Source organism: Rana temporaria, chromosome 4 (genome assembly GCF_905171775.1).
Source record: "Rana temporaria chromosome 4, aRanTem1.1, whole genome shotgun sequence".
Taxonomy (NCBI): Eukaryota; Metazoa; Chordata; class Amphibia; order Anura; family Ranidae; genus Rana; species Rana temporaria.
In genome coordinates this window covers 274,910,461-274,982,549 of record NC_053492.1, presented here as the reverse complement: position 1 = coordinate 274,982,549, position 72,089 = coordinate 274,910,461, and the positions used below count along the sequence as shown (strand labels likewise).

General features: G+C 43.4%; 8 non-coding genes across 8 annotated transcripts; all 8 read left to right on the top strand.

Moving 5' to 3' along the window:
• The first annotated feature begins 43,373 nt into the window (after nucleotides 1–43,373).
• On the top strand, nucleotides 43,374–43,445 carry TRNAT-CGU. The gene has a single exon. It is a non-coding gene; the product is annotated as a tRNA-Thr (tRNA).
• Nucleotides 43,446–44,895: 1,450 nt separating this feature from the next.
• Nucleotides 44,896–44,967, top strand: TRNAT-CGU. Its single transcript has one exon. It is a non-coding gene; the product is annotated as a tRNA-Thr (tRNA).
• Nucleotides 44,968–46,492: 1,525 nt separating this feature from the next.
• On the top strand, nucleotides 46,493–46,564 carry TRNAT-CGU. Its single transcript has one exon. It is a non-coding gene; the product is annotated as a tRNA-Thr (tRNA).
• Nucleotides 46,565–46,856: 292 nt separating this feature from the next.
• On the top strand, nucleotides 46,857–46,928 carry TRNAT-CGU. Its single transcript has one exon. It is a non-coding gene; the product is annotated as a tRNA-Thr (tRNA).
• Nucleotides 46,929–47,606: 678 nt separating this feature from the next.
• Nucleotides 47,607–47,678, top strand: TRNAT-CGU. Its single transcript has one exon. It is a non-coding gene; the product is annotated as a tRNA-Thr (tRNA).
• A 1,047-nt stretch (nucleotides 47,679–48,725) lies between these two features.
• TRNAT-CGU lies at nucleotides 48,726–48,797 on the top strand. Its single transcript has one exon. It is a non-coding gene; the product is annotated as a tRNA-Thr (tRNA).
• Nucleotides 48,798–50,270: 1,473 nt separating this feature from the next.
• Nucleotides 50,271–50,342, top strand: TRNAT-CGU. The gene has a single exon. It is a non-coding gene; the product is annotated as a tRNA-Thr (tRNA).
• A 287-nt stretch (nucleotides 50,343–50,629) lies between these two features.
• TRNAT-CGU lies at nucleotides 50,630–50,701 on the top strand. The gene has a single exon. It is a non-coding gene; the product is annotated as a tRNA-Thr (tRNA).
• Nucleotides 50,702–72,089: the final 21,388 nt, after the last annotated feature.

The window sequence follows — 72,089 nt, the reverse complement described above, 5'->3', positions numbered from 1 at the left end:
CTGTATTTTAACTAATTATCCAAATCCACTTGTGTATGTGCGATATGCCACCCAGTGTGTGTGGCTTATCGATCAAATGTGTTGTCTATAGATCCAGAACCAGGCTGTACATGGTTAAAGTAGCTGTAACCCTAAACAAAAAATAAAAAAGATGCTGTTTCTTTGAACCATGTTAAACAGCATAGTGCTTGTGTTGTGTCATTTGTCCCATTCTGTGCTGTAAAATACCTGGTTAATCCTGCCTGTTCCTGCGCCCCCCTGTGTGGTGTACATTAAAGTCTGTTATGGGCACCGACGCCCATAAAAAAGATGGGCGCGAGCCGGCCATACAAATGCGCATGCGCCGTTCTGAAGCCGGCCAAGCTCATTGAAACTTGTTCGAGCTCGGCCGGGGGCGCACGCACAATAATCTGATGGCGCCGCTGGCGCCATTTTTGAATAGACCACAGTGGCTGGTGCGAGCCGCGCGACTCCTGCCATGCACTCATCATAGGTGGAGGAGCGGAGCACTGACAGGGGTGAGAACGGACTCGAGGTGAGTGAAACCGGGGGGATACAAGGGGACAGCGAGTGAGAGCCTGGACATTACTGGGAGCCTGAAGCCGTGCCATGCAGGGGACACAGACTGATGTGCTCTGTCCACCATATTACTTCTCTAAATCATCAGTGTGCGGTGTCCACCTCTTGTGCCCCTTTCACCTCTCCACAGGTCAGGGCAGCACTTGACTTATAATGGATCTTGTAGTTGAAACAGGCCAACAAAGACACTCACCAAGGCTCTCAGCTTAGCTGCCTCTAAGTAAGATGTGGGGGCGTGGCCTGGCGGGAGCCGAGGCTGAGATTGTTTCTGTCATATGAGCATAGGACTCAGTGGATCTGCGGCACCAGGGATCTTTCCTATCTTCTTCCAAATAAGGTAGGGGGTTGTTGCCAGTATAGTTGTCTACCTGTCCCCTGTAAGGTATTTAGTGAACTTCTCAGTAACGGCACAGACCAGCACCAACAGTTCCTATTTGAAAAAGCTATAATTGTGGGGGTTATACTCCATTGCCCACAGGTGATTACATGCTATAACCAAACTGCCATCAGTGTAGACACAAAAAAAAAGACTTGTGTAATCAACATATGCCAAAATAGGGGCCATGGTCAATCGCTCATTGAGAGTTTAAGAAGCTTCCTTCTGGGCAGTCTGAAAATTAGATTAGATGGAAGGAGACAGCTTGCCCTTCTGCTGAGTAGCCGTTCCAGTACTGTATTTTAGCTGGATCAGGAGACACCCCTTTAGCCTCCACTACATGGCCTAAATATTGTATTCAGTTTCTTATTAGATGACATTTAATTGTCTCCAACTTTAGCCCATATTGTGTTAGATGGGTGAAGACCTGACAAGATGATGGTTTTGATCCTCAAGGGTCTTTGAAAAGATGATAATGTCATCCAAATAGATGAGAACTGTCTGGAAGTTGAGTTTTGCGCTGTTGGAAAGTACTGGGTACATTCGTTAGACCAAAAGTGCATCCAATTAAATTCATACAGTCCTAAAGAAGTGATAAAAGTGGTCTTTTCTTGATCCTCCTTTCTCACAGATACTTACCAGTAGCCACTGGCTAGATCCAAGGTCGAGAAGCAACATGCCTGTTCTAAGGCCATAAAAGTCTCTTCCATCCATGGCAAGGAATAGGAATCTCAACTGCAGGCATTCAGCTTTAGATAAACCAGGAAATGCTGGTGATGGACAATGACACCTATGAAAAATTCACTGTTTTATGGTATATTTGAATACATTTCTCCAATTCTGGAGACCTTACGACATTACTCTCCCTACCAGAGGAACTGTAGGTGTGTTGCTTCAATCTAGCTTAGAGACATCTTTGTTCATCTTTAATATTTGCCCTGACAATCATTTTGGTACCACCCCCCTGATTGGTAGCTCCTTTGCCCAGCTGCTCTAGCTCTAACACCACTTCCTTTTTCTTATCTTTCCTTCTCTTTTTCCATCTTACGCACACTTGGTGATCGTTCTTCTCTCTTTATTCTTTTTATTGTACCACAATACATTTTACTGACATAGATGGCCAATTTATTCATACAATGAATACCTATTGTTTGTCCGCCTGATCCAGCAGTTGACTAAAGCCCTGTACACACGATCAGTCCATCCGATGAGAACGGTCCAAAGGACCGTTCTCATCGGTTAACCGATGAAGCTGACTGATGGTCTGATGTGCCTTCACACCATAGGTTAACTAACCAATCGGGTCAGAACACGGTGATGTAAAACACAACGACGTGCTGAAAAAAGAAGTTCAATGCTTCCAAGCATGCGTCGACTTGATTCTGAGCATGCATGGATTTTTAACCGATGCTTTTGCATACTAACCGTCAGTTTTGACCTATCGGTTAGGCGTCCATCGGTTCAATTTTAAAGCAAGTTCTACATTTTTGGACCGAAGGATAACTGACCGATGGGGCCCACACATGGTCAGTTTGGTCTGTTGAAAAGGTCCTTCAGTCCGTTTCCATCGGTTTTGACCGACCGTGTGTACGCGGCCTTAGTGTTTGCTGCCTTGAAACCAGAGACCAGTTTTTTAGTATTGGAGGTCTAGCTCACCTAGTCTTTTTGTCTTTTTATTTTTATGTATTTACCCATGACCTAATCATTTAAGCTGTGATATCTGACTGTTTCTAGGCTTCATGTCCAAGGCCGACATTATTTGAAAGTGGTTTTGTTTCTTCCTGATGCTTTGTTAAACTAATAACGATATATTTGCCTCTAAATGAATTACACTACATGTACTACATGTAATTCCTTTCAAGTGCATTCAGATTACATTTGAGTCCATCTGATATCCTTCGGAGCTGTTTCATGAAAAAATTAAATCAGTGAAATTCCTTTTTAAAAATGACAAATGTTTCAAAATGATTGGTGACAGCAAATGTAACATTAGTCACAATGACCTTTCTTCATAAATTTTGGCCAACATGTCTTAGTCTACACTTCTTTGGTAAAAAGAACCCAAACCAGGGTATATTATTTACTCTATGGTATTTATATTTGAAAATTGTTCAGCCCTGATGTACTAATTTCTTAGCTCTTTTCTTGAGGCCCTAAAATGCCAGAACAGTACAAAAAAAAAAATTACCCCTTTTTAGAAAGTAGACAGCCCCATTAATTTAGTAAGTATTTAGTAAGAGGCATGGTGAGTTTTTTGAATTTGTAATTTTTTGTTACAATTTTTGGGAAAGTAAAAAAAAAGTTTTCTGTACAATTTTTTACACTGTCAGGTCTAAAATAAGGTATGTAATGAATACAGAAATATATATTTTTAAATATCATTAGAATTTTGATGATGGGGGAAGAAAGAGGCAGGGAAGACAACATATAAGCAGATTAAACTTCATGCATGCGCTAGGACACTAGCACAGGCAGACCAAAAGAATTGTCAATGACGCTAGGAAAAAGAGGACATGTAGTCCTGAGGAGGAGGATCAGGACACTTTCAACAAGGTATTAATTCTGTACTCACTAGAAGAGAGTTCAAAGAAGCAGCACTGAGGAAGCTGGAGGCTGCAATTAAAACTAATTCAAATTCTAAGTCTTTCTGAGCATTTTTGTAAATAATTATTTATTGTCCAGTGCTAAATAAATCAAGAACAATGTATTGCTGATAAAAAAAAAACAATGTCAGCTTGGGAGCGGGTCCGCACTAGTGCCCCCATAGCAAGTGGCTTGCTTTGGGGGCACTTGGAAGGGGGGGCAGCAATGGCGGCGAGGGACCCCAGAAGAAAAGGTTCAGTACTGCTCTGTGCAAAACCATTGCAGGAAAGTATGACATATTTATTGTAAAAAAAAAAAAAATAATAACAATCCCTTTACAATCACTTTCATTAAAAATATAAAACCTGAAGGACTGACTGAAAAATCCAAACTTTGAAAACTATGCAAAGACACCAATTGAAATTGTGGTGCAAACAAATGCTAATGCACCATCCACATGAGTTAGCCTCAACCCCCCCCCCCCCCCGCACGTAAATGTAAAGATACGCTTGTGTACCATAGGTAGTTCATACAATGTTCATAAGAAGTTCATTAAAATTCCACAGGAAGAGCGTTGTACTTGAGTAGGCAGCTCCACCTGAGACAGGAACAAATCTCTGAAAATACAAAAAAAAGAATACAAGGGGCACCAGCTAAGTGCAGCATCAATGGGTTTATTATGATAAAAAAAGCTTTTGATGTTCTGTTATTTTTTAGCGTTAGCTTTAAAATATTTCATTTCCATCTTAGCCCGGATCACCATCACATGGGCTACAGTCCACGGGACAAGCCAGGAGAGGAGACATACGTGTGATACACCCATGCTGAATATCAGTCTACAATTGTGAGTGCAACTTTTTTAATTTCTTATTAAACGGTTCAACACTAGGATGGCTGTGCACTCTCCTTTTCTTTTTCTTTTCTTTATTTTTGCTACAACCTCTTCTTTTGACTTTGTGGAAAAGTCTATTAAATTGAACTCCAGGCAGATATAAAAGACACATATGAGTGCATATCTATATTCATAAATAAATCATTGCATTTTAATGCAAGCCGTATACATACAATTAAAATAGGTTGGCATTATCCTTTTGCAAGCCCTTGTGCACTGGAGCTCAGAATTGGAGACACAAGTGTTGCTTGAGGAGCCTTTCAGGCGTGCTGCAGTGCTCATGTGCTAACAAGAAACATGCTAATAAAAGAAGAGCGTAGAGTGACAGAGACATGAGCTCATTAGTCCCCTGCTTCTCCTTTCACTGTACAGTCATAAGCTAGGGGACAGACATGATTTGCAGGTATTACTAAACTGCAGCAGAGAAAATCAAGTCTTATACCCCACCAGACAGGGGTTTGCTGTGTGGCAGAGCTATGTGGATCTTAGGAATAGATGAACTAAAATATAAATCCTTTGGCATATAAAGCAGTTCCCTAATGTGTTTTATTTATGTAGTTAGCCCAGAGTTTAGCTCAAAGGGGTTGTAAAGGTTTGTTTTTTATTTTCTAAAAAGGTTCCTATAAGCTAGTGCATTGTTGGTTCACTTACCTTTTCCTTCGTTTCCCCTTCTAAATGTTTTTTTCTTTGTTTTCTTTGTCTGAATTTCTCACTTCCTGTTCCTCCTCAGTAAGCTGTTCTGGCTGACTAAACACCGCTCGGATGATAGCTTACTGAGGAGGAACAGGAAGTGAGAAATTCAGACAAAGAAAAAAAAACATTTAGCAGTGAAATCGAAGGAAAAGGTAAGTGAACCAACAATGCACTAGCTTAAAGGAACCTATTTAGAAAATAAAAAACGAACCTTTACAACCCCTTTAAAGCTAGAGAATACAAACAATTCTTCTTGCAAACATGCATTAAGTAAAGTGCAGTAACTAGCAAAGTGTAGTTATCCTAGCAGCTATATAGAAATCATACTTTGCTGATCTGCCTGGTTCAAACTGAAGAAAGGCAAATGTTTATGTGTTGATAGGAACTACTGGAGCCAACGCAGCATCACTTACCCTTGGACGCATAGCAATGTACAGTAAACGTGTGCTGTGTCTGTGCCATACAAATCACTGCACTGCAAAACACCATTTGTAAACGAAATAAATACACATGAATTACTTTTTCTTGTTGAGCAGTATACTTTACAACATTGACAAGAACTGACCGGAATATACACACATGGATAACCAGTGATAGACATTTGCACAACCACCCAGTAATTTATTCTTTTGCCTCAGATTCTTCTATTCTTGTAATGATGTCCCATTTCTCTTCCTCCCACTGGATTACAAGTCAGTATGGTAAATCTTCTTGACTTATAGGCATTAGCACTTCTGCCTGCAAACACAAACCAGCATCTCCTGATATGATATATGCAGGTATTTAGCTTGCTGTTACTTTCCTTTGGGTATACCTACAGCTAGCATAACAATATGATAGCCTGCCATAGGTAAGTTACAGATAATATGTTTCTTCCAATACCTCCCTGAAGTCATCTCTTTAGGAAGCTCATTTAAAGTTGCAGTTACATCTCAGAACATTGATTTTGAGATTAAATGCTTTGTAGGCACACATGGTTAATACTGATTTATGTCAATTTGCATCTGAATCTCCTTCATGGCTTATTTATGCATCTGTGAACACCAGTAGCAGAGAGTTAGTGTGTCCCTCCTTAGTGTTTTACGGGCTCTTGGAATAATAAAAGCATGACTAAGAATATGTGTGTGCCTGTTATTATTCCATTCTGCTCTTCCTTAGGTTGATGCTTTCTGTTCCATGGTGTTGTTATGCAGGCATTTTAATACCATGTATAAATTACACTTAAAATAGTGCCGTCATTAAACCTCTTATTTTTTATGCACATCCTAAAATGCTTGACAGCCTTGTTCTGAATACACTTAAAATATACCCTCTGGCTGTTGAATTATTAAAGTTACTTGAGTTAGGACATTCAATTAAAATTGTCTTTTAATATGATTAGCTAATGAAAGGAAAAGTGTAGTTTTTAGTATTTCCTATATTTATTATTATGGATTGAACCAATTAAATATGTAAAACGAAATTTGGATTTGTTTGTAGTCAGGTAAATATAAAATATTACTCTTGACTCCATTTTATATTTACGAAGTTAAAAGTAATGCCTTTAAAAAGCCTAGTGCTTACAGAAATTAATAGCGATATTAAAATATGTTTTTCACCAATCCTCACTGTATGAGTCATATTGACTTACCCAGGGCTTTTTTTCTCAGAGAATAGGTGCAGGAACTCTCCCTTTTGGAGTTACCCCATCTTCACCACTACCTACCTCCGAGCACCATTCCTTGGTCCCACCCCCTACCCACCTCCCAGTATTCCCCCTTTTAATTTGTTAATGATAACAAGAAAAGCAGTCAAATAGATCCCCTACAGCCAAAAACAATAGACCCCCCCAGCAACAATAGTTGCTTGACAACAATAGACCACCCTCAACAAAATAAACACCCCCTATCAACAATAGACACCCAGCAGCAACAAAAGATCTCCCCACAGACAGTATTGATAGACCATTCAGCAGTCAGCTACAATAGAATTCTCCCTCAACAGTAGATCCCTCCAGGCAACAACTGACTCTCCCAGAAACATAAGACCCACCCCAGCAACAATAGATGCCCCGTCAGCAAAAATATACCTCCTGAGCAACAATAGATCCTCCCCTTGCAAAAATACATCCATTCCAGCAACACTATATCCCCCAGCAGCAATAGACACTGTAGCACAACCCAGCACCCCTTGACTTCACATACATTCAGTGCTAGAGGTGCCGGAACTGCGTTCCCCTGCGTTCCCGCTGAAAAAAAGCCCTGGACTTACCAATTCCTTCCACCATTTCTTGCTGCTCTGCCGGTTCACACAGGGGCGGCATGACTCTGGGGGCTTTTTTTTAGTTTATAGCGCAAAAAAAGGATGTACATTTTGTTTGGGTACAGCATCACACGACCGTGCAATTGTCAGTTAAAGCGATGCAGTGCCGTATCGCAAAAAATGGCCTTGTCATTGAGCAGCCAAATCTTCCGGGGCTGAAGTGGTTAAAGTTCACAGTTACATCAGAAAAAAAAATATATAAACTATCCACCTCAGTTCTAACTGGCAAAAGGGTAAAAAAAAAAAAAAAAAAACACTAAGATTTATTAACTATTTATTCTACCTAATATATTTTTGTTCAGTTTTATACAAATATTTCAAAGTAAGACAGATTAGAAAAAATAGACATACAATAAAAGCCTTAAGAATTAGCTTCTACTCATCCCCAAATTGCTATGCACTGGAAACGAACTTCAAAGTCTTAACACGCTGGTATATGGTACCAGCAAAAATAGCTAAATTTCTCCCTACTTATCCAGACATCTTGTTTTCGTGGCTGCACATCTCCAGGTACTCACTTACACATCTAGTGGGAATGTCGAATAGCTGAAACGTTTTGGATCAAAATATTCAATATGGCCTCTACTGCCCTGGAAATTTTCGATATCGCCCGACCCTGCCATAGCACTGTTAAACCTTAAGCCCCCTGAACTCACTCGGACTCAATTCCAGCTACTTGTATATCTGACAACTTTGGCTAAACAAACTATAGCTAAGGCATGGAAATCTCAAACGCTCGTTGTGGCTGAAGCCTCGTACACACGACCGAGGAACTTGACGGGCGAAACACATAGTTTTCCTCGTCGAGTTCCTTGTCAGGCTCTCGAGGAACTCAACAAGCCAATTTTCTCCATTTCCGTCAAGGAAATAGAGAACATGCTCTCTTTTTGGCTTGTTGAGTTTCTCGACAGTTTCCTTGACGAAAATGTACACACGACCGGTTTCCTCAGCAAAAAAAGAAACTCGGTCGTGTGTACGAGGCCTGAGGCTAAACACTGAATGAATAGAGCCCTTGTCTTTCACAAAATGTTGGCTATTGAGAATGATACTATTAAAAATTTCTATAAAATTTGGCAACCGTGGGTTAATCATCACCTACCTTCCGATTTTGATCAATCTTTGTTGATGCCGTGCTAATAATTTTTTCATTTTTCCTTTTTTTTTTTCGCCATTTATTTTATTTTTCTTAGTGTGTTCTTTTTTTTTTTTTTTTCATAGGGCTGGGGTCGGACCACCTTCAGGAGAGAATCCTTCCCTTATCTTCTTCCTCACTTCTTCCTCTCCTTCTTTTCTTAGCAATTTCCTTTTTTTTTGGCTTATTATTCATCAACAAGTACATTTGGGATTTTTTATCTCTTGTTTTTTCTACAATTGTCTGCATATATATTTTAGAGTTTGGACTATTTACCTAATAGATTCCTTTATTAATACGACCCATTTTTGTAGGGTCAGTTCAGGTATTTCAGAAACAACGCACAGGAGATGTATGCTCCTTTTCTTGTATGTCACGATAACTATATTTATTTTCTTGGGACTATAGCTTTCTCATATTTTATGTATTTATCTTTCCTCTCACGTGCCCCCTCCCATCCACAGTTTGAACCCATTAGGGGTGGATGGGTGGTCCGGAGGCACGCTAAGCCTGATATAAGGTATAGTCCTTTTTTTTATTATTTTCTTTAGTCCCTTATACCTGACATTTGTGTTTTTTCGGTATTTATCTGATAAATATGAACATTCATTTGAGCACCAAACTCTACCGATATTTTAGTCATTATTGTTATGATCTTTATCCCATATTTGCATTCTTTATACTGCATTTGTAACTTGTTGTCTTATGCAAAACTCAATAAAATCATTAAACAAAAAAAATAAATAATTAGGTTCTAGTCCAAGTATGAGTTATTTTAATTGCATTTGTTGCTTGTTTTTTCTAGCAACCACTTAGATTTGCCTGTTCACATTATCATTGTTGTCTGTCTGTCTCCCTTTTTATATATATATATATATATATATATATATATATATATATATATATATATATATATATATATATATATATATATATATATATATATATATATATACACATATATATATACACACACACACACACACATACATATATACACTATATTACCAAAAGTTTTGGAACACCTGCCTTTACATGCACATGAACCTTAATGGCATCCCAGTCTTATGCTGGGTACAGTCAAGAGGATTGATCCGCGGATACGGATACCGGATTTGGATCCGGTGGAGTGTACTCACCATCGGATCGAAATCCGCGCCGAAATCCCTTCGCGATGACGTTATTTAAGAGCTGTCAAGGCAGGTCTAGCGTCATTCGGCGGCACCGCCCACAGAGGCGAAATCAGATCGTGGCGGCGTGTTTTTGCGTATGCCGGGTCGAGGAAGGATTACATTGTTGGAATTTTTTCTTTTTTAATAAAGGACTTGTCCCAAGCTGTGTCTGTGTGTTTTTTACCATATTCTAAAAAAAAATGTAAAATGGTAGGGGTACAATGTACCTCGTTACCAATTCACATAGGGGGGCCGGGATCTAGGGATCCCCTTTGTTAAAGGGGGCTTCCAGATTCCGATAAGCCCCCCGCCCGCAGACCCCCAAAACCACCGGGCAAGGGTTGTGGGGATGAGGCCTTTATCCCCATCAACATGGGAACAATCTCCCCATGTTGAGGGCCTGTGGCCTTGTATGGTTCAGGAGGGGCTCTCTATCATCCCCCTCTTTTCCTGCGGCCTGCCAGGTTGCTTGCTCAGGTAAGGACCTGGTATGGATTTTTGGGGGGACCCCCACTCCATTTTTTATTTTGCCGCAGGGTTCCCCTTAAAATCTGAAGGGTCTGGTATGAATTTTGAGGGGGACCCCTATGCCATTTATTTTTTTAATTTGGCGCAGGGTTTCCCTTACCAGACCTGAAGGGCCTGGTGTGGAATTTGGGGGGACACCCACGCATTTTTTCCTTTGTCTGGCGTTCCCCTTAATATTCATACCAGACCCAAAGGACCTGGTAATGGACCGGGGGGGCCATGCCGTTTTTTTTTTATGACTTTATTCTGTATTGCCGGGACCCGACAATTTATTATAGGCACGAGTAGTTTTAAATTACTTTTTTTTCTTTAGAAATGTAATTTTGTGCATGGACTGTTCTAAACATGGGAAACATGCGCCACTTTACAGGCATACTATAGACACCCCCAGGTACGAAATTTTAATGAATATTTCACTTTTATTGTTTCACTTTAAGCATTATTAAAATCACTCCTCAGAAAAAACAGCAGTTTTTAAAACTTTTTTTTCATTGATACATGTCCCCTGGGGCAGGACCCTGGTCCCCAAACACTTTTTATGATGATAACTTGCATATGATATTAACCTTTAAAATTAGCACTTTTGATTTTTCACATTCGTGTCCCATAGGCTTTTACGGTGTTCGAACACATTTTTTGCCTGTTCGCATGTTCTGCTGCGAACCAAACCGGGGGGTGTTTGGTCATCCCTACTTTTCAACTATAACAGCTTCAACTCTTCTGGGAAGGCGGTCTACAAGGTTTAGCAGTGTGTCTATAGTAACTTTTGACCATTCTTCCAGAAGCGCATTTGTGAGGTCAGGTACTGATATTGGACGAGAAAGCCTGGCTTGCAATCGCCACGCTAATTCATCTCAAATGTGCTGGGATGGGTTGCGGTCAGGACTCTGTGCAGGCCAGTCAAGTTCATCCATGTCTTTATGGACCTTGCTTTGTGCACTGGTCCAAATCATTTGGTGGAGGGGGGATTAGGGTGTGGTGTTGTTTTTCAGGGGTTGGGCTTGGCCCCTTAGTTCCAGTCAAGGGAACTTTTAAGGCGTCAGCATACCAAGCCATTTTTGGAAAATGTCATGCTCCCAACTTTGTGGGAACAGTTAGGGGATGGCCCCTTCCTGTTCCAACATGAATGTGCACCAGTGCACATAGCAAGGTCCAATAAAGATATGGAGGAGCGAGTTTGAGGTGGATGAACTTGACTGGCCTGCACAGTCCTGACCTCAACCTGATAAAACACCTTTGGGATGAATTGGAGCGACTGCGAGCCAGGCCCTTTCATCCACATCAGTGCCTGACCTCACAAATGCACTTCTGGAAGAATGGTCAAATATTCCCATAGACACACTCCTAAACCTTGTGTACAGCCTTTCCAGAAAAGATAAAGCTGTTATAGCTGCAAAGGGTGGGCCAACTCAATATTGAACCCTATGGACTAAGACTGGGATGCCATTAAAGTTTATGTGCATGTAAAGGCAAGTGTCCCAATACTTTTGGTAGTATAGTGTATTTATATATGCAATATATTTATATATTCATAAAACAGAATTTTGGTATATATTGGTTAATAGAGATTGTAGTAAAGAGAAACAGATGGAAAGTTTAGCATATGCATGCTTATTTGTTGCATTTTTTACTCTAGCAAACAGCCACTTGCTAAAATTTACAATTTAGAGCCTAACTGGAGGAATTATCTTGTGTCTTTCATCATTAACTATTAGCCCCGAGTGCCGCCGAGCAGGGACCATTTTGTCTCCGAGCGCTGCCGACTCGCGAGTGACAAGGCAAGTGCCGCCTTCTGGAGCCTGCAGCGCCTATGTTGGACGTCCCACTGGTCCAATCCGGGACCGTGGGACGTGTGATGTCCATCATAGGCGCCGCAAGCTTAGAAGGCGGTAATTACAATGCCGCCCGCGCCCGGCACACAATGCGACATCCCCGCTCGCTTTGGAGGCTCTCCACGGCTCCTGAGCCTCCTCTTCTCTGGCACCACGGCTGCCGGCCACGCCACATTCCCACTCCCTGCTCGGCGGCTCTCCTCTCCTGTCTCCTCCTTGGCTCCCTCCATCGCTATGACGGGCACATCACGGCTGAGGTAGGTGACGTCAATGGTTGTGTATGTATGTAGGTCAGGTCAGTGTAGTCAGGTCAGTGTATGCAGATCAGTGTAGGCAGTTCAGTGTAGGCAGTTCAGTGTAGGCAGTTCAGTGTAGGCAGTTCAGTGTAGGCAGTTCAGTGTAGGCAGTTCAGTGTAGGCAGTTCAGTGTAGTCAGGTCTTTGTAGTCAGTGTAGTGTGGTCAGGTCAGTGTAGTGTGGTCAGGTCATGTCAGTGTGGTCAGGTCAGTGTAGTCAGGGCTGGTGCAAGGATTTTTGACACCCTAGGCGAAACCTCATTTTTCCGCCCCCCCTTGGCTCCACCACTGACTCCACTCCCTTTGCCCTGCCTATGTATACCCCACATTTTTAATGACTGCTAATATTTTGCATGCAACACTTTGGTAGACTAGCTAATTGTGGAAAGTCTCACCTGTGCCAATCAAATAGTCTGACCTGTGCCCATCAACTAGTTTGACCTGTGCCCATCAACTAGTCTGACCTTTGCCCATCAAATACAGTCTCACCCGTGCCCATCAAATACAGTCTCACCTGTGGCCATCAAATACAGTCTCACCTGTGCCCATCAAATACAGTCTCACCTGTGCCCATCAAATACAGTCTCACCTGTGCCCATCAAATACAGCCTCACCTGTGCCCATCAAATACAGCCTCACCTGTGCCCATTAATGCCGCTTCACCTGTGCCCAAACACAGTCTTACCTGTGCCCAAACGCAGTCTCACCTGTGCCCATTAATGCTGCTTCACCTTTGCCCAAACGCAGTCTCACCTGTGCCCATTAATGCCGCTTCACCTGTGCCCATCAAATAGTTTCACCAGTGCCCATCAAATACAGTCTCAGTTGTGCCCATCAATGCCGCTTCACCACTGCCAATCAATGCAGCCTCATGGGGGGGGGGGGGGCATTGGTACATACTTGGCACTTTGGCAGATCAGTCATCAGTGAATATAAATACATATAATACACCCAAGAGATTTGCCAATTGCATTCCATTGACAATATATACACAATCTTGTGATTAGCTAAGAAAGGCAACAGTTTTTACTGAATACACATCAGGTGATGGTCTTGCTCTCAGAAAACTTGTATCCCACGTGAGTGCTTGCTGTTTGCCTGTTCCTTGCTCACACCAATCCTAAATTCTGCTGTATATGCCTGTACCTGCCTCTGTCCATGCCTCTTCTAGGCTCCAGCAGGCCCCAAGCCTGGAGAGCCACTGCCAGACGCCATGCTACAAGATTGTCCCAGGATTTACTCCCCTCCACTCCAGTGTGACACAGCCAGTCCAGGAGAACGTCCTCAGGGGGAGAGGGGGGGTAGACGCTGGACACACACACATGTCAGAGCGGAGAGTTGAGAGCAGAGAGGGGGGGTCTAGGTGGGGTGCTGGACACAATACACTGTCAGAATGATCTCCGTTCTGAGTCAGAGGCTCAGAGTGCAGAGCGAAGAGCCGGCTGGGTGAATCCACTGCGAAAATGTCAGAGGCGGAGAGCGGCAGGGGAGGTGTTCTGCACACTGTGGACACACACGATGTCAGAGTGGAGACCGGGAGTGGGGGGTGGAGGCGCTGCCCTGCTTCACACATGCCAGAGGCTCAGAGGAGTCAGAGCGGCTGCCTGGTGCATAGTATTATTGGAACTGCAAGCTCTGTCTACAGTGGCCGGGCGCTCTAAGCGGCAGTGCGCTCTAGGCTGCTGCCTAGTCCGCCTAGCGGTAGCGCCGGCCCTGAGTGTAGTGTGGTCAGGTCAGGTCAGTGTAGTCAGGTCAGGTCAGTGTGGTCAGGTCAGTGTATGCAGGTCAGGTCAGTGTGGTCAGGTCAGTGTAGTCAGTGTAGTCAGGTCAGTGTAGTCAGGTCAGGTCAGTGTGGTCAGGTCAGTGTGGTCAGGTCAGTGTGGTCAGGTCAGTGTGGTCAGGTCAGTGTGGTCAGGTCAGTGTGGTCAGGTCAGTGTGGTCAGGTCAGGTCAGTGTAGTCAGGTCAGTGTATGCAGTTTAGGTCAGGTCAGTGTAGTGTGGTCAGTGTGGTCAGGTCATGTCAGTTCAGTGTGGTCAGGTCAGTGTAGTCAGGTCAGGTCAGTGTAGTCAGGTCAGTGTAGTCAGGTCAGGTCAGTGTAGTCAGGTCAGGTCAGTGTAGTCAGGTCAGTGTAGTCAGGTTGTTGTGGTCAGGTCAGTGTATGCAGGTCAGTGTGGTCAGGTCAAGTCAGTGTAGTCAGGTCAGTGTATGCAGGTCGGGTCAGTGTATGCAGGTCATGTCAGTGATTGTGTATGTAGGTCAGGTCAGTGTATGCAGGTCAGGTCAGTGTATGCAATGCAGGTCAGTGTGGTCAGGTCAGGTCAGGTCAGTGTAGTCAGGTCAGTGATTGTGTATGCAGGTCAGGTCAGTGATTGTGTATGTAGGTCAGGTCAGTGTATGCAATGCGGGTCAGTGTGGTCAGGTCAGGTCAGTGTGGTCAGGTCAGTGTGGTCAGGTCAGTGTAGTCAGGTCAGTGTGGTCAGGTCAGGTGAGTGTAGTCAGGTCAGTGATTGTGTATGCAGATCAGGTCAGTGTATGCAAAGCAGGTCAGGTCAGTGTAGTGTATGCAGGTCAGGTCAGTGTAGTCAGGTCAGAGTAGTCAGGTCAGTGTAGTCAGGTCAGTGAAGTGTATGCAGGTCAGGTCAGTGTAGTCAGGTCAGTGTAGTCAGGTCAGTGTATGCAGGTCAGTGTATGCAGGTCAGGTCAGTGTATGCAGGTCAGGTCAGTGACTGTGTATGTAGGTCAGGTCAGTGTATGCAATGCAGGCCAGGTCAGTGTATGTAATGCAGGTCAGTGTAGTCAGGACAGTGTATGCAATGCAGGTCAGGTCAGTGTGGTCAGGTCAGTGTGGTCAGGTCAGTGTAGTCAGGTCATGTCAGTGTAGTCAGGTCAGTGTATGCAATGCAGGTCAGGCCAGTGTATGCAATGGAGGTCAGGTCGGTGTATGCAATGCAGGTCAGGTCAGTGTAGTGTATGCAGGTCAGGTCAGTGTATGCAATGCAGGTCAGTGTAGTCAGGTCAGTGTAGTGTATGCAGGTCAGGTCAGTGTAGTCAGGACAGGTCAGTGTTAGTGTATGCAGGTTATGTCAGTGTGTACTGATACATACACACACTCACGTAGGTCTGGGTATGTGTCAGGTAGGTCACCCTGCGCCACTCCACCGGCCGCGCCCGCACCCCCCCCTTCGGTGCCGGCTTGGCCTCAGGCTGAAGCCCCTGGTCTTTTTGGCACCTAGCAACGCCCCTGGCCAGGACCGTCTCCTAAAGAGGATTCAGCTGCGGGATCGGAGTGCCACCAGTGCAGAGCTTGCTCAGGAATGGCAGCAGGCAGGTGTGAGCGCATCTGCATGCACAGTGAGTCGAAGACTTTTGGAAGATGGCCTGGTGTCAAGAAGGGCAGCAAAGTAGCCACTTCTCTCCAAAAAAAACATCAGGGACAGATTGATCTTCTGCAGAAAATATGGTGAATGGACTGCTGAGGACTGGGGAAAAGTCATATTCTCCGATGAAGCCTCTTTCCGATTGTTTGGGGCATCATGAAAAAGGCTTCTCCGGAGAAGAAAAGGTGAGCGCTACCATCAGTCCTGTGTCATGCCAACAGTAAAGCATCCTGAGACCATTCATGTGTGGGGTTGCTTCTCATCCAAGGGAGTGGGCTCACTCACAATTTTGCCCAAAAACACAGCCATGAAAAAAGAATGGTACCAAAACACCCTCCAACAGCAACTTCTTCCAACAATCCAACAACAGTTTGGTGAAGAACAATGCATTTTCCAGCATTTTCCAGCACAATGGAGCACCGTGCCATAAGGCAAAAGTGATTATGATAACCAAGTAGCTCGGGGACCAAAACTTTGACATTTTGGGTCCATGGCTTGGAAACTCCCCAGATCTTAATCCCATTGAGAACTTGTGGTCAATCCTCAAGAGGTGGGTGGACAAACAAAAACCCACTAATTCTGACAAACTCCAAGAAGTGATTATGAAAGAATGGGTTGCTATCAGTCAGGAATTGGCCCAGAAGTTGATTGAGAGCATGCCCAGTCGAATTGCAGAGGTCCTGAAAAAGAAGGGCCAACACTGCAAATACTGACTCTTTGCATAAATGTCATGTAATTGTCGATAAAAGCCTTTGAAACGTATGAAGTGCATGTAATTATATTTCACTACATCACAGAAACAACTGAAACAAAGATCTAAAAGCAGTTTAGCAGCAAACTTTGTGAAAACTAATATTTGTGTCATTCTCAAAACTTTTGGCCACAACTGTAGTATTATTCAACTATTACATGACAGATTCAAATTTATTAAAGTGAATGTAATCCTCAGACATGAAATATGAACAAAGCATAGCCTTCCATAGCGTGTACTTGTTTCAATCTAAAGCACCAAGTGCCATTTCTCTCTGTTGCCTCATTTCTCTGCTATCAACATGAGTCACTTCTGACAGGTTTTTCAGGACACACAAGAGAAGAAAAGGTGACAGGAGAGAGAGCACCAGCACACAGCTTGTGATTGGCAGCTCCAGCTGTTCCTGTGTGCTGTGTGAAGGTGGCTGTGTCCATTCCCTTCAATCAGCTCTTACTGAGCTCTGCAGAGTGTAGCTTCAGCTCCCCAGCCCCTGCTTTCTGAACGCTCAGTCAAGCTGTATACATTCTGGATTATGGACAGATGTAGAGAAAAGAAGACTGCAGATAAACAGGTGCAAACTATGTAGGAGGAATTGTTGCACTTGTATGTATCACTTGAGGCTGGTCCCTTCACTGGGTATATGTATATTGTGTTCTGCTGTCTGTCTATCTACCTGTATGTAGCCGTTTTATAAATGTGGCATACAGTATATGTCTAAAGTATATATTTTATATTTATTTTTTCCCCAGGAAAGTAAAAGGAGATGAACAGACAACAGAGAGATCGTATTGGCTGCCATGAGCAGCATGAACAGTTTTACATTCATCTCAATTTGTGTTGCATGCTTTGGACACATTAGGCTTTACATTCGCATTTGAAGAAGAGTGCTAATATAAATGATTTGAATTAACCCACAGTAACCAGCTGGAATTTATTCTGTACTGTTCTGACAAGCAGAATAAATTCTAATCATTTGGATACTGTGTGTGACAATTAGTAATGAACTTTAGTGGGGGGGTTTTCTCCCTGGTGCTGTAACAGTAGTAGCTGCGAGTGTGATAGATGTGCGTTGTTCATCTGCCCCTTCCTGCGCCCTCCGCCACAGAACTTGTACTGTTATTGTTCCACGATGCAATGTGTTCTGTCAATGGGAGAGGAGCAGATGAATGCCAGGGTCTCCCCTGCCCATTTACCGAATGTGTTGCATTGTAGTACAATAATAGTATGATTTCTATGAACTGTGAAGGGGGCAAGAAGAATGGGCAAATAGCACAAGTCCTTCACACTAACAGCTGCTACTGTTAACCCCTGCAGCAGTGGAAGATCACCACTCTTTTGTAGCATAATGGAAGGATTGTTACATAAAGCAGAAGCCTGAAGGACATACAGTACTAATCGAGGTAACTAAGGTGTTTGTGTTGTATGCAGGGGCGGACTGACAACTCATGGGGCCCTCAGGCAATAGGAGATTATGGGGCCCCCGGGCAACAGATTATGGGGCCACACAGTATACACACACACATACAGTATACATACACACATAGGTGTGAGCAGCCTATTGCATTAGGGCAGCCCTCAAAAATTCCACTCTTTGCTCGCAATTTGCGAGTGGAATTTCATTCAGGGCAAGTAAGGAGCGGGGTGGACCAGGCTGATCGTTTCCTGGCTGAAACGATCAGCCAGAGGACACACAATGGCAGGACCGGACTGCCCTGGTGCAGCTCTGAGCAGGCTCCCTCTCTCTCTCCTCCTCCTCTTGTTATGTTTAACGCGCACACAGCAGGGATGTCTCGCTGTGTGTCATGGAGCCGTCTGTGTTCAGCTCGCTGTGTAACAAGGTCCCGCCCCCCCCTTGACCAGTGTGCGATAGTATCAGTGTTCCGCACTAGCCATCTAGGAGTGTGGGACCTTGTTACACTGCGCGCCAGCGGGGGGGGAGGATTGTTTTTTTTTTTTGCTCGCTGAGGAAGGCTGCTAAAAGAAAAAAGGTAAGCAAATGTCAGACGCTGGAAGGGAAAGTCAGCTGGCCAGTTGACACCAATGTAGTGAAGGGGGAGGAGCTCTCCCCCTCTGCAGGAGATCCCATGACACAGGAGCATCCCTGGAGGCATGGTAGTAACGATGCAAGGAATCGACTGACAAAGTAAGTGACATAATAGTGCAGCTGATCCCAACCTCTCCCTCATACTGACCCCCCTCACCACCACAGATCTTATCCCTATCCCCAATGCCATCCACCCCCACCACCACCTCTGCCTCTTACTGCCAACCCCACCACCACCGATCCCGCCACTGATACCACCACCCCCGATCCCACCCACCACCACCGATGTCACCACCCCTGCCACCAATCCCACCCACCACCACTGATCCCCCCACCTCCACCACTGATTCCACCACCACCACCACCACTGATCCCATCCCCCCCACCACTGCTGCCACTCACCCCATCCAACCCACCACCACTGATCCCATCCCCCCACCACTGCTGCCACTCACCCCATTCAACCCACCACCACTGATCCCATCCCCCCACCACTGCTGCCACTCACCCCATCCAACCCACCACCACTGATCCCATCCCCCAACCACTGCTGCCACTCACCCTATCCAACCCACCACCACTGATCCCATCCCCCCACCACTGCTGCCACTCACCCCATCCAACCCACCACCACTGATCGCATCCCCCCCACCACTGCTGCCACTCACCCCATCACTACTGATCCCATACCATTCCCCCCATCACTGTTACCACCACTCACTGTCACTCGTCCCAGCCCCATGCTTCAGGGGGCCCATGTCTCACCCCTGTACACCCGGATAGGAGGGGCAGCGGGCGGCATATAGAGGAACCAATAGCTGTGACTGCAGGAGGAAAATGGAGGGTATTAGTTCCTCTATATGCCGCCCGCTGCCCCTCCTATCTGGGTGTACAGGGGTGAGACATGGGCCCCCTGAAGCATGGGGCTGGGATGAGTGACAGTGAGCGGTTGTAGCAGTGATGGGGAATGGGATCGGGGATGGAAAAATGGAGGGGGATCGGTTCCTCTGGATGCTGCCCCCGGCCCTCTTCCTATCCAGGTGTACAGGGGTGACACATGGGCCCTCTGAAGCATGGGGCTGGGTCGCTCCAGGGGGCAGGGGGCCCTTCATGGTTTCTTGCATTGGGGCCCTGAAGGTTCTAGTTACGCCTCTGAGCTGCGTTCACAGACACAGAGAGGCTGCGTTCACAGGCGCAGAGAGGCTGCGTTCACAGGCGCAGAGAGGCTGCGGGCACAGTGAGGCTGTGTTAACAGGCAGTGAGGCTGCGTTGATGGGCACAGTGAGGCTGTGTTAATGGGCACAGTGAGGCTGCATTCACGGGCACAGTGCAGCTGCATTTATTGGGTACTGATATGCTTTATGTTAATATTGTTAAAGTTATTTATTTTTGGAACTTAATTCTGCTGAAAACATTTAACAGTGTAATTTCATGAGATAATTTACAAGGGCGTGTTTAGGGGCGGACTTAGGGGTGGGTCAGGGGAGAGATTGGGTAGGGCAACTGGTGGCGAGTAACTCTTAAGGTCTGGCTAGTTGCTCAGGACTTGAAATTTTTAAGCCCTGCATTAGGGTGAGCACCCCAAAGTTTAAACACACATGAATGCCACCTGCTGTCGCAGGGAGGAGGCTCTCGTGGTGGGAGATAGTTGATTGGGGCCATATTATGTTACACCCTAAAAACGGGTGTAATGTGTTAAAGTCAAACCTAGCCTTTAATATAATGGAGGCATTTACACTGGTCACTGGCACCCCCAACCACCCACCTGGTGCTGCCCCTGGATAATGCTAATGCACGTGGGGTGATTAGGGTGTGCCCAGGCACACCTGGCACACCCTGTGCGCATGCCTATGCATACACAGTATACACACACAGACACACAATATACAGTACACACACAGTATACACACACAGTATACATACACACAGAATACATATACACACACTGAAAAGGTACTGGAGAGGTGGGGCAGCTATAATCTTGGGATATTTTTAAAACCACAAATTTTTACATACTGTCCCTGGTTTTACTGAGGCTGGCAACCCTAATGGGGCCCCTTAGTGGCATGGGGCCCTTGGGCAGTGCCCGAGTGCCCAAATGGTCAGTCCACCGCTGGTTGTATCTAAAAAAAAAAGAAGGCAGACCTTCAGCTTTTGTATTCAAATAAATATGTGTACTTAATATTTGTAATAACACTAATCAGTATATACATTCCTATTTTTTTTTTCTTTAACACGAGCCTATTAATATTTTACCATATTTATGTGAATTCCAAAATGTTACCTAAAAATTACAGTGTGAAAAACTATAATACTGCCAGCCTGCTTAAAATTATCTTTTATTTCCATGGTTTATAATTTAAAAACAGCGCTGCATAGACTCAAACGCACTCCTGGCAGGGTTAGAGTAGTCTGACATTAATACAATTACTACATGTATACTGTTATCAAATTATACAATATATTTTGAGATAGCGTTCCAGGAATCTCCAAAAGCAGGTGCCTTTTCAATAGATCTAAAGAAATATGGAGGATTATTCTGAATTGAGCAGTTATGTTCTGTGGGTTTCTTCAATACAGTACTGTATGTACATGATATACTCCAGGCCTTCCTGCTTGGTTGATTTTTCTGTACATGACAGCCCCTCTCCATATAATGTATTGTACATGCCATAGTCCTGTTCCTTTCCATGCATTTAGTTGTACATGACATACTTGACTTTGAACATTGTACAGTACATTACATGCTTCAGAACCATTCTAAACTCTGTACCGTACCTAACCTTAACACCATTCCATTAATCCTCATGATATTGTCATATCACAAGACAGGCACATCGCTCAGAACAGTGGAATCATGGTGTAATAAGTGAAAGCTGTATTCCGGGTGCTCAAGCTGAGGCTTCCTCTCAAACACCAATAGACCAAATGGTCAAACGAAGGGGACACCGTAAATCCTTTAAATTCTTTATTGTCACATACCAGCGAGTAAAAAACAGTAGCTAAGGTGTTTCGGCGATGACAGTACCTGTGATCAAGGCCAAAATGCCTTAGCCACTGTTTTTTACTCGCTGGTATGCCAGCTGTCCCCTTTGTTTCACCAAAATATTGTCATATCATTGGAGAGAAAATGTTTGTACAACAGAAATTGATAAATTCTACCTTTTTCAGTGAATGGCACACTTTTGCTAGTTATTATATAAGGCTGAAGGTGTTTATAACAAGGACTTTTAGGCCCAGATTCACATATAATTACGTTGCTCCTGGGCAGCGTAACGCATGTGATTTACGTTACACCGCCGCAGGTTTACAGCGTTAGTGCCTGATTCTCAGAACACTTACCTGTAAACTTGCGGCGGTGTATCATAAAAGCCCTCGGTGCAAGCCCGCCCAATTCAAATGGGGCGGGCACCATTTAAATTAGGCGCGTTCCCGCGCCAAGCGTACTGCGCATGCTCCGTCGGGTAAATTACCCGACGTGCATTGTGCTAAATGACGTCGCACCGACGTCATTTGCTTAGACGTTAACGTAAATGGCGTCCAGCGCCATTCACGGACGTCTTACGCAAACGACGTAGATTTTTAAAATTTCAACGCGGGAACGACGGCCATACTTAACATTGGCTGGGCCTCATAGACCCCAGGGGCAACTTTATGCGTCGCAAAGGCGACGGAAACATCGTAAATTCTCTGCGTGGAGCGCGCGTACGTTCGGGAATCGTCGTAATTTGCTCATTTACATAAGCGACTGGGAAAACGACGTCGGCGACACCTAGCGGCGGGAAAAAAATAGCATTTAAGATCTGACAGCGTAAGAGCCTTACGCCTGTCAGATCAAATGGGTATCTATGCGTAACTGATTCTAAGAATCAGTCGCATAGATACCCGGGGCCAGATTAGGACTTACGACGGCGCATATGGCGCCGTCGTAATGCCTTTGAGAATCTGGGCCTTAGATTCTAAATTAGGCCTTGAATATAAAAAAAAAAAAAAATGTATAAATATTTTTATAAAAATGAAAATAGTACATTGCTAATAAAATGAATATTACTTGAAGGTTACTATTACTACTGACCACCATTGTAAGAGGACATTGCACTAACCACCGATGCAAGGAGTTATTACACTAATGACCAATGCAAAGGGACACTTCTCACCTGACCACCAATGTAAGAAAAGGGGCAAAACTCTGTCCACTGATTTATGTGAGCACTTCACCACTGATGACCACCAATGTACAGGGGCACTACACTGACTACCCTGCGCAGTGCATACTCCAGTCTGACAGTTGCATTCTGTAAGTTGTGCTGTACTTCACAATACAATAGATACTCTTCATTACAAATGTATATATATAGTCATAGGGCCAGATTCACGTACAAGAGCGCCGGTGTAACGTAACCCGTTTACGATACACCGCCGCAAGTTTCCAGTTTTAGTGCCCGATCCACAAAGCACTTACCTGGAAACTTGCGGCGGTGTATCGTAAAGACGTCCGGCGCAAGGCAGGCCAATTCAAATGGGCGTGTGCCATTTAAATTAGGCGCGCTCCCGCACCGAACCTACTGCGCATGCTCCGTTTCACAATTCCCGTCGTGCTTTGCGTGCAGTGACGTCATTTTTTGGAACGGCGACGCGCGTAGCGTAATTCCGTATTCCCAGATGGCTTACGCAAATGACATTCATTTTTAAATTTCGATGCGGGAACGACGGCCATACTTTATACAGCAATACGATTGCTGTGTAAAGTTAGGGCACCTAAAACGACGACTAACTTTGCGACGGGAAACTAGACTAGCGGCGACGTAGCGAACGCGAAAATCTCCCCAGCGAAGATACAAACAGCAATAAAAACTTGACATAGGGTCTATCCCTTCTCCACTATTTAAAAAAAATGAAAAAGGGATTTTGCCTAGAAGTACATTTTACCGAAAATAATTTTGTGTCATTGCAATGGCTGTAAAAAATGGGTTCAGTGTGTCAAAAAGGCTAGGTATGACACAAAATATGCTAAATTGAATTTTCTCCAGATGGTTCAAATAGAAATAAGTGCAATGAACATTAATGCCAGTAACATAACCTTAAGCAACCTATCATATTTCTTCTAATTATAGCCAGCTAAATGGAAGAGGAATTCTGGTTGCTAGAATTTGCTGCACTTTGCACTAGGAATGAGCTTAAGCGAATGAGATAGATTCAAAATGTTACTGTTAGGCCCCTTTCAGACTGGGGCGGGAGCTGCGGTGGCGGTATAACGCCGCTAAAAATAGTGGCGCTATACCGCCGGAATTGCCGCGGGTATCAGCCGCTAGCGGTGCGGTATTAACCCCCGCTAGCGGCCGATAAAGAGTTAATACCGCCCGCAATGCGCCTCTATAGAGGCGCATTGCGGGCGGTATTGCCGCGGTTTCCCATTGTTTTCAATGGGAAGGAGCGGTGAAGGAGCGGTATACATGCCGCTCCTCTCACCGCTCCAAAGATGCTGCTGACAGGAGATTTTTTTGTCTCCCGCCAGCGCATCGCCTCAGTGTGAAAGCCCTCGGGCTTTCACATTGAGTCTACAGTGAAGGAGTTTTTCAGGCGGGATAGCAGCGCTATTTTGAGCGCTGTACCGCCTGAAAAACTCCTCAATGTGAAAGGGGCCTTAGAGTTATGGCCCAGATTCAAGAAGCAACTGCGCCTGTGTAACCATAGGTTACACAGCGCAATTGCTTACTTGCCCCGGCGTTACGAATGCTCCTGATTCAGGAACATCGTAACGCCGACTGCAGCCTAAAATCTGCGTGGCATAAGGCTCTTATGCCACGCATATCTTAGGCTGCATTCTAGCGATGACCGCTAGGGGGCGCTCCCATTGTGCTCAGTGTATAGTATGCAAATTGCATACTAACACCGATTCACAACGTTGTGCGAGCCCTGCGTACGCAATTTACGTAGTTTGCGTACGTCGGGTTTCGCGTAAGGTTGAACATCCTAATAGCACGCGCAGCCAATGCTAAAGGATACCCGTCGTTCCCGCGTCACGATATTTGAAATCTACGTCGTTTGCGTAAGTGATTCGTGAATGGCGCTGGACGCCATTCACGTTCACTTTGAAGCAAATGACGTCCTTGCGACGTCATTTGCCGCAATGCACGTCGGGAAAGTTTCCCGACGGAGCATGAGCTCTACGCTCGGCGCGGGAGCGCGCCTAATTTAAATGATTCCCGCCCCCTACGGGATCATTTACATTAGGCGCAGGGCAAGTTTACACAGCGCACACGCAATTTACGGAGCTACTGCTCCGTGAATCGCGGGTAGCGCAGTAAATTTGCGGGGGCGCAGGGCAAAAACACTGCCCTGCGCCTCCGCAAATAAGGGGCAAATCTACCTGAATCCGGGCCATTACTACTGCCACTAAATGGCAACTCCCTACTCCCCCAGTGTGTTTCTTGTTTCTCATTGTAAACCATTTTTGGTCAGTAACATCACCCAGCATCCCCTGCAAGTTTGTTGACATTCAGCAGTCATCTGGAGTGCAACTGAAGAACATTTTCATGACATACATTGTCGTGTTCATTGTTTTTTATTGGTGTTTTCATATTAAACCCCTATCTAGAATAAAAGTCTGGTATAGATTTTTTGGGGGACCCTATGATGTTTTTTTGAGTGTTTTCTGCATGGGTATGTTTCAGGATGGGGGGACTGCACGCTCACCGTCCCCTCCTTTACTACCATCAGGCTGCTAGCCTGGATAAGGGTCTAGTGTGGATTTTGGGAAAAAAAGCATTATCCACCTCAATAGCCAAACCATACCCTTACCCTTGATAGGATTTTAAAGGAAAAGGAAAAACAGCAAGCACATTCCTCATCCCTCCTGTACCAAACTGAGCCACATGGCCTCAACACTGGGAGGGTACCAAGCCAGGGGGATATTCTGGCAAGGCACCTTGATGAAGACAAGGACCCCATCCCCATATTGTTGGCTCAGTGGATGTGAGAGACATCAGGGAGTTTTCAGAATCTGAAAGCCCCCTTTAGGTACTTAACCCTCCCACCAACATGAATGTGTGAGGCCGCGTACACACGGTCGGTCCAAACCGATGAAAACGGCCTTAAGTCCAGTTTCATCGGTCCAAACCGACCGTGTGTACGGCCCATCGGTCTGTTGTCCTTCGGACAAAAATTAGAGAACTTGCTTTAAAATCGAACCGATGGACGCTGACCATCGGTCAAAACCGATGGTTAGAACACAAAAGCATCGGTTCAAAACCCGCGCATGCTCAGAATCAAGTCGACGCATGCTTGGAAGCATTAAACTTCTTTTTTTTCGTTGTGTGTTTTACGTCACCGTGTTCTGACCCGATCGGTTTTTGAACTGATGGTGTGTACGCACATCAGACCATCAGTCTGCTTCAGCGGTGAATCGATGAAAACGGTCCGTCGGACCATTCTCATCGGATGGATCGACAGTGTGTACGCGGCCTGAGGGTTACATGGTACCTATTGTTACTCGTTAACACTGATACTGATTAAAATTACTCATGTAAAATAGTAAAATAACACATAGACACTGAAAAAGTCCTGAAAAATGATTGAACTAACATTGTCTCCCCATCCATCAATTATGATGAGCAACAACTTGACAACCCATGGACAAAACAACCCATGCTATGACAATCTTCTCCCACTGAACTCCTGCCACAAAAGACAGCTCCCCAGCAAACCCCACAAACTGTTCTTGCCTGCCAATTTCTTTTTTTAGGCCTTGTTTAGGGCTGGTTTACACTTACTTTACACATGTTTATTAGTAACACACTAACGGGCCTTCCGCTTTAACGTGTTTTTGATGCTTTTGTGAAGCTTTAATTAAACTTTATTAAAACTTGGCAACTGCCCTGTGTGTGTTGGTTTTCTCTTTGTTTTAAAGGGGAAGTGATGATGAAAAAGTTGTTAGGTGTTGGTGCTTTTTTCAGTTTGGTGTTTTTGGTGTCTCAGTAGTACCTACACTCATCAGTTTCCTGGCTTATTTGTACCCTTAGCAGATCTTGAGTTCATGCATTTCTCGGCTCAGTAGATCTCCTGCTTAGCGGGTCTCCACCCCCTTAGGGGGTAATACTCAGGAAAACGAGTGGGGAATTTGCTGAGATGGGAAACTGCACAGTGGGGGATCTACTAAACCATGGGTACTACTGAGCTGGCAAAAACACCAGATACCCCACCAACACCTAACTATGCCTCAGATCTGGCAACTACCTCATAACCACTTACCCTTTGAAAAAAAAATGAAAACCAACACACACAGGGCCAAGCCATTAACGCTTAAAAAAAGCATAAAAAAAAAAACACATAAAAAATGCATGTTAAAGCAGAAGGTGCTTAAATATGTGTTACTACGCAAGTGTAAACAAGCCCTTAATGTCACCTTTGCTGAATTATCTAAAAGTGCAAAACATACAGGTCAAAGGCTTCCCACTAGTGTAATTTAAAGAATTGGATATTTTTATTTTGCCCATCAAGCCACAATAAAATGCCTGCCTCCTGCAGAATGCTTTTTGTTTTGTTTTTACATTAATAGATGTATCTCCATGGCAGTGCCCAGATACCCATGCCCTTTTTATTCCAAAATGTTTATATTGTTCTTGAAAAAGGTCAGAAAAAAAAATATACAAGCCTGCGCTAGCATAGACCTTAATGGGGTTTGGCATCTGCATTCTCCTTCACACAATAGGTCAACTGGAAACTCAGGGAAAAGAATATGTGCAAGTTGCAATTTTAACTCTCCTATTTCTAGTAGAAGTTAGTAAATAGACTGAAGATTTACAAAAAAATGACAAATGCAAAGAAACGGAAAATAAATTATGCAACCTTACCTGGAAGTTATTTTTTTTAATAAGTGCAAGTTTATTAACTGATCTTCTATATATTCTTGTAATAGTTCATATGTACCCTTTACTAGCTACAAGTGTCTAATATGAATAATTTATTTGAGCCATTTCTTTTTTTTTTGTACATGACTAAAAAGAAATATACCTTATTTTGTACCCCTAAACACACAAAAAAAAAGTACAAAAAAATATAGAGATAAACATTATGCATCCCCCTTTAAGGAATGTTCTATCAAAAATGTCCTCACTACGAAGAATGGATTATGCCAGCTGTAGGAAAGACAAGCCATAAATTGTAATACGCTGGCAAAATCTATCTATAAAATAGATTTCACTGGATTATTTTAGCCTGTGTCATATGGTCGAATACGAGTATAGAAATTGCCCAGAGCAGCTTTATAAACATAGGGAACTGTCATAATCAAGACTTGCCATGGAAAAATTACAACATAGCAATTCTGACCTTTAAGAGTTAGGTCTCTAAGAGTTCTCTATACTGTCAACCTCAAATTGTCAGTTTGTTTTCGTCCCTAGCAGAATAAAATTCAAGTCTTGACTAAAAAAGTCAAAACAACCATTTAAAGCATTCCTTGTATTAAAAGCAATGTCTGATTATTTTATCAGGTAAAAAAAGTTTAAAATGAACCCACCTTAAAGAGGACTTCCACAAAGCAGCAGGTGATTTCATGATCCTTAGAATAAAGGGCAATCCCTAAGGCAGGGTGCAAGAAGCTCTGAATTATCCCTAATCTCCTTTAGAGGTAGAACATGGTGTTTTGGAATGGGGCCGGGGAACCTGATGTAATAAACATTTTTTTTTTCTCAGTGCAAGATCTGCTTTAATTATATACACATTAACAATTTTAACAATGATTTATGGAACAAGAGCAAACGTGCTTACAGATCTATACTATATAAATCCCTAAAATCACCTAGTATATGCTTTTCTAGCACAGGATGATGACATCTTTCTAGGTTGTTCATCAGATTTCCTTAGTTCAGAGAATCAATGTTACAAATGGATTTGACAGCTAGTATCTCTGTAACTGTTGCCGGTGTCTACACTATGCTATAGAATGTACTCCAACTAAATGGAACAATCTTATTTATGAGGTTATATGTTATTGCTTGTAACCCAGCAGTGAATAGATCCCAAATTGCTTTCAATAACTCATTTATAATAACTTTATCAAATACTGCTAGTAGCCTTGTCTTCTTTCATATATCATCTGCATTGTCTGCTACTGTTATCAAACCTGAATATGCAGTGCAGGTATTGAAAATTCTCTTGCTTATACCATAACAAGCCTACTTCTTCCTCTTGGAAGTTCTCTGCTGCCATCAAGTGCTTAGATTGTATAATACAGTTCTATAGCCTTTTTTTTCCTTTCTATACATTTCTTTTGAAAAGTTTTAAAGAATGCAGCTTGTGACCGCTGCCAGATATACAGATAAAAGCACAAGGTCGATGGCTTTCAAGTCAAAAGCAGTCTTACGTCAAATCGAGAAGTCATAGCAAATGACAGAACATTAAGCATGTCAAAACGTACATTGATCATATTGCAACAGAGAAACCTTGTAGATAACAGGGTAGGAAATCCATGTGCCTATACCAGGGAAACAGGTGCTGGTACAAAAACAAACAAGGGAGTGCATAAGAAGAAGGTTGTCCCTACAAAAGAGCCTGGGGAAGTAAAGCCTCATACGCACAACTGGATTATCAAACGGGAATTGTGTGATGACAGGCTGTTTTCAGAAAATTAACTTCTGTAAAGGCTATGAACTGTTGGTTCCAAGCCTTTGCTATTGTTTTTTTTTACGCCAATAGTTATACAGTAAAACCTTGTTTTTTATTCTCTAACAACTCCCATACCACTGTATATTCTACTTCCTGAAGGAAGACATATAAAAATGTTTAAAGTTGTGAACACTCTCAGCTAATACCACTTCTGTGAGTTCCACATTTTTACTGCTTTAACAGTAAAGAGCTCTTTCTGCAATCTAAGGTTAAACTTTTTCTAATCTCAAAATGGGGCCGCATATCCTCTTCACAAACCATAGTAAACAGTTTTTTAGTTACTGGAATCACCTTTGATATATTTGTACATTGTAATCATATCCCCTCTTAAAGCGGTGTTCCAGCCTGGGGGAATTTTTTTTAAAGTCAGCAGCTACAAATACTGCAGCTGCTGACCTTCAATATAATAATACTTACCTGTCCAGGGAGCCCACAATGTGGGCACCCCGGGCAATTTTTGGGTCGGCTCTCGGGTAATGCTGTTGCTATTCATGGTAAAGAAAACCGGCAGTGAAGTCTTTCGGCTTCACAGCCGTCTCCCTACTGCGCATGCGCGAAGCACGCTGCGCTTTCTAACTGGCCCGGCGGCGGAGGAAAGAGGAAGGGGCTGAACTCAAGAGGGATGGCGCCGCAGATCAGCAGAGCTTCCACTTTTGGGTGGAACTCAGCTTTAAGTGATTCTTCTCCAGATTGAATAACTGCCTCCTGTGTAATCGATACTCACAGCTGAGGTCCTCAAACTCCCTTATTCATTTTTTTGCCTTTCACTGAACATATTTTCAGAATATTGGTAACAAATACGGTGCATAGGAAGTGGCATACCGGATGCAACAGGGTTTAACGGTTCTGGTGAGATAGTAAGTGTCTGTATACACCAGTCCGTGCTCCCGCACTTTGCGGCTCTGGCGGTGGGAGGAGTTTAAGCTGGATACTTCTATGGTGCATGTCCTGAATTGGCTCTTTTGTTTTATATGCTTGTCAGTAGTAGTGATGGCGGGGAAATGTCAATAAATGTGTTTTAGCAGTATTACACCATTTTGGATTTCTTTTTTTTTCTTGTTGCAGTGAATTACAATTGGAGCAGTGAATTACAAATTGGAAGAGGATGAGTGGATGAGCTAGCTGATGATTGATAAATTGTATATGAAAAAAAAAAAAAAAAAACATTTAACCTATCATGAGAATGAAAGGCAATACATTCCAGTGAGTGAGTGTCCTGTGGAGAGAGGGTGTCACTAGCACGTGGTGGATTGTTGATGATTTTATTTATGACGAAGGATTTTTATGTTGTATTTTGGACTTGATTAAATTTAATCACATATGGACACTTGGTGGATTTTTTTGCATTGATTAATATATATATATATATATATATATATATATATATATATATATATATATATATATATATATATATATATATATATATATATATATATATATATATATATATATATATATATATAATTTTACTTTACCTGTTAAGGATAATAGTGATTGTGATATTTGAGTTTTAGGTGGCAGCAATAACTGAATTTATTCTTTTCTTAGTGATTTTTCACTTCAAGGTGCAAGTGGCGGCTGGTGTTTTTTTCCAGTCCCCCCACCCACACCCGCATGGTTGGCCAGCCGGTGCAGCGGCGGGACCCCCCCCCCCCCATCGGGTGACAGTCGGGACATCAAAGTGCCACACTTACCCCATCTAGGAAGCAGGCGGGCAGCATGTCCGGCAGCTTTCTTCCTTCTACTATTGTGTGAATCACAGAGGCTTTTACCGTGCATCCCACTCCTCCTCAAGGATCGCCTGACCTTTAAGCCAATCCAAAAATGGGTATCAGACCCATGCTTCCTGATTGGTGGAGAGGCGATTCAGTGTTAGAAAAGCGAATATTAATTTGCTTTTCTAACACACCTGGATGAGCTCCGAGCAAAATGCTCTGCGCCATGAGTCCATCTTATTTTGAAGCCTATTAAAAACATAGGTTTTACTCAGGTGCTTCAAAAAAACACCCCCGCAGCTGTAATTCATGAGCCCGGTTTCCTGAAAGGGGATTGGATGCATTATCAGGGGGTGGCCGCGGCAGCCGTGGATAGATTCACGCTATTCATGAATCTCTCTATTAATCATATAGGGTGGTGGCATGGATAGAGGGGACGGGCTGCCCGTGCAGGGTTCAAAATTTGTTAGGTGTATGCACCTAACATATTTTGGGATTAGATATATCTTGTGCTATATTCATTTTCCTGTATAATTTGGTATCATCAGCAAACAAAACTAAGCTCATGATTCCAACCACTGTCATTTTTTTAAACAAATTGAACAGCACTAGGGAGAAGATAGAACCCAGGAGCACACCAATCACAACTTTAGACCAATCAGAGAATGAGTCATTTATCACTGCTCTCTGGGCCCATTCGTGTAACTAGTTTTCAATCCATGTACATACAATTTTATCAATTCCAACAGTCCTTTTTTATAGATTAATAGCCAGATTCACGTAGACTTACGCTGGCGTATCAGTAGATACGCCGTTGTAAGTCCGAATGCGCGCCGTCGTATTCTGGAAACCAGATACGCCTGAATTTGGCCAAGAACGACCAACGTAAGTCTCCTACGCCGTCGTATCTTGGCTGCCTATTTACGCTAGGGGCGTGTATGTTGATTTACGCGTTGAATATGTAAATGAGCAAGATACGCCGATTCACGAACGTACGTACGTACGCTCGTCGCAGTAAGCTACGCCGTTTACATAAAACATACGCCGGCGTAAAGATAAAACACCTCTCTAGGTGGCGCAGCCCATGCAAAGTATGGACGACAGAACAGCCGTTGTATTTTCCGTTGTTTGCGTAAGCGTACATGAATGGGGCTGGGCGTAGGTTACGTTCACGTCGAAAGCATTGAGTATTTGCGACGTGATTCTGAGCATGCGCGCGCATGCGCCGTACCAACGGCCCTCATTTACATAGGGTCACAGTTACTTTACATGTAACACGCCCACTACCTGCCTAATTTGAATTACGACGTAACTTAGGGAGCAAGTGCTTTGTGAATACTGGCCTTGCCTCTCTATTTTACGTCGGCGTAGCTCAAATAAGCTGCGCTACGCCTGCTTAAACATACGCCGATGTATGTGAATCTGGCTATAAGTGTTTATAAGGTACAGTATCAAATGCTTTATCAAAATCTAGATTAACTGCATCTACCGGACTTCCGCAATCAGACTTCCACCCTCCAATTTTGCACTTATTTCCTAATAGAATTAGCAGGTTGGTCTGACAAGAATGGGCTTTCATAAATCCATGCAAGCTGTCACTTATGATACCTTTAACACAGACACATTTGTATATAGAGTCCCTTGCTATTCCCTCAAATACTTACATACTATTAATGTTACAAAGGAAATCGTGGCGCTGCAAATTAGTAACACATGGGTAGAGAAAAAGTCCGCTGGATAAGTGATGAATCCTTGTTACAAAAATAAAAGAAAATTCAAAAAATATATGATGACAAAAATAAAATGAAAATAAAATGGAGGAAACCTGGGAATGGTGGGTGATGCAATGGGTCGTGAAGGGAGAGACACTGTTCTGTGATGAGCTGATTGTCCCAAAAACGCTGTCCTAGGGCAAGCCTTCCAAAGCAGGGGAGACCAGAGCAGGGACTCCAAACATGTATACAGGATGAGAAAAACAGAGGGCGCCTCCAGGTTAAACGTTTAAGAAGCTTTTAATACACAGACAACAGTGTAAACTTACATGGTAAAATCTTAAAATCCGGTAGGAAGTTAACTCGATCAGTGCTGAGGGGGGGGGGGTTGAAGGGACGTCTATCCGGGCTGGTTGTTGTGCTGATCTTGCTCTCGGGTGTCACTCCTAGGCCAGTCGGTCCTTTTGCTGTAAAAACTGGCCTAGGAGTGACACCCGAGAGCAAGATCAGCACAACAACCAGCACAACAATCGAGTTAACTTCCTACCGGATTTTAAGATTTTACCATGTAAGTTTACACTGTTGTCTGTGTATTAAAAGCTTCTTAAACGTTTAACCTGGAGGCGCCCTCTGTTTTTCTCATCCTGTATACTATTAATGTTAGGCTGACTGGTCAGTAATACTGTACCATTCCAGTCAGTAAGAGTTTGTGTAGTGTAGGGGTAAACTGAAAATCTTGCCTCCACTTCCTGACTCGTTAATCTCACATTGACTTTTTGCAAGATTTGTTCTAATGATTTTAATGCAAACAGCATAGACCTAGCACCAGATATATAGGAAAAGAATGAAGCTGAATAAAACACCACTATATTAGGCATTCTCAGACACTATGGCCCGGATTCTCGTAGCACTTACGCTGGCGTATCTCGAGATACGCCGCGTAAGTGTCAATGTGCGCTGTCCTATCTGTACGGCGTGCCCACAGAACTAGATACGCCTGAAAATAGGCTTCCTATGACCGACGTAAGTTTCCTACGCCGTCGTATCCTGGGCGCATATTTACGCTGGCCGCAAGGGGCGCTCCCATTGATTTACGATTCGAATATGCAAATGAGTGAAATACGACAATTCATGAAAGTACTTGCGCCCGGCGCATTAATATACACGGTTCACGTAAGTCGTACGTCCGGCGTAAAGTTAAGCCTCATAAAGCAGGTGTAAGTCATGTTAAAGTATGGACCAGGGAACAGCCGTCGTATGTTACGTCGTACGTGTAGTACGTAAATAGGGCTGGGCATAGGTTACGTTCACGTCGTAGGCAGTGATTCGACATATCTTAGGGAGTATTTCCGACGTGATTCTGAGCAATGCGCACTGGGATGCATCCACGGGACAGCGCATGCGCCGTTAGTTCGGCCCATCATTTGCATGGGGTCACGGTTCATTTAAATGGATCACGCCCACTTCCACCTACTTTAAATTAGACTGGCTTACGCCGAAGAATTTACGTTACGCTGGCGCAACGTTGGGAGCAAGTGCTTTGTGAATACTGTGCTCGCCGCGACGTCGGCGTAGCGTATATTCGATATGCGCCGAGGTACGAGAATCCGGGCCTATAACTTTTGCTTCCTGTTTACTGTGCATTTTGTTTTTTTACATAACACATCCGCCCCCCAATGCTATAATTTTATTATAGAAGTACAGGAAACATTAAACATTTTTAGCATTGTTAACTGTAGTTCTTCATCACTGAATTTTATATACAAGCACACACCTCAGCCACAGTCTTTCTGTGTAACACACACACAGAGTTGCCACCTTTCCATTATTCACCCAGTGTAAGGGCTTACCTTGTGTGGAGTCCATTTTGCAGGTTTGTAAGCTCACCCTGGCAGGTACACACAGCCCAAGGTAATACAGGTAAGACACTACCTGGGCTGTGAGTCTGTGCACGGGGGCTAGATAGAGATTAGCCCAGGATAGTATAGCCGTGGCCCAGGATTCCAGAGAGAGTCAGATAAGTACTGACGTAAAGTTCAGGGTTTGCAGACAGGAACCAAAGACAAGTCCGGGGCACAAGTCGTGGGTCAAGGGATGGAGAAGACAGGGAAAGTCCAAAAGTACAAGCCGGGGTCAGAGGGCAGGAGACAGCAGCAATCCAGGGTACGTAAGCCAAAGGGTCAGAAGCCGGGGTCAGTCTTGTAGCTGAATACAATCACAGGAACCGTTGGCACAAGCAGAGTACAATGAACTGGCACCTGCCTCATAGTGAGGCAGGGCTTTATACCCTGGTTGATTAGGAAACCTGCCTCAGCTGGACCAGGATAAACAGGTGCAGATTGCAGGGAGATTCAAAGACAGGCAATCAGCACATAGTTCAGAACCAGGCTTTGATGGACAGCAAGCAGAATATGAACTTGAGAAGTGGCTCAGAGGCAAAGATCTGGAGCAGTGAAGGAGAAGTCCTGGGTTCAATCCCACCCAGAGCAACTTGGGGCGTGACCACGCCTCGCTGTCTGTTTGGCACGATAGCGATCGTGACACCCAGAGAGTCCTGGGTTTTGAATCATGTGTCTGGATTTCAGTCCACCTGAAACCCGGACACATTATTCTGACTGGACCGTGGCTCAGAGCACATACCTCCCAGTTTTAGTGGGACACTCCCAAGATTTAAACAAAATCCTGGCATCCTGCAGAGCCGGACTGGAGTCCTGTAGCCCAGTGCCAAAATAAGCTCTGGCACTTGGCTCTGTTAATGCACCTCACAAGGGCTCACTACTCTGAGCACCTTCCTTACATGTCCTCTGGAGACCAGTGCCACAAACTCATGCTCTATTATTGTAACAGGTGGGTGGGGAGAGGTGACATCTGCCTATCACAATAACACACCTAAAAGTCAAAGGAGCCTGGTCTCCACTTGCACTCTGATGGTACAACAGGAGGAGGAGGTAGGAGCAGGTAAATCAGTCTGAACAGAGCCACGCTGATCTGAGGTCTGAGAGGAGTTACACTGGAGAAATAACATTGAGGGTATAGGGTGAAAACTCTGCGCCAAGTGAATAAATATATAGTAGTAAATAAAATAAGCTGCTCCCCTCAAAGTGTGAATGCTTCTAGTGATATGGGTAAAAGATAGGGGGCACTAATAATTAATAAAAAAAAACAATGAAAATCATAGGACTGCACTCCTGAAGTCACAAATCCTTATCAAATAAACAAATGTGCAAACAACATATGATTAAAAAATATTGTGAAATATCAATTAGTGCAAATAATATTCAGTCCCAATCTTAAGCACAAAAAAATATTATGATGATAAATCAAAGTGAATAAAACACCAAGGGCCAGATTCACAAAGAGATACGACGGTGTATCTCCAGATACACTGTCGTATCTCTGACTTACACTGGTCCTATCTATGCGTCTGATTCATAGAATCAGTTACGCATAGATATGGCTAAGATCCGACAGTGTTACACTGTGTTACACTGTCGGATCTTATTTTCAATTTGAAAATGGTGCCGGGGCGTTCCCGCTGATTTACGTAGAATAATATGTAAGTCGTTCTCGAATACGGATGGACGCCGTTTACGTAAGCGTCGAAACCACTGACGTCCTAGCGACGTCAGTGGGAGCAATGCACGCCGGAAAATTTCGCGGACGGCGCATGCGCATTTAAATCGGCGCGGGAACGCGCCTGATTTAAATAGTACACTCCCCCTAGCCACGGAATTTGAATTCCGCCGGGGGTTTTACGATCCGCCGCCGCAAGTTTGGAGGTAAGTGGTTTGTGAATTACCCACTTGCCTCGCAAACTTGCGGGAGCGGATCTTAAATCAGGTATATCGAGCGGATCTACGTGAATCTGGCCCCAAATGTCTATTCCGTGCTTACTGTGATATACTAATAGAGAAATAATCCTTCACCAAACTTGAATAAACACCCAAAGTGTTACGTACGTCATTTCCGGCCCTGCTGTTTGTTGGTTCCTGTGAGGTGGAACACACGCCACGGACAGAGTGCAGTGGGAGGCGGTGGGAGCGCGGCAGATCCCCAGACTACCGATTAGAGCCAGCAGCCCCAGTGCCGGCATAGGCACTTTTAAATGTGAGTAGCCATTTGGCTAAGTTTAAATAAACAAAATTACGCTATGGATGTTTCCATTGTTATTTTATATCCGGCCGAGACCTTTAAGGAGGAAGTCGCCTAATACCTTCATTTCAGCCTATATGAGCAGGCATTATTCTGCATAAGCTCTCATTGACTCTCTTTTTGAGTAAAGAAGTCAATGTGCTCTGGTAAGCAGATTACTTATTCAGTCACTTTGGGTGTTTATTCAAGTTTGGTGAAGGATCACTTCTCTATCTCTATATAACAGCAAGCACGGAATGGACGTTTGGTGTTTTATGGACTTTGATTTATTATCATAATATTTTTTTGTGCTTAAGATTGGGACTGAATATTATTTGCACTAATTGATAATTCACAATATTTTCTAATCATATGTTGTTTGATAATGTTTTGTGCACATTTGTTTATTTGATAAGGATTAGTGACTTCAGGAGTGCAGTCCTATGATTTTCATTGTTATTTTTATTAATTATTAGCGCCCCCCTGTCATTGAGGGTATAACACTAGGGGGGTTACACTGGGGGATTAAACTGCAGGGTATTACACTGGGGGGAGTTACATGTGACGGGAGTCACTTTGGGCGAGGGGCCCGTGGAACTTAGCTTACCTTCGAGAGGTTGGGAAACTCCTTGCTCAACTCCCTAGGCCCTCTTATGTCCATTAGGGTCACAGGGTGACCGAGAAAATTAACTACTTAATCGACACTGAAAGAATGGAAAGGCTCCTTCACTTGGGACAGTAATATTTATGAACAATATCACTCAAGAAATGTATAAAACATAAATGAATTCCACCTTTTAGACTGCTGGAATATTGGATGAACTTGGCCTCAGACTGCTGTAGAATTTTTACCAGATTTGAGGTGGGGTGAGGTTTGTTATGTGTTTATTGTTAAGTGGCTGTATCCCATTGTTCTATTGTTTCTGTTGGCTTGAGCATCTCTTGTAGATGAGACTTATCTTGTGACCACTTTAACGTGTTATGGAACTAGTGCGAGATGTTATGTTTTATGCTTATAAGAATGTGTACTGTACAGTATTTTGTATTTAGGATTCAGGGATGTAGGGGTGGAATAGTCTGGTCGCCTAGGCTGGTTTAAATGACTAGTTATTTAGCTCATGTTAATGAAACCACTGTCATCTATTAGTTGCTGGGGGGGGGTTCTCCAACAGCCCTTCCTAGGTGCGGTCTACGTGCCCAGTTGAATGTACCTGTTTATAATGTTACTGAATGTTTATCCCACCCTGTGTCATTATGCAAAGAAGGTGGGATTGTCCCCAGAGTGTATAGTTCTTTGTGCCTGTGTTTCAATAATAGTCTTATGTCTTCCACCACCCTACGCTGAGTCTGGACAAGTGACTGTGTGGGCTGCGGGATATATATTTTTTTTTTTTAAATCGAGCAAGGGAAGCTTATACGGCGGACATACTCCTGAGTACAGGGTCATCACCAGTGCTGAGACAAGGCCATTTGGTGCCCAGGGCGAAGATGGAAAACTGCTGTTTCAAAACAAGAATATACTTAAAACAATACAAATTCAGTTTATAGCGTAAAAAATAAAAAACACAGAGGTGATCAAATGCCATCAAAAGAAAGCTCTATTTGTGGGGAAAAAAGGGATGTCAATTGTATTTGGGTACAACGTCGCATGACCGCGCAATTGTCAGTTAAAGCACAGCGGCATCGCAAAAAATGGCCTGATCATTAAAGGGGTAAAACCTTCTGGAGCTGAAGTGACACCTACAAAGAAAAACCCTCTCTAAGTAATAATAACTGGTGTTATGTAGGAAACCCAGCGATTCCTGCATTGCATCTACATTGCCAGCAGTTCACACTGACATCTGAGAACTGCTGCGGGTGTCAATGTGAAGTTAAGGACCCCCAGATTGGTTTGCATATTGCAGTGTGTACTATGAAATGGTACAGGAATCGGATGGCATGGGTGTGAACACTTATGCCATCTGATTCCAGTGCGGACCAAAAAAATGGGTCCTGCACCATTTTGGTCCAAATGTGATGCAAATTCCGCCAAACTGTATACAAACTGTATGGCTGAATTTGCATCACAAAAACATTGCATGTGATCTGCACAGCACATTTGTGTTCTCCTAAATTGATTCCTGCAATGCTCTACTATCTGGTGTACCTGAATCCACTATTATTCAACTTCGATATGTACAAAATTCTGCAGCCAGAATCCTGACTATTTCTGGTACAAGTGATCATATCATCCCTATCCTGGAGTCCTTGCACTGGCTACACATCAGGTTTTGCAAAAAAAAAGTTTAAGATCCTCTTGCTGAACTATAATGCTCTTCATAGCTTGGCACCCCATTATCTCTCTGAACCTCTATCAACTTACTTCCCCCTTGTAACCTCTGATCATCAAATGCTGTTCTTCTGTGTATCCCCCTACTCACCTACCTGTATATTCCATGGGAGACACAGCCTTCTGCTGTGCTCCTCAAATTCTGGTCTTCTGTGTGTCCCCCTACTCCACTACTCCACTACTCCCCTACTCCACTACTCCCCTACTCCCCTACTCCACTACTCCCCTACTCCACTACTCCCCTACTTCACTACTCCCCTACTCCCCTACTCCTCTACTCCCCTACTCCCCTACTCCACTACTCCACTACTCCACTACTCCCCTACTCCCCTACTCCACTTCTCCCCTACTCCACTACTCCCCTACTCCCCTACTCCACTACTCCCCTACTCCACTACTCCCCTACTCCACTACTCCACTACTCCACTACTGCCCTACTCCCCTACTCAATCTACCAAGGGGAAATTATATTGCGCTAAGGAAGTAATGAATGTAATACTGATAAATGTGACTAGTGAAAATAAAATTAAGATATACACGTAGCAAGATAAGGGCAAAAAGGGGATTGGGTTGCACTAGAAGACTTTACACAGCCTGACTATTATGCGTGTAAAGATAGAAAGGATGAAACAATAAACCACTAAATGAATAAATATATGTGAATAAGATACCAAGTGAATAGAAAATATCTATATATCAATTGTACATAAATTTACTATAGCATGTGTCCAAAAAATTCCAACATTGAGTGAACAAAAAATGAACAAATGAACAAAAAAGGAAAATATATATATATATATATATTAAATAAATAAAGATTGTCCAATTCCAAATAAATCCAAGAAAATGAAAGGATGGAAGAAAGCAGTCCACCACCGGTTCAAAAGAAGATGGTTTGAAAGGTAGAAATCTTCAAGGTCACACCAGAGGAAGGGTAAGTGAATGCTCTTACAAGAAAAGTTGGACCCCCTGTTCATAGACGACGTCCTCCTCCCATTTCCCCATGAGGAGGTTGGCCAAACTGGGGGCAACATTTGCCCCCAGTTTGGCCAACCTCTTTATGGGGAAATGGGAGGAGGACATCGTCTATGCCAACCGCAGACCTGAATTGGCCCTGTGGGTTAGGTATATTGATGACGTCCTCCTCCTGTGGAGGGGATCCAGGGAATCCCTGGATGCCTTCATGAGATCTTTAAATATCAATGATAGGGGGATCGAATTTAAATATAAGGCCGATCAAAAGAGGGTTAACTTTTTGGACTTGGAGATACGTGTGGAGGAAGGTCAGTTTGTGACCTCCACCTTTTTCAAGTCTACAGAGAGAAATTCTTTCATTCCTCATGATAGCTGCCATCATAAGGCCTGGCTTGACTCGGTCCCTAAGAGCCAATACTTGCGCCTGTGGCGAAATTGTAGTAAGGTGGAGGACTACAGTGAGCAAGCGAAGGTACTGACGTCTAGGTTTCTAGATAAAGGGTATCTTGCGGATGACTTGCACAGACAAACCTGTGAAATTGAAAAAGTTGATAGGAGTTTGCTACTGGTAGATAAACAGAACCTAGTGGTTGATCAAAATAAATGTATATCTCCTTTTGTTACTGGCTATTCTAGCCAACACTTTATGATCAAAAAACTGATCCGGAAACATTGGCATCTTATTAAGAAAGATTCTGTTTTAGGTCCTGTACTTCCTGAACAGCCTCAGGTTGTCTTTAGAGGAGTCCCTTCAGTAAGGGATTCTCTGGCCCCTGGAGTTTGTGACCCCCATCTAACAAACCTATGTTCTTTCAAAACATGGTAGGTTATCATAAATGTAAAAAATGTGCTGTGTGTAAGATCAATGCAATAGGTGAGCGTAAAACCTTGCGTTTTACTTAATAACAGCACTTCCCAAACATTCAATATTAGATCCTTTATAACATGCTCGACTAACCATGTGGTGTATTTATTGACCTGCCCATGCGGGTTGCAATACATTCGACGTACAGTACGATCCTTCCAAATAGGAGTTAATGAACACATAGGAAACATAAGAAGGGGCTACAAAAAACACTCAGTATCCCGCCACTATAGAGAAGTGCACGCAAGAGATCCTAGGGGCACCTCTTTTGTTGCTCTTGACAACTTGAAACCTCATTGGAGAGGGGTGTCCAAAAGAAGAGCCATCTCAAAACTTGAGATGAGCTGGATCTATCGCGTAAAATGCCTCAAATCTCAAGGCCTGAACGTCGATATAGAGGTTAACGCTTTTTTAGATAATTCCTAGGGTGTTCCCCTCTGCATTAAGAATGGGGTGATGAGGATTTATTAAATGTTAATTCTGTTTTTTTCGTAGAAGTATTTAATGTTTCGATATTGATATTTGGAATGATGTGTGTATATTAACACTCAAGTTCCTTATGCTAATGTACTCTTCTACTCTTAGGAAGTGACATTTATTTATGTTTTTCGCTTCGTTGCAATAGGCTAAGAGGCGATAATACATATACGTTGTAGTATTATGGTTGTCTTTTCTCCCTTTATCCACCAGATGGCTCTATAGGGATTAAATACATCTCATTCTCATAATATAAATCAACGTTTCTATTATTATTGATTTTTAGGTAAATAACTTATGTGATTTATGCCCTGTTCCACTACTACTTTAAGGATAAATACACCAATTGTGGTTATTTGTTTATATATAACTTGCTAAGTATTTGTATGTATTGTGATAGGCAGTATTATTGTGGATAGTTTGTCTTTTTCAACTTGTAAGTGCTTGAATGTTGGAGATCGGGTGGGGACGCCCTTCAGTGAAGTTGGACTTGGTCCTGTTAGCAGAGGATATTCCTATCTGTGTTCCAGTGACCATTCCTATTACGATACTTCCGGTGTCTCTGGTTCCCGTTCTCAGACATCCTCGGCTTTCCTGTTTGTGTTTAAATGCGGTGGACTATTATTTGTTGCCGCTACATGAGAGCGAGGCTTGGTTGCTCCTCCGTGGATATATATAAGGTGAACGTTCAGTGCGTAGCCTGTGCCCTTTGATAACGTCATGTATGACGAAACATGTCAGGGCGGAGCCACGCACTGACGTCACCTCGTTAACGTGACCCCGGAAGCACGGGTGTATGTTGTTTTGTTTTTTATGGAATTTCTGCTGGCAATTTTAAATTGTTTAGTGTATATGGTACACTTTTTTTAAAACAAACCCAGTTTTTATGGTACTTCACCATCTCAAGCCTCCGTTTGTGATTCCTTGTGGGATACTGAGTCTAGAGCGGACTGCTCCGAGGAGTTAGCCATCGGCACGGACGGGGTGAGGACCTGCTGGAAGTCGAGGAGCTGTAGCCCTTAGGATCTCCCATCATAGGATTGGTGGATTTATATGCCTTCTTGACCCCATCTTACAGGGGGTCCAACTTTTCTGTTAAGAGCATTCACTTACCCTTACTCTGGTGTGACCTTGAAGATTTCTACCTTTCAAACCATCTTCTTCTGAACCGGTGGTGGACTGTTTTCTTCCATCCTTTCATTTTCTTGGATATATTTGGAATTGGACAATCTTTATTTATTTAATATATATATATATATATTGCCCTTTTTTGTTCATTTTTTCATTTTTTGTTCACTCAATGTTGGAATTTTTTGGACTCATGCTATAGTATATTTATGTACAATTGATATATAGATATTTTCTATTCACTTGGTATCTTATTCACATATATTTATTCATTTAGTGGTTTATTGTTTCATCCTTTCTATCTTTACACGCATAATAGTCAGGCTGTGTAAAGTCTTCTACCGCAACCCAATCCCCTTTTTGCCCTACTCCACTACTCCCCTACTCCCCTACCCCCCTACTCCACTACTCCCCTACTCCCCTACTCCCCTACTCCCTTACTTCATTACTCCCTTACTCCCCTACACTTGATGGAAGGCAGACTCTTGTATGGGGTGCAGTGGTCAAGCGGTAAGCCGTTGGTCTCGTAAACAAATATCATGGTTTCAATCCCCATCTGTGCCTCATTCTGCAATTCACAACTGAGTTGATTAATTGAAGTCATAATTATTGGCACCCCCATCAATTATATGAGTCCAGTCCTAATAGTCTATCTATAGATGGCAATGTACTTCTAAGTTGAAAAAATCTAGGGGTGATATTTGATGCTAATTTATGTTAGATCCACATGTACAAAATGTTGTTAGGACATCTTTTTTTCACTTAAGAAACATTACATTCTCACAGGGTGAGATAAAGCCAATAAGTGATCCATAGGCGGCACAGTGGCCAAGTGGTAAGGCGTTGGTCTCGTAAACCAAAGATCATGGGTTCAATCCCCATCTGTGCCTCATTCTATAATCCCAAATCAATGTAGTAAACATTTGTGTTAATTTAGTGAACCACATAAACATCACTTATGGTGAAGACAACCTATAAGGAAATAACTTCACAGATACAGGGACATCCTCTGTGTGATACTTGCATGTCTATAACCCCTCCCCTCTACATTTCTTATCTCTTCCAGTAACAGAATATTACAAAATATCACACATGGAATCAAACAATATATATAAGGTGAATGTTCAGTGAGTAGCCCGTGCCCTTTGATAACGTCATGTATGACGAAACATGTCAGGGCGGAGCCACGCACTGACGTCACCGCGTTAACGTGACCCCGGAAGCACGGGTGTATGTTGTTTTGTTTTTTATGGAATTTCTGCTGGCAATTTTAAATTTTTTAGTGTATATGGTACACTTTTTTTAAAATAAACCCAGTTTTTATGGTACTTCACCATCTCAAGCCTCCGTTTGTGATTCCTTGTGGGATACTGAGTCTAGAGCGGACTGCTCCGAGGAGTTAGCCATCGGCACGGACGGGGTGAGGACCTGCTGGAAGTCGAGGAGCTGTAGCCCTTAGGATCTCCCATCATAGGATTGGTGGATTTATATGCCTTCTTGACCCCATCTTACAGGGGGTCCAACTTTTCTGTTAAGAGCATTCACTTACCCTTACTCTGGTGTGACCTTGAAGATTTCTACCTTTCAAACCATCTTCTTCTGAACCGGTGGTGGACTGTTTTCTTCCATCCTTTCATTTTCTTGGATATATTTGGAATTGGACAATCTTTATTTATTTAATATATATATATATATTGTCCTTTTTTGTTCATTTTTTGTTCACTCAATGTTGGAATTTTTTGGACTCATGCTATAGTATATTTATGTACAATTGATATATAGATATTTTCTATTCACTTGGTATCTTATTCACATATATTTATTCATTTAGTGGTTTATTGTTTCATCCTTTCTATCTTTACACGCATAATAGTCAGGCTGTGTAAAGTCTTCTACCGCAACCCAATCCCCTTTTTGCCCTACTCCACTACTCCCCTACTCCCCTACTCCCCTACTCCCTTACTCCATTACTCCCTTACTCCCCTACACTTGATGGAAGGCAGACTCTTGTATGGGGTGCAGTGGTCAAGCGGTAAGCCGTTGGTCTCGTAAACAAATATCATGGTTTCAATCCCCATCTGTGCCTCATTCTGCAATTCACAACTGAGTTGATTAATTGAAGTCATAATTATTGGCACCCCCATCAATTATATGAGTCCAGTCCTAATAGTCTATCTATAGATGGCAATGTACTTCTAAGTTGAAAAAATCTAGGGGTGATATTTGATGCTAATTTATGTTAGATCCACATGTACAAAATGTTGTTAGGACATCTTTTTTCCACTTAAGAAACATTACATTCTCACAGGGTGAGATAAAGCCAATAAGTGATCCATAGGCGGCACAGTGGCCAAGTGGTAAGGCGTTGGTCTCGTAAACCAAAGATCATGGGTTCAATCCCCATCTGTGCCTCATTCTATAATCCCAAAACAATGTAGTAAACATTTGTGTTAATTTAGTGAACCACATAAACATCACTTATGGTGAAGACAACCTATAAGGAAATAACTTCACAGATACAGGGACATCCTCTGTGTGATACTTGCATGTCTATAACCCCTCTCCTCTACATTTCTTATCTCTTCCAGTAACAGAATATTACAAAATATCACACATGGAATCAAACAATATATATATAAGGTGAACGTTCAGTGCGTAGCCCGTGCCCTTTGATAACGTCATGTATGACGAAACATGTCAGGGCGGAGCCACGCACTGACGTCACCGCGTTAACGTGACCCCGGAAGCACGGGTGTATGTTGTTTTGTTTTTTTATGGAATTTCTGCTGGCAATTTTAAATTGTTTAGTGTATATGGTACACTTTTTTTTTAAATAAACCCAGTTTTTATGGTACTTCGCCATCTCGAGCCTCCGTTTGTTTCCCTCTGTGATTCCTTGTGGGATACTGAGTCTAGAGCGGACTGCTCCGAGGAGTTAGCCATCTGCACGGACGGGGTGAGGACCTGCTGGAAGTCGAGGAGCTGTAGCCCTTAGGATCTCCCATCATAGGATTGGTGGATTTATATGCCTTCTTGACCCCATCTAACAGGGGGTCCAACTTTTCTGTTAAGAGCATTCACTTACCCTTACTCTGGTGTGACCTTGAAGATTTCTACCTTTCAAACCATCTTCTTCTGAACCGGTGGTGGACTGTTTTCTTCCATCCTTTCATTTTCTTGGATATATTTGGAATTGGACAATCTTTATTTATTTAATATATATATATTGTCCTTTTTTGTTCATTTTTTCATTTTTTGTTCACTCAATGTTGGAATTTTTTGGACTCATGCTATAGTATATTTATGTACAATTGATATATAGATATTTTCTATTCACTTGGTATCTTATTCACATATATTTATTCATTTAGTGGTTTATTGTTTCATCCTTTCTATCTTTACACGCATAATAGTCAGGCTGTGTAAAGTCTTCTACCGCAACCCAATCCCCTTTTTGCCCTACTCCACTACTCCCCTACTCCCCTACTCCACTACTCCCCTACTCCCCTACTCCCTTACTCCCTTACTCCCTGACTCCCTTACTCCCTTACTCCCTTACTCCCTTACTCCCTTACTCCCCTACACTTGATGGAAGGCAGACTCTTGTATGGGGTGCAGTGGTCAAGCGGTAAGCCGTTGGTCTCGTAAACAAATATCATGGTTTCAATCCCCATCTGTGCCTCATTCTGCAATTCACAACTGAGTTGATTAATTGAAGTCATAATTATTGGCACCCCCATCAATTATATGAGTCCAGTCCTAATAGTCTATCTATAGATGGCAATGTACTTCTAAGTTGAAAAAAATCTAGGGGTGATATTTGATGCTAATTTATGTTAGATCCACATGTACAAAATGTTGTTAGGACATCTTTTTTCCACTTAAGAAACATTACATTCTCACAGGGTGAGATAAAGCCAATAAGTGATCCATAGGCGGCACAGTGGCCAAGTGGTAAGGCGTTGGTCTCGTAAACCAAAGATCATGGGTTCAATCCCCATCTGTGCCTCATTCTATAATCCCAAATCAATGTAGTAAACATTTGTGTTAATTTAGTGAACCACATAAACATCACTTATGGTGAAGACAACCTGTAAGGAAATAACTTCACAGATACAGGGACATCCTCTGTGTGATACTTGCATGTCTATAACCCCTCCCCTCTACATTTCTTATCTCTTCCAGTAACAGAATATTACAAAATATCACACATGGAATCAAACAATATATGGAAAATTCACATTGTATTGTCATATGTACAAATACCAAATACAACTTGTGACATACAATGGACTATAGAGGGCGCAGTGGCCAAGTGGTAAGGCGTTGGTCTCGTAAACCAAAGATCATGGGTTCAACCCCCATCTGTGCCTCATTCTGTAAGTCCCAACTGCATTGATTAAGTGAAGTCATGTTTATTGGAACCCTCATCAATTATATGAGGCCAGTCCTAACAGTCTATCTATAGATGGCAATGTACAGTGGAGCCTCGGATTACGAGCATAATCTATTCCAGCAGAGTTCTCGTAATCCAAAGTACTCGCATATCAAAGCAAGTTTGAAGTCAATGGAAACAAAAATTATTTGTTTTGCATGTGGAGGGGCTGCCGGAAAGGCCCAAGGTCAGTTCGGCTGACCTCAGAAAGAGTCATTTTCCGAGATTTGCTGAGGTCAGCTGCGCTGTCCTCTGGCCTTTCTATGTAATTTACGAACGGTGCCGTTCGGCTCCGGCGCCCCCCCACCTCAGGCCAAATGTGGTACTGCACACTGATTTGGCCTGAACACTGCTTGTTTTGTGAGACCACACTCGCAAACTGAGTAGGAATTTTAGGAAATACACAGCACTCGTATTGCAAAGGGATCGTTAACCGCATTACTCGCAATCCTGTATATTCCATGACAGGCACAGCCTTCTCCTGCTATGCTCCTCAAATTCTGATCTTCTGTGTGTCCCCCTACTCACCTACTTCCCTACTCCCCTTCTCCCCTACTCCCCTACTCCCCTACTCCCCTACTCCCCTACTCTTGATGGAAGGCGCACACTTATAGGTGGCACAGTGGCCAAGTGGTAAGGCGTTGGTCTCGTAAACCAAAGATCATGGGTTCAATCCCCATCTGTGCCTTGTTCTATAAAGTAGTAAACATTTGTGATAATTTAGTGAACCACATAAACATCACTTATGGTGAAGACAACCTGTATGGAAATAACTTCACAGATACAGGGGAATCCTCTGTGTGATACTTGTGTGTCTATAACCCCTCCCCCACTACATTTCTTATTTATTCCAGTAATAGAATATTACTAAATATCATGTGTGGAATCACACAATAGATGGAAAATTCACATTGTATTGTCATATATACAAATACCAAATACAACTTGTGACATACAACCACCTCACCTATAGAGGGTGCCGTGGCCAAGTGGTAAGGCATTGGTCTCGTAAACCAAAGATCATGGGTTCAATCCCCATCTGTGCCTTGTTCTCTAATTCCTAACTGAATTGATTAAGTAAAGTCATGTTTATTGGCACACCCATCAATTATATGAGTCCAGTCCTAATAGTCTATCTATAGATGCCTCTGTAATTCTACGTTGAAAAAATCTACAGGTGATATTTAATGCTAATTTAACCTTTGATCCACATGTACAAAATGTTGTCAGAACATCTTCTTTCCACTTGAGAAACATCGCATTCTCACAGGGTGACATAAATCTGCATAAGCTGTAAGTGGTGCAGTGGCCAAGTGGTAAGGTGTTGGTCTCGTCAACCAAAGATCATTTAACCATCTGTACATGTTTCTGTAATCCTAACATTTGTGATAAGTTAGTGAACCACATCGACTAAGGCTGGATGGACGCCACCGGAATTGTGATGTCATTGTTTCTATACACAGCGTTTTCCTCTACTTGCAATTTACAGAACAATACGGCATATTTGCTGAGGTCAGCCGAGCTGTCCTCGGGCCTTTCTGTGCATTTCCGAGGGACATCCTCTGTGTGATACTTGCATGTCTATAACCCCTCCCCTCTACATTTCTTATCTCTTCCAGTAACAGAATATTACAAAATATCACACATGGAATCAAACAATAGAAGGAAAATTCACATTGTATTTTCATATGTACAAATACCAAATACAACTTGGGACATACAATGAACTATAGAGGGCGCAGTGGCCAAGTGGTAAGGCGTTGGTCTCGTAAACCAAAGATCATGGGTTCAACCCCCATCTGTGCCTCATTCTGTAAGTCCCAACTGCATTGATTAACCTCCCTGGCGGTATGATTCTGTCTGGAATTACGTACCAAAAGCGGTACATTTATTTTGCAAGGAAATTTGGCGTTTTATACTGTAGGCCTGTAATTTTTAGAAATAACTCACTTAAATCTGACCAAGCAAGAGTCTTGTAGGCATCCCGGGTATGATTTTTTTTTTAAAACAAAATTATAAATTATAATATAATAAATAATTATAAATAATTATAACAAATAATAATATAATTATAATAAAAATTATTTAATAATGTAATCAACTCAAAATCACTGAAATTTGCTCAGTTGCAGAATTGTTGCTGTCATTATTTTTTTTTTTTATGACGAATTTCCCCACAAATCGCTATCGCACAATTCTGCAAGTGATTATAATTTATTATCGCTGTTTTCTAGCTGATCTAAAACCATTTTTGACATAAAGGGACACTTTTGGACAATCTACAGTTTTTAGGCAGAAATTACATTTTTTATTTTTATAAAAGAACATGCAGGACACTGGACAGACCACTAGGGACAAGGGGGGTGTGTATTTTTTACATACAGTACTGTAATCTATAAAACATTTGTAATAAGTTAGTGAACCACATCGACTAAGGCTGGATGGACGCCACCTGAATTGTGATGTCATTGTTTCTATACACAGCGTTTTCCTCTACTTGTAATTTACAGAACAATACGGCATATTTGCTGAGGTCAGCCAAGCTGTTCTCGGGCCTCTCTGTGCATTTCCGAATGGTGCCGTTCGGCTCCCCACCTCAGGCCAAACGTGGTACTGCACACCGCTTTGGCCTGAATACTGCTCGTTTTGTGAGATCACACTGGCAAACTGAGTTAGGATTTTAGGAAGTACAGCGCTTGTATTGCGAAAGGTTCGTTAACCGCGTTACTCGCAATCCGAGGTTCCACTGTACTTCTAAGTTGAAAAAAATCTAGGGGTGATATTTGATGCTAATTTAATCTTTGATCCACATGTACAAAATGTTGTCAGTACATCTTTTTTCCACTTAAGAAACATTACATTTTAACAGGGTGACATATTACTCCCCTTCTCCCCTACTCCTCTTCTCCCCTACTCCTCTTCTCCCCTATTTCCCTACTCCTCTTCTCCCTTACTCCTCTACTCGTCTTCTCCCCTACTCCCCTACTCCTCTTCTCCCCTACTCCCCTACTCCTCTTCTCCCCTACTCCTCTACTCTTCTTCTCCCCTACTCCTCTACCCCTCTTCTCCCCTACTCCTCTTCTCCCCTAATCCCCTACTCCTCTTCTCCCCTTCTCCCCTACTCCCCTACCTGTATATTCCATGACAGGCACAGCCTTCTCCTCCTATGCTCCTCAAATTCTGATCTTCTGTGTGTCCCCCTACTCCCCTTCTCCCCTACTCCCCTACTCCCCTACTCCCCTACTCCCCTACTCTTGATGGAAGGCACACACTTATAGGTGGCACAGTGGCCAAGTGGTAAGGCGTTGGTCTCGTAAACCAAAGATCATGGGTTCAATCCCCATCTGTGCCTGGTTCTATAAAGTAGTAAACATTTGTGATAATTTAGTGAACCACATAAACATCACGTATGGTGAAGACAACCTGTATGGAAATAACTTCACAGATACAGGGGAATCCTCTGTGTGATACTTGTGTGTCTATAACCCCTCCCCCGCTACATTTCTTATTTATTCCAGTAATAGAATATTACTAAATATCATGTGTGGAATCACACAATAGATGGAAAATTCACATTGTATTGTCATAGATACAAATACCAAATACAACTTGTGACATACAACCACCTCACTTATAGTGGGCGCAGTGGCCAAGTGGTAAGGCATTGGTCTCGTAAACCAAAGATCATGGGTTCAATCCCCATCTGTGCCTTGTTCTCTAATTCCCAACTGAATTGATTAAGTAAAGTCTAGTTTATTGGCACACCCATCAATTATATGAGTCCAGTCCTAATAGTCTATCTATAGATGCCTCTGTAATTCTACGTTGAAAAAATCTAGGGCTGGTATTTAATGCTAATTTAACCTTTAATCCACATGTACAAAATGTTGTCAGAACATCTTCTTTCCACTTCAGAAACATTGCATTCTCACAGGGTGACATAATCTGAATAAGCTGTAAGTGGTGCAGTGGCCAAGTGGTAAGATGTTGGTCTCGTCAACCAAAGATCATGGGTTCAATCACCATCTGTACCTGGTTCTGAAATCCTAACATTTGTGATAAGTTAGTGAACCACATTGACTAATTTTTTTTGACTAATGTGGTTCACTATGTATCTCCTCAAATTGTAAAGAAATGATTTCACAGTGTGATAATTGTGTGTCTATAATCCCCCTACTTTTCTTATCTCTCCCAGTCACAGAATATTACTAAATATCACCCATAGATTGAATATTCACATTGTATTGTCGTATGTACAAATACAACTTGTGACATGCAACCTCCTCACTTGTAGAGGGCGCAGTAGACCAAAGATCATGGGTTCAATCTCTATCTGTGCCTCTTTCGCTAATTCCCAACATAATTGATTGTATAAAGTTGTGTTTATTGGCACCCCAATCAATTATGTAAGGCCAGTCCTAATAGTCTATCTATAGATGGCACTGTACTTGAGCTTCAGTCTAAGTTTAAAAAACTAGGGGTGATATTTGATCTTAATTTACCTTTGATCCACATATACAAAATGTTGTCAGAACATCTTTTTTCCCACTTGAGAAACATTGGTGTGCTGCGTCCAGTGCTGGGACAAGGCCATTTGGTGCCCAGGGACAAGGCCATTTGGTGCCCAGGGCGAAGATGGCAAACTGCGCCCCCCCATTTTTAAGAAATAATTAATGTTGTTTCAAAACAAGAATATACTTAAAACAATAAAAATTTAGTTTATAGCGTAAAAAATAAAAACCACAGAGATGATCAAATTCCATCAAAAGAAAGCTCTATTTGTGGGGAAAAAGGGATGTCAATTGTATTTGGGTACAACGTCGCATGACCGCGCAATTGTCAGTTAAAGCAGAGCGGCATCGCAAACAATGGCCTGATCATTAAAGGGGTAAAACCTTCTGGAGCTGAAGTGACATCTACAAAGAAAAACCCTCTCTAACTAATAACTGGTGTGATGTGGGAAACCCAGCGATTCCTGCATTGCATCTACATTGCCAGCAGTTCACACTGACATCTGAGAACTGCTGCGGGTGTCAATGTGAAGTTAAGGACCCCCCCAGATTGGTTTGCATATCGCAGTGTGTACTGTGAAATGGTACAGGAATCGGATGGCATGGGTGTAAACACTTATGCCAACTGATTCCAGTGCGGACCAAAAAAATGGATCCTGCACCATTTTGGTCCAAATGTGATGCAAATTCAGCCAAACTGTATACAAACCGTATGGCAGAATTTGCATCACAAAAACATTGCATGTGATCTGCACAGCAATGCGGTGCAAATCACATGTGATGTCTATCATCACAATAGTGTGAACCCAGCCTAAAACAGGTAGAGAAGAATAGACTTAATGCATTAAGCACCTGCAATAAGGCATATTACACTTTACTTCTAGCATCCCCACCCTTTAGAAGAGTCCTGTGAACTTGTGTGTTTGGGAAAAGGGGAACTAGGTCTGACTAGTGAACTATAAGCCCCTACAACCTCTTACTGATGTAGCGGGGTCATACTATCAGGAACTATTTGATAGTTATGTATATTTAAATCCCCGGGAGTTCCAGTTACGTTGTATATATGTGTTTACTGTTTCCTCCTAAAGCAATGCATTGTGGGATTTGAAGGATTAGGAGAAACGGACTCCATTGACATTGGTAGAAACAGACTACAGTACACACAGTGCATTGGGATCCCAGAGAACACTGCGCCCCCTCGCACAGCTTTATGGGGGAGGTTACTTAAAGGCTGGGAGGAGCTGATTTTCGCTCTCTTGGGATCGGCGCTCTCCCCTCTGCGTAACGAGGGAGAGCACTACAGCCAAGCAGCTAGGCCTGAAGCCTGAGGCGGGATCGTTCGGAAGATCAGCTATCCGAAGAGAGACAAGACAAAGTGCCTCCGGCTCGTGTTTTCCAGAAACCAGAGGAACTCATCAGCTGAGGGTCGTAACAACAGAGAGCGAGAGACCGGAGACAGTGTGTTGCAGAGCAGCGTTTGATCAGCGCATCTCTCGTGAGGAACTTAGGCGGACTGGGCCTGTTCGGGTGAGAGGGCACTTGCCCAAGTTCAACATTACCTCAGCCTATTGTCATTTAGCACTCCATAAACCGGAGCCACGTATTGTTCACTGATTTAGTTCAGAGGCCTACATCTGAAAGTCACGCTAGCAGAGTTGACTGATACTGACTGGAGGATCGGTCCACAGCACCTGTGTTTATCATACCCCCTTTGATTGAGCCTAAATCACTTGGATTATAAATAAGTTAAGTGCACCAACGTTTCATCATAGACTTCACCTCTAAGGAGCTAAGCTATTTGGGCCAAGCATGGTTTAAGGTTGCCTGCAACTGTCTTTCTACAGAACTACCCACTAGGGGGAGCTCGCGGGCATAGACTATCCATAGCTACTGGTAGATTTAGTAATATTAGTGTTTTCAGTGTTGTTCTATTGACCTCTGCAGGGACGCCTATATAAATATATATATATATATATATACTTAAGTGTGTTTAGTCCGCTGTTTATTTCTTTATCTCTCTTATGCCAAGTAAAAGTCATTCCTGGTTTACTATATTACTTGTGTGAGATGTGTTTGTTCCTGAAGACTGCATCCAGAAGGAGGTAACAATATTATTGCATGTCATTATATACTCTACTTGTGTTATTGTGGTCCCAGCCAAGAAAGGGATTTGCAATACATTTACATTTATCTGGTGTGCCAAGGGAGGGTTCGAGTAAATTAGAAGGGTGGATAGGTTATAGAGGTAGATCCCAATCTATAACCAGTGGCTCCTTCGGGGGTGAGCGCTTCACTGAGAATGCTAGTCAGTTGGTGTTATGCTGACCCACTATCTTTATTACATTCTGACCAAAAGCATGTATGTCAGGAAAGTCTGCCAAAATTCACATGCCCCAATCTGTATACCTCCACTGAATGAGAACAATGCAGTCAGCATAAAAACTAAGTAACCAGCATTTTGAGATATGCTAGGTTTCCTTTAACCTGGCTATTGTTACTTCAATTAGTAATACAAGAGCAATATTTGTTAGAGATGAAGAAGCTCTCCAGGAATAGTGCATTTCCTTATCTCTGAGTAACATATAACTGTCATACCCCCCCTCCATGCATTTCACCCCCCCCCCTTTTCCACACTACATGCTATCAGTGTGTAGCGCTCACCCCCGAAGGAGCCGCTGATTAGTTTGGGATCTACTCTCTCTGGCCCAGTTCACCCCTGTTTAATTTACTCGAACCCGCCCATGACACATCAGAAACCTGGTAGTGGGATATTGTGACCCCCTGCTGGGCTGGAATCACAATAGCAGGCACACAGTATGCAGAAACGTTATGACAAAGAATTACCTGCTGTAATGGAATGGTCCCTCCAGGCAAAAAATATACTTCACACAATGGATATGATTGAATGTATAGGATAAGTTTACTATATAGGAACTTAGAAGCAGCAGACATAAGATTCAAATACAATGCAATCAATAAGTAATAGCTCAATGCGATTCGCAAGGGCCCTTGCAAGAATCAGCAATTAATGTGAATAAATGTGATGTTCTGAAACTAGGAATGGTACCATCCGTTTAAACTAAGAAAAGAAAAGTCAGTCTATGCTCGCGAGCGCCCCTAGCGGGAGGTTCTGTAGATTAGTCAATATTCGCGTTGCGGCCGGGTGGTGCACGTAAAAGATTGTAATCCACAGGTAGTAGTTAAAGAGGAAAACCACACAACAGAATGTCTAATGTAGCAGAACGTTGGTGAATTGATCGCTCGTCAGCGTCAGTCACTTTGGTGAAATACTGTAACAATTTCCTAGGCCTCTAAACTCCGGCTACGAGCCGAACATGTGTCCGTGGCCCGTGAAATGAAGCTGGGTGTCTATGATAACCAGAGAATCCGAAGTTGAGCATGTGCTCTCTCACCCAACAGGCCCACCCGCTTGATTTCTCCTCAGCAAAGGATGCGTTGGTAAGGCACTGCTCTACAGCTCTACTGTTTCGACTGTCATCTGGGCTGCCCCTCCGATCTCCGGGAACACAGGCAAGTACGTTGGGGTCTTTCTTCCGTCTCAATGGTTAGTCTGTTTGTGGTTAGGCCCAGGCTTCTGGCCTAACAGCACGACGGCGAATCTCAGCAGCTCCGCAGAGGAGAAAGTGCAGATCCCGAGAAAGCGAAATTGGCCCCTCCCTCTCTTTAAATAACTTCTCATGTTCATTCTGACTGGCCGATTGAAGTTGTCACGTGCTCCAGGGGTACGGGGCATTGCAAGGGGTGTAGTCTGTTTTCTCTTCAGAGTCAATGGAGTCCATATCTCGTGCTACTCATAACCCCGCAATGCATAGCTTCATAATAGAGTCTAACATATTTACAATTTGAACACAAGTCCAGCGGGGATGACCTGTCATGAAGCTCTGACAGGACGACCCTGCTACAAGTGTTTTTCAAGCAATCTCTCCTCTGCTACAATACCATCCCCCACATAATATTCAGCTGTGGGACGTTGAAACTCTTTTCTCCCTCCATTCAGTAACAGCAATAGAGGGTAGTGGCTCATCTCAGGTCCTCCATGCTGCTGTCCACTTATAGGAATGCTGCCATTCGGTTCTCTGCAGCTTTGTCCCTTCATAGCATGCACATAGGCTGACTGTAGAGGTGAGCAGGAGGAGCTTAACATGCAGGGAGGGGATGGGGCAGTGATTGCACACACACATTTTTTTTCCTCTTGTCAGTAGCAAAAAGCTGAATTTCTCTGCTCTGTGGAAACAAACTAAAGGATGCTTTACCCTCACTCCCCAGCGCTCTTTTACAGTCACAGAAGGAGATGTTCTCCGTGGCTGTCCTCCTCTCTTCCGCCCACAGGCTGCTATTGGAGGGAAGAGAGAGCAGTCTCCTCCCTTTAGCAGCTATCAAGATTCCTGCTCTGCCTGATAGTAATGACACCACCGTCGCTTCTGTAAGTGAGGAAACTTCAGATCAGAGCAGCTCCAGTGCGCCCCTCCCCCTTCATGTAATACTCCGCCCAGGGCACCCGCCCCTTATGCCCACCCCTTGTACCGGCCCTGGTCATCACATTACATAAGGGGGAGTACACTGGAGGGATATGCACAGGGAGGATTACATTGCGGGGTATTACACTGGTGGGATTACACTGCAGGAGATTTGCAGTGGGGGGGAGTACAATGGGAAGATTTACACAGGAAGGATTACACTGGGGGGATTTATACAGGGGGATTACAATATGGAGTATTATACTGGGGAGACACTATCCTTGAGGGATTTCCCAGGCCCTGTTATGATGGATTTGGCCTGGCTCTCGTTCCATGGCAGACTCTATGTGAAGGGCAACGTGAAGCATCACTGTGTTTGTCCAAGAGTGGAGTGTGGCGATGTGGAGAAGACGATGGACCATTTCATGCTTTATTGCACCAATATAGAAGTCTATAAGCAGGTGGGTGGGGCTCTGAGTCTCTCTTTCCTTTCCCGTTTAGCTATGCGAAGTGGTCGTATGGGTCTTTTGAGACGCATCAGAATTTTGAGACACTTTTTCTAGTTAGCTTAGTAGTCCGTTACTCCACGTGAAATGCACAGTGTCAGGTTTCTATTCTGAAAAAAGTCCTTCCTGCTGAGGTGGTGGTGCACAACATTCTGGGTCAACATCTCCGTCAGAGATCCAGTAACGTCACGGACACCAGCGGGGCTTGCCGTGTCAATCTGAAGGGCTCCTTTGCTGTGCCTTCATATCTGCATGCCGGCGGGACCTTACTATCTGCCACACGCAAGGGCTGTTACACTTCCCTCTATCACTTCCCTCTATCAACCTGGGATTCTACAACCATCCACTGGGAGTTGTGATAGTTCCCTTCATGGGACATCTACATGCCGACGGACTGATGTTAACCCCTCCGAATCTGGATTCAGCAGTGGTATCGTTGTACACATTTTTATACCAGCATCATACTTAGCTACATGTTTTTATGACTGCTTTGATACCATTTGGTATTACTCACACCATTTTTCTACATCGATTTTATCTCCAGTGCAATATTTATTTGGTTACCTACTTGAAGACTATAAAGGTTTTAATGCTATTCCCATTAAGCGCTGCCTTTGTGTTTTTTGTATCCTGCTATCCATTTTTCCAGTGGTTGGTAGCTGCACTGGGAATCAGCCTGCAGGAAGATCAGCTAAAGTAGTTGGATCTGTATGTGCGTTATAATTAATCGAAATTAGTCGATTAATCGATTTAAAAAAAAAACATTAATCGAACAGAAAAATTTTGATCAGTAACAGCCCTATTAATAATCAGTAATCCAGTCTTTTTAACCACTTAACCCCCGGACCATATTGCTGGTCAAAGACCAGAGCACTTTTGCGATTCGGCACTGCATCGCTTTAACTGACAATTGCGCGGTCGTGCGACGTGGCTCCCAAACAATATTGGCGTCCTTTTTTTCCCACAAATAGAGCTTTCTTTTGGTGGTATTTGATCACCTCTGCAGTTTTGCGCTATAAACTAAAATTAAAATCTTTTACTTTTTGCTATAATAAATATCCCCCAAAAATATATATAAAAAAAAAAACATTTTTTTTCCTCAGTTTAGGCCGATACGTAGTCTTCTACATATTTTTCGTAAAAAAAAATAGCAATAAGCGTTTATTGATTGGTTTGCGCAAAAGTTATAGCGTTTACAAAATAGGGGGTATTTTTATGGCATTTTTATTATTATTATTTTTTTTCTAGTAATGGCAGCGATCAGCGATTTTTTTTCGGTACTGCGACATTATGGCGGACACTTGGGACACTTTTGACACATTTTTGGGACCATTGGCATCTTTATAGCGATCAGTGCTATAAAAATGCCACTGGCAGTGAAGGGGTTAACACTAGGGGGCGGGGAAGGGGTTAAGTATGTTCCCTGCGTGTGTTCTAATTGTAGGGGGGTGACCTCACTAGGGGAAATGACTGATCTTCTGTTTATACATTGTATGAACACACGGTCAGGCATTAAACTACGTGCTCTGGCGCAGGGGAGCCGACCTGCCGCCGTAAAACGACAGCGGCTAGTCGACAACCAGTTAACTAAGTTGATGTGAAAAATGAGAGGTTGCCGGGGGGTTTCTTCAACAGTGATCAATGTTTCCATTTCCAACTCACAGATAATAAAATTGTGACCCCAATGAATGTATTTGCTATCTGTAAAGCAGGCATTCTGCCCACTGACCACCAATGTAAGGGACATTCTTCCCACTGACCGCCAATGTAAGGGGCATTCATACCTGATGTAGGGGGGCTCCAATGGGGGATACCTGATGTAGGGGGGCTCCAGTGGGGGACACCTGATGTAAGGGGGGCTCCAGTAGGGGCCACATGATGTAAGGGGGATCCAGTGGGGGTCACCTGATGTAAGGGGGATCCAGTGGGTGACACCTGATGTAAGGGGGGCTCCAATGGGGATACCTGATGTAGGGGGGCTCCAGTGGGGGACACCTGATGTAAGGGGGGCTCCAGTGGGGGTCGCCTGATGTAAGGGGGATCCAGTGGGTGACACCTGATGTAAGGGGGGCTCCAATGGTGTATACCTGTTGTAAGGGGGGCTCCAGTAGGGGACACCTGATGTAAGGGGGGCTCCAATGGGGGATACCTGATGTAAGGGGGGGCTCCAGTAGGGGACACCTGATGTAAGGGGGGCTCCAGTGGGGGACACCTGATGTAAGGGGGGCTCCAGTGGAGGATACTTGATGTAAGGAGGGGCTCTGCTGGGAATGCCTGATGTAAGGGGGGACTCCGCTGGGAATGCCTGATGTAAGGGGGACTCCGCTGGAAATGCCAGATGTAAGGAGGGACTCCGCTGGGAATGCCTGGTGTAAAGAGGGACTCCGCTGGGAATGCCTGGTGTAAGGAGGGACTCCACTGTGGACATCTGATGTAAGGGGTACTCCTCTGGGGACACCTGATGTAAGGAGGGACTTTGCTGGGAATGCCTGGTGTAAGGAGGAGCTTCGCTGTGGACACCTGATGTAAGGGGGACTCCTCTGGGGACACCTGATGTAAGGAGAGGCTCTTCTGGGAATGCCAGGTGTAAGGAAGGACTCCGCTGGGGACACCTTATGTAAGGAGTGACTCCGCTGCGGACACTTGATGTAAGGGGGACTCCTCTGGGGACACCTGATGTAAGGAGGGACACCTAATGTAAGGAGGGACCATACTGGAAATGCCTGGTCTAAAGAGGGAATCTGCTGGGGACACCTGATGGCATCTGGTGGCAGGCAACGTGGCAAGTGACACGCTCAGGGCTTCCACTGATTCATCCTTATGGTGAGTTGAACTAGTTAATTTTATTTTACAATGTAAGATAAGAAATAATGCACTTCAATCATCCTGACACCATAACAATCATGGTGCTGTGATAATTAAAGCACTAACATCAGGTGTTTGGAGTATCTTTATCTGCTGATTGTTAAACTCTGAAATACACATATTTCTATTGTGGTGTAGGATCTGGGCCTGTTGTCCCTTCATCCCTTTCTTTCTTTTGCTTGCTTTCTCCCTTTGTTTCTCCCCATCCCTCGTTCATCTCAGACTCTAACCACACCCCATTTGAGTCACGCCCCCTTAAGCCACGCCCAATATTAAGATTAAACCACGCCCATTTCCCCACGGCTTCGCACGCCACATTTCTATTTCTCCCGCTCAGTCACACCTACAAATTAATGCCCCGCCCCATAATTATAATAAGACCCCGCCCACAGACAAAAAAGTGTCCCTATAATTTTGTTTACAATGTTGGCAACTATGTGCTGTGGATACGAGAATCCTCCCAATGTGCCACTGTATTCTGACAGTGGGATGCCCCCATCGTCCGAATACATCGATCAGAGCTGCAGCAGATTGGCTTTAGCCTTATAGTCAGACAGCAGTGTTCTTTGAATGCCCAGAATACCAAAAAGCTCTGTAGATTAAAGTGATACTATGGGTTCAGTTTTTATTTTTTTTAAATAACAAATATGTCATGCTTACCTCCACTGTGCAGTTCGTTTTGCACAGAGTGGCCCAATCCTCCTGTTCTGGGGTCCCTCTGCGGCTCCTCCCCGCAATAGATAACCACCTCTGGGAAGCTCTATCCCGAGGGAGTTAACTTTCAGGCGTACTCCCATGCCATACAGTTGGCGTCCATAGCTGCCAAGTGTATGACTCGGCCCGGCTGAGGCTGATTGACAGCAGCAGGAGCCAATGGCTGCGCTGCTATCAATCTATCCAATGACGAGCCGAGAAGCTGTGGGGATAGTGACGCGGGATCACGCCCAAAGAAATTTGGGGCTCAGGTAAGTAAAACGAGGGGGCTGGGGGACCAGGCACAGCAAGGTGTTTTTTCGCCTTAATGCAGAGGATGCATTAAGGTGAAAAAACACAAGGGTTTACCACCCCTTTAAGTACAATATGAATAAGATTTGTTTGACCTTTTCTAAGTAGTGTACTTTTGTAAATGTTAATATTGCCCTTAAAAGAATAATTATGCCTACACTATTCTGCATCACATACACATTAACCTTATTGTAGCCTCTGCCTTAATGTGCATATGAACTGAGAGCAAAGTAATTTTCACTGCGTCACTGTAAGGTATTAATAGAGCTTACCATTTATCCATTGCTTATTAAAAATCTGTAGTATAAGCCACAAAGTGATCTCAAGTTTATAATATGGAAATAATAAACATGGAGCTGGTTGAGAAAAAAGTTCTTCTTATCCAGCCTCGTATGTTAGTGGCGGCATGAGCAGCACAAAAACGTATCTACACCCTACACCCTAAATTCTGACATCTTACAATCTATAATCTTGGAAAAGACCTGTTACCTTTAAATTAAAGAGTCTCAAATTGTGAGATCTGCTGTTGTCTGAGATCTCACAGAGACCCACCATTTGAGACCCTTTCTTATTACAGTAACAGCTGCATCCACGATTAATAAGAAAGGGTCTCAAATGGTGGGTCTCTGTGAGATCCTACTTTTGACCCCTGAACTTTGCAGTACTACTGACCCCTGAACTCACTTACTACAGAGAGCAGAGGTCAGGAGTAAGCGATGCACAGTTCAGAGGTCAGTAGTAAGTCATTTAGAGGCCAGGGGTCAGGAGTATGCGATTCAGAGTTCAGGGGTCAGCAGTAAGTGATGCAGAGTTAAGAGGCCAATAGCAAGTGCTGCAGAGTTCAGGAGTCATTAGTAAATAAAGCAGAGATCAGGGGTAAATAGTACGTGATACAGAGTTCAGGGGTCAGCAGTAAGTGATGCAGAACTAAGGCCTCGTACACACGGACGGACTGTCCGCTGAAATCGGTCCGCCGGACCATTTTCAGCGGACATGTCCGCCCGGAGATTTCTGTCTGATGGTTGTACACATCATCAGACAGAAATCTGCGCGTACACGATACGCGGTGACGTGGCCGCGCCGTCGCCGCGACAATTACGCGGCGACGTGCATGGCCCTGGAAGGTCAATGCTTCCACGCATTCGTCGAATCACTTTGACGCATGCGAGGTATGGCGGCCGAGCGGACATGTACGGTGAGTCTGTACAGACGACCGAACATGTCCGACGGACAGGCTTCCAGCGGACATGTTTCTTAGCATGCTAAGAAACATTTGTCCGCTGGAAAACGGTCGGCTGGACAAATGTCCGCTGGAAACCTGTCCGGTCGGCCGTACACACGACCGAACATGTCTGCTGAAACTGGTCCGCGGACCAGTTTCAGCAGACATGTTCGGTCGTGTGTACGGGGCCTAAGAGGTCGATAGCAAGTAATGCAGAGTTCAAGAGTCATTAGTAAGTGACGCAGATTTCAGGAGTCATTTGATAGTGACGCAGAGTTTAGGGGTCAGGAATAAGTGACACGGAGTTCAAGGGTCAGGAGCGAGTGATGCAGGTTTTAGAGGTCAATAGTAAGTGACACAGAGTTCAAGAGTCAGTAGTAAATGCTGCAGAGATCAGGGGTCAATAGTAAATGACACAGAGTTCAAGGGTCAGTAGTAAATGACACAGAGATCAGGGGTCAATAGTAAATGACACAGAGTTCAGGGGTCAGGAGTAAGCGACACAGTGTTCAGGGGTCAGCAGTAAGTGACACAGGGTTCCGGGATCATTAGCTGTAAGCATCGCAGAGATCAGGGGTCAGGAGTGAGTGACAGAGTTCAAAGGTCAGTAGTAAGCTAAGCAGTGTTCAGGGGGGTCAGTAATAAGTGAATCAGAGTTCAGAGGTCAGTAGTAAATGATGCAGACTTCAGGGGTCAGTAATGACTTAGGGGTCAGTAGTAGGTGACACAGAGTTTAGAGGTCAGTAGTAAATGATTCAAAGTTCAGGGATCCGTAATAAGTGATGATTCAGAGGTTAGTATTAAATCATGAGTGAGTAGTTAGTGATGCAGAGGTAAGGAGTCAATAGTAAATCACCTACTACTAACCAATAACAAATCCTCAATTATTGCGATCAAAAAAATTTAAATAAAATGTGTTATGTAATTAAATAGAACACCACATTACTACTGTCACCGAAAAAGCGTTTTCACTACACGTAATACAACGAATAATACAAAAAAAACGATGCTGCGCTACTTGAATAGAAACAAACAACTCAAACATCAGTAGTGTCTATATTGAGTCCATGTACATACCCAAGCAATACTACAGGGGTGCCCAACCTTTTAAAGAGCGAGGGCCACTTAAGCGACTTGGTAACCGGTCGTGGGCCACAATGAGCAGAGCGGGTGGATGGCAGCCCACTCTATACTATAGAACCCACTCTACTCTTTTTTTTTTTTTTTTGCGGATCGGTTTGGAGGTAGGCGCTTGTAAATGGACTCAAGTCCATTTACATCTGCCACTCCTTAGAGGTGAATGGAGGGTCCGATTGGGTTGGACTGACTGTGTGAAAGGGGCCCAAGGCTGCTTTCACACTGATGCACTGTTGTTTAGCCGCACCACAATTGCAGCACAGTTCACCTGTTGTTTTCCTGCAGGTTAGCTGCACTTTGCCATAGACTTCTATTAAATCCTGTAAGTGTGGTACACTTTCAGAAAGCACACCAAACTCGCAGGCAATCGAAGTCTATGGCTCAGTGCACTTCTCTGCAGCTAAAAGAAGCTCAGTAACCACAGCAGAACAGATATGCCCATATATACACTGTGGGGCAGATCCACGTAGCGCGTCGCATATATCCACCGGGCGTAGCGTATCTAAGATACACTACGCCGCCATAAGTTACGGCGGCGTAGTGTATCTTTGGCAGCGTAAGGGCGCGGAATTCAAATGGATGTGATAGGGGCGTGTTTTATGTAAATACGTCGTGACCCGACGTAAACACGTTTTTTTTGAACGGCGCATGCGCCGTCCGTGAGGGTATCCCAGTGCGCATGCTCGAAATTAAACCGGAACAAGCCAATGCTTACGACGGTGACGTCATTCTACGCAAATCCCTATTCGCGAACGACTTACGCAAACGACGTAAAAAATCCAAAATTCGACGCGGGACGACGGCCATACTTAACATTGAGTAGGCCTCATAATAGCAGCTTTAACTATACGCCGGAAAAAGCCGAACGCAAACGACGTAAAAAAATGCGCCGGCCTGACGTACGTTCATGGATCGCCGCAAATAGCTAATTTACTCAATGCGGAATTCGACGGAAACGCCACCTAGCGGCCGGCGGAAAAAATGCATCTACGATCCGACGGCGTACTTAGACGTACGCCTGTCGGATCGATCCCAGATGCAGTCGTATCTTGTTTTGTAGATAGGAACTTTAAAATTACGCGGCATATCAATAGATACGCCGGCGTAATTCTTTTGTGGATCTGCCCCTGTGATTTTAGTAAGAAACTTACCTTTAATAACAGTATTCTATTCCATTCCAGAGCAGGAGGTCTCGGGCCAAATCAGAGGGCTCCACGGGCCACAAGTGGCCCCCGGGCCACTGGGTGGGCACCCCTGCAATTCTACAACTAATAATCCTGTAATACAGTAATCAAAATTGTGAAACAATTCGTAAAAAAGTGTCCACATGTTTGGTAAACAGAAAGGCCTATAGAAAAAACTATTTGTAACAAAAGGCCAGATTCACAGAAGAGATACGACGGCGTATCTCCTGATACACCGTTGTATCTCTTGTCGTATCTATGCGGCTGATTCATAGAATCAGTTCCACGTAGATAGCCCTAAGATCCAACAGGTGTAATTGACTTACACCGTCGGATCTTAGGATGCAACTCCGCTGGGTGGAGTTTGCGTCGTTTTCCAGCGTCGGGTATGCAAATGAGGTTTTATGGCGATCCACAAAGGTTTTCGCGTTCGTTACATCGTCGCAAGTCTTTTTTTCCCGTTGCAAAGTTAGTCATGTTTTTTCATGCCTTAACTTTACACAGCCCATGTTAAAGTATGGCTGTCGTTCCCGCGTCGAATTTGAATTTTTTTTTTCGGCGTAAGTACGTTACGCATGTCGCGATTCACAAACACGTCGGGCCGCTGTAATTTCGCGCAAAGCACGTCGGGAAAATTGCGAACGGAGCATGCGCAGAACGTCCGGCGCGGGAGCGCGCCTAATTTAAATGGTACACGCCCCATTTGAATTGGGCGGGCTTGCGCCGGACAGCTTTACGTTACTCCGCCGCAAGTTTACAGGTAAGTTCTTTGAGGATCAGGCACTTACGCTGAAAACTTGCGGCGGTGTAACGTAAAGATGATACGTTACACCGCCGGAGTTTTTTGTGAATCTGGCCCAAAGTGTCTACGTGTTTGGTAGACAGAAAGGTCTATAGGAAAAACAATGAGATATTCAATAGACGTGCTGATCCACCATAGTGTGCACAAAGAAAAAAAGGGGAGAACCGTTGGGACTTTATATGAGGCGGTAACCTGGTAAGGTCAATTGCCTCCATCCCTATTTAACTATCAAAAAAAAGGGGGAGGGGGGAGAGGAGATTGGGACTTGAAGCAAGTAGGTGTATAAAGTTTAGTTTAATGTATACAAATAACCATACAAACGCATTATCATGACTGTGTATCCAATACAATTATAATAACTGGTACAATTCATAAAAATGTATATTCATACATACAATATAGACAAGTTGCCATATGATTATAAACGGTTAATATCAAAAATTATACATACTGACAGATATCATTTGAATCATAGGAACACGGCATTTAATAGCTCTATGCATTTCATGGATTGATCCACTCTTCAGGAGCATGCACGTGAGTTCAATAAAAAATATATCATAGAAGGACCATAGGTGCTGAAACCATCAATACAGCACCTATGGTTACTCTGACTACTCCAATTTCTTGCAATCTGTCTCCCCTGGATGATCCTCTTGCTGGACAGCTCCCGTTGGAAATGCCCCCCTTTGGGGGTCCCTGATCTGCAGTGCCACACTCTCAGTCCAAATAGCAATTATATAGTAAACCTTGTAAGTTTGAAAACGAGTGGGGGTTTTTATCTGGTTTGACTGTTTATTTGGTCTGACCTTACTTTATATTTGTATTTTTTCTGATTTTTTTTTGGGTAGGATAAGACCATACAACAACTCCTTCTATGATATTTTTAATTGAACTCTTGTGCATGCTCCTGAAGAGTGGATCAATCCACGAAATGCGTAGAGCTATTAAATGCTGTGTTCCTATGATTCAATTGATATCTGTCAGTATGTATAATTTTTGATATTAACAGTTTATAATCATGTGGCAACTTGTCTATATTGTATGTATGGATATACAGTACATGTTTATGAATTGTACCAGTTATTATAATTGTATTGGATACACACTCATGATAATGCATTTATATGTTAAATTTTATATATTAAACTAAAAACTTTATACACCTATTTGCTTCATTTAAAGTCCCAATCTCCTCCCCCACCCCCTTTTTTGCTAGTGCTCTCCTCCACCAATGTTCTCTGGCCACTCACCTCATATTTTGACCACTGTTTTACCAGTGGGTCAAAATCAGCAGTTCCACTCTGGCATTTTGTTCCTCTTTATATCCAACACTTCCGAGTGAGATCTAAGCTCAGTAAGCCAGCAGGAAGGAGTGGGAGACACAGAGGAGCAGCACGCCAGCAGTACGCCAGACAGATCTCTTTAATATGCCCAGAGGGGAACTGCTGATTTTGAGCCGCTGGTAAAACAGTGGTCAAAATATGAGGGGAGTGGCTAAAGCACATTCGTGGAAGAGAGCACTAGCACATTGAACGAACTTTGTTCACATTATGGTGGGTCAGTATGTCTATTGAATAGTTTATCGTTTCTAAAGACTCTTCTGTTTACCAAACATGTGGACACTTTGTTATGAATTGTTTCACCATTTTGATTACTGTATTGCAGGATTATTAGTTGTAGTATTGCTTGGGTATATACAGTGCCTTGCGAAAGTATTCGGCCCCCTTGAACTTTGCGACCCTTTGCCACATTTCAGGCTTCAAACATAAAGATATAAAACTGTTTTTTTGAAGAATCAACAACAAGTGGGACACAATCATGAAGTGGAACGAAATGTATTGGATATTTCAAACTTTTTTAACAAATAAAAAACTGAAAAATTGGGCGTGCAAAAATATTCAGCCCCTTTACTTTCAGTGCAGCAAACTCTCTCCAGAAGTTCAGTGAGGATCTCTGAATGATCCAATGTTGACCTAAATGACTAATGATGATAAATAGAATCCACCTGTGTGTAATCAAGTCTCTGTATAAATCCACCTGCACTGTGATAGTCTCAGAGGTCCGTTTAAAGCGCAGAGAGCATCATGAAGAACAAGGAACACACCAGGCAGGTCCGAGATACTGTTGTGGAGAAGTTTAAAGCCGGATTTGGATACAAACAGATTTCCCAAGCTTTAAACATCCCAAGGAGCACTGTGCAAGCGATAATATTGAAGTGGAAGGAGTATCAGACCACTGCAAATCTACGAAGACCTGGCCATCCCTCTAAACTTTGAGCTCATACAAGAAGAAGACTGATCAGAGATGCAGCCAAGAGGCCCATGATCACTTTACAGCTGAGGTGGGAGACTCTGTCCATAGGACAACAATCAGTCTAATGTGGCAAAAGGTCGCAAAGTTCAAGGGGGCCGAATACTTTCGCAAGGCACTGTATATGGACTCAATAAACACTATTGATGTTTGAGTTGTTTGCACCTACTACTAACCCCTGAACAGTTGCTTTAACATCTAATGTTGGGCTCTGGCCCCTCCAATGTACCTCCATAGATACTGTGCTGTAATTCCCTATTCAATATCTCATTATACTGTTTAAAAAAACTCAGATTCAAAGTAACCACATCTCTTTAAGCCATGCCCAATATTCAGTGAAACCAAAAAGACTACCATTTCTTGCTGTGCTTAATTTTGTAATTTGCAGCCCACGAGGCCCAACTTTTTCACACAGGCCCAATGTTTTCAGAAAACACTCCTAACGCCCCATACACACCATCAGATTTCCTTCAGATTTTTGACTTCAGATTTACCAAAACCATGTAGTGCAAGGGCATTCCTGATTGCATAGAAATTGAAACTCTTAAGATTTGACCTCATATTATATGGTTTTGGTAAATCTGAAGACAACAATCTGCAGAAAATCTGATGGTGTGTATGGGGCTTTAGGCTAGCTGCCTGCAAATCTATGACAGGCTTAAATACGCAGCTGTTGAACACTATACGGATCAGTACTCATGTTTAGGGCTGCATGCACAAATGTCACACATATAGAAATCCTGCATATTACAGTTTTCGTGCATTTCAGCCTGTCATGGATTTTGAGAGGCTGCTGGCAGCTGGGCCCCCGTCGCCTTTGCCTTCCAGGCGTTGGAATTTGACTCTGATGGACCCATGTGCATGTATCCTAAAAAGTATTTAATGCAGCTGTTTAACAGTATAAGTGTTTCAAATACCTTCTCCTCTGACACACAACGTGGTTCTTCCTGCAGGTTTTTCCATCACTACTTTACAAATAATAAATTGAAAATAGTTATTAGACAACATTTTATTTAAAATGCTAATAAATACTTGCTTACATTTTCACGCTAAATATGGCAGCTACATATCTACAATTAATCATATTAAATATTTTGAAATAAAAGAAATCAAGATTTCACATAATCGACAAGAGCATTGGCAAGATAATTTAGGACATACCGTAGTTAATAGTACTTAAACTTCTAAGTCTATGAGTTACAGCCTGTCATCTAATTTGTCACATGTGATGTATCTTGCACATTTGCTGTAAGCTATGCTTTAATGGCTGTATTACAAGCTAAAGTAATATTCAGTTCATATTTGCCTCCTGGGTAATTTACCTTAGGTCAACAGCCAATTTCTTCAGAACTAACTGTACTTCATGTTCAGTTGTGATTAAGTTTAGGTATGTTTAAGTATATGTGAACCATTACCTTGTACAACAACCCAATCAGTTTAAATGTATATATTATGCTATTTTAAATACCTTGGCCCATATTCTCTGTAAAAATCCGTGGGCTGCGCTTAAAGCGGGAGTTCACCCATTTGTAAAAAAAAAATTTTTCTCCCCTTAGCTTCCTGCTCGTTCGGTCTAGGGGAATCGGCTATTTGTATTAAAATATGAGCAGTACTTACCCGTTTTCGAGCTGCATCTTCTTCCGTCGCTTCCGGGTATGGGTCTTCGGGAGCGGGCGTTCCTTCTTGATTGACAGCCTTCCGAGAGGCTTCCGACGGTCGCATCCATCGCGTCACTCGTAGCCGAAAGAAGCCGAACGTCGGTGCGGCTCTATACTGCGCCTGCGCACCGACGTTCGGCTTCTTTCGGAAAATCGTGACGCGATGGATGCGACCGTCGGAAGCCTCTCGGAAGCCTGTCAATCAAGAAGGAACGCCCATTCCCGAAGCCCATACCCGGAAGCGACGGAGAAGATGCATCTCGTAAACGGGTAAGTACTGCACATATTTTAAAATAAATAGCCGATTCCCCTAGTAAAAACGAGCAGGAATCTAAGGGGGAAAAGTGCCCTCTAAGGGTGAACCCCCGCTTTAAGGCACTTACACTCCGCTGTCCCAACTTAGAGGAGCAAGTGTTGTATTCCCCAAACACTTGCTCCGTAAGTTGGGATGGCGGAGTGTAAATGCCCCGGCGTAGCCTGGCAGATCTCCAAGGGGGCGGCTTGTATTCAAATTAAGCGCGCCCCCGATTCTAATGAACTGCGCATGCGCCGGGCTTCAAAAAGCCCAGTGCGCATGCTCCAGTTCTCGGCGGAAAACGTCAATGACGCCGACGTGTGCGTCATTGACGTAAAGTCGTATTCAAGAACGACTTACGGAAACGACGTACCCGACGAAAAAACACGACACGGACCCGACGCCATCCGTAACATGGCCTACGTGGGACTTGCGGAAATTTAATCCTCATATAGCAGGACTAAATTTCCGCTTACGCAAACGACGTTAGCGACGGTTACGCGACGCAAACTCGTTCGGGAATCGGCGTAGAAGGATCATTTGCATACGCAAATGAGTCCTTCACGTAAATGCCATCTAGCGGCGGCCGGCGTCATTACATTTAAGATCCGCCAGTGTAAGTGACTTACAGATGGCGGATCTTAAGTGTATCTATGCGAAAATGATTCTAAGAATCAGTCACATAGATACACCAAAAAAGGGAGATACGATGGAGTATCCTGAGATACTCCATCGTAACTTCTATGAGAATATGGCCCCTTGTTTTTTCTTTTTTTAATAAGTGATCATATAATCTCTGTTCTCAGCCGTGTAATTGGCTTAGAGAGATGGAGGTAGAGAGACAGTGATCCTCCCAGTAATTAGCTGTACAGGTGTCAGCACAAGTCTTGGTCACTGTTCTCCTAGCACAGCCAGAAAAATAACCACACTGGGAAGGATGTGCCCAGGACGCATGGATTTCAATGTTTTTTTTTTAAGCACATGATTAGAGCCTGATGCTCTAGTTGGCTTTTAAAAAAGCTGGAGCGAAGAGCAGCATCAGCCTCCTAAGGTAAGACCACCGACTGCCGCCTTACCATTCGCCTCCCACGGTGGAGGGTGGTTATAGTGCAAGTGAGGAGGGCAGGTTTGTTCACCGCCTGCCCAAAAATATTGCCGCCACTGCATCTGGGCCTATTGATGCCCTAGCTCTACCCTGTAATATACCCAACTCAGTTTCACTATTTTCGATTTTATGTTGTGTTTACTACGTATTGTCCCAATCTCTTGTATTAGTGGTAAAGTACACTGCACCAAATAGGGACCATTATGTGAGGCCTCTAGAATATCCAATGTGCCAGTAGAAGTTCCTGCTGGACTGGCTTCTCCTGGCTGGGTATTACTTGTATCCCTAACGTTTGGAATTTTGGCAAAGTGACGTTTAAGTGTTAGTAAACAAATAAAATTATGTAACTCTTTAAACAGTCCCACAACACTGATGCAATAAAAGTATCGTTCACTAACGATCAGTGGCAGTGGTGTTGACCTCCACAACTTGCATTGCTGGTCAGTGGCAATGCTGTTAACACCCCCCCCCCCCTTGAATTTCTGGTTAGCAGCATTTGGTGTTAACCTTCCCCACCTTGCATTGCTGGTCAGAAAGAGTGCTGTTAAACCCCCTCCTGCATTGCTGGGCAGTGTGGGTGCTGTTACTGTCCAACATCATTGCATTGATGGCCAGTAAGAGTGTTAACCTTCCTCCCTGTGCTGCATTGGTGGTCTTTACCCAATTGTACGATCTCTCTCTCCCTATACTATACTATACTTGTACTGCCAGGCGGAGATTACTCTGTTCTTTCAGTGCCAGGAACGTGACTCCCTGCTGCAACTTTTACAGTACATGGAACTTGGAATTCTTGCAATTCAGAACTCTGAGTTCAAAGAGGGCTCAGATGGAACTTTTGACTCAGAAACTCATGTTTCCCATCTGTGCAAAATGTAGCATTGCCTTATGCCCTGTACACACGATCACTTTTTGTGATGAAATAAAATGAAATTTTAAAAAATGTCATTTAAAATGATCGTGTGTGGGCAAAACATAGTTTTTTGTCTTCTGAAAAACGACCAAAAAAAAATTAGAATGTGCTTAAATTTTTTATGTCATTTTTTAAAATGTCATTTTTTGTGTCATAAAAAATGATCGTGTGTGGGCAAAAACGACGTTTTAAACCCGCACATGCCCAGAAGCAAGTTTTGAGACGGGAGGGTAAAACTACCATTCATAATGGAGTAAGCACATTCATCACGCTGTAATAGACAAAAAAGCACGAATCGTCTTTTACTAACACGGAATCAGCTAAAAGCAGCCTCAAGGCGAATAGAACTTCCCCTTTAGAGTGCCGTCGCTTTGTTCATAATTTTTCAAAAACGATGGTATGTAGGCAACATCATTTTTAATGATGAAGTTGGAAAAATGACATTTTTTTTTCATGATAAAAAATGTAATTTTTTTTCATCACAAAAAGTGACACTGTGTATGCGGCATTAGTCGCAAAACCGTCCCCTTCCTGTCTAGGATAATTAAAAACGGACCTATCACTAAAATTCGCAATTCCCATGAATCAATAGCATAAATGTCTACTTTACCAATTTTTTTTTATTACTGTAAGATAAAATGTAATTTTAGGATTGCAATGAATGTTGTTCCCCAGACGAGGCAGCCTAGATCACATGATTTCTGACTACCAATCACTACTGCAGAAAGTCCAATACAAACACTGATAATATTGCCTAAATTACCAGGAACAATATATATATATATAAAAAAAAACAACTATGTGAAAAAAATCGGAAACTTAGGGCCAGATTCACAAAGGAGATACGACGCAGTATCTCAGATACTCCGTCGTATCTCTCAGAGTATCTATGCGACTGATTCATAGAATCAGTTACGCATAGATAGCCCTAAGATCCGACAGGTGTAATTGTTTTACACTGTCGGATCTTAGGATGCAGTACCGCGGCCGCCTCTGGGGGGAGTTCGCGTCGTAAACCAGCGTCGGGTATGCAAATTAGCAGTTACAGTGATCCACGAAGGTTTTTTCGTTACGTCGCAAGTTTTAGATTCCCGTCGCAAAGATAGGG